This window comes from Sturnira hondurensis, unplaced genomic scaffold, assembly GCF_014824575.4.
Source record: "Sturnira hondurensis isolate 20B ecotype Veracruz unplaced genomic scaffold, ASM1482457v3 Scaffold0019006, whole genome shotgun sequence".
NCBI lineage: Eukaryota > Metazoa > Chordata > Mammalia > Chiroptera > Phyllostomidae > Sturnira > Sturnira hondurensis.
In genome coordinates, this window is record NW_028091637.1 from 5,185,467 (window position 1) to 5,257,555 (window position 72,089).

The window sequence follows — 72,089 nt, forward strand, 5'->3', positions numbered from 1 at the left end:
ACTGATTCTTACAGTAGGCTCTGAGATTCTGAATTGGAAAGAGGGAATAAGATACCAGGTTCATAGCATTTCCTTTACAAGAATCATTCAGGTTGCTTCTGAAACAGGGTGGCAGTATGTGAGTACTGTGGTTTACCTCCCCACTCCTCTCCATCCAAAGAGGATGGCGTGTCTGCCTAGATCCAGAGAGATCAGATTATCTGCTTGTAGTTCAGTTCCATGAGGGCTGTGCTGATGATGTGTGGTTTCATAAAGAAAAGAAAGAAAAGAGCTCAGGTTTTTAATTCTACTGGGACCCTCGGGCAACGTGTGGTTCAGACAGATAAGCTCTAAGGATGACAAACAGGTGCCTATTCTGCCCATGGTAGGAGGTAGGGAAAATGGGATTCACAATGTCAGCTTTCCTGGCTTTCTTCCACATCTTTTTGATTTACTCATGCAATACGAACTTATCAAGCTCTTCCTTTGTTTCTCATCAGTTTAGTTAAGGATGTTGAGCCCCTAGAAATTTTTATCAGTTCTCCACACCTACATCTCACTCCTCAGCCAACATCCAGAAAAGTGCTTTAGCTTTGCTGTCAGAGAGATATGGGTTTGAATTCAGTTTCTGGCATTTTGAAATATCAGAGAAATAGATTGTATTTTTCCCCCACCTTCCTTCCAACCAATACATGGTTTCCCTTGAAAGGAACATCTTTTCCCTTGTGGCCTCTCTTGATGGGAATATAAATCTAGGTGAACTTCCCTTTCCTAGGCAAGCTGGGACCATGACTGTCCTAGGACTTGAGTCTTGAGTTAGAAGTAGGTCTGACCAAAATGACAGAGCCCGTTTATCCCAACAGAAATATTGGATAAGATGTTTGAGTAATTCCTGAGGCTAGGAGTTGCTGCATTTTTGTCTTATTTTCTGCATCTCTCCAACTGCAGGGAGCTACCAACATCCTGCCAACAGAATTCCCTTTCTTCCTTTGGCCAGAGTAGGTTTCTGTAACCTGCAATCAAAGAATACAGGCTGATACACCTTTGGGCCAGTTACTTAAATCTCTCTTATTCTTAGACTGTGTATTTCTAAAATGGAAGCAATAATGCCTCCATGACAGAGTGGGGTGTGGAAGAAATGAGATGGCACAGTAATGAGCTTGGCACGGTGCCCCACTCGGGGGAGACCCAATTAAGGGTAGTTATGATTGTGATGAACATCTTCTGCTCAAGCTCTGCCTTGGGGTGATTCCGTTCTGAGCCCCTCTGAGTTCACATTCCTCCTTCAGAGGTGACCTGGCAGCCTGGATTCATTAAGAAAAGATAGGCTCAGAAATACAAAAAGTAGAATTGAGTCAGAACCTCACAAGCAGTGAGGAAACGGGCAGAGAGGAGAGCTGCGAGGAGGCTGGAGGTGTCTTCTGGGAACGAATGGTGAGCAGAGAATGGGCTGGTGGAGGTTTAGAGGCAGCTTAGAATCTATCCTGACTGGAATGGAGTCGTCTGGTATTTCAGCTATACTGTCTTTGATTCTGCTAGTGGGAAGCTGCCTGCATTTTATTTCTGCCCGAATTAGGTCTGTGGATGGGGATATTTTCACTTCTCTTGTTTTTGTTTTTTAATTAATGAAAACAGCATCTTTTTCATTTCATTCAGTAAAACAAAACAAAACAAAACAAAAACCCCAGCGTGTTGTTCTCATCTCAATTGTAGTTTCACCAGTCTCTCTAGGCATAATTAATGCTAAAACTGCTTTCTGCCTAGAGGCATCCCCCAAAGGTGCGAAGCATGAGGGTTCACTGAGTGCAGGAACGAGTCTACTTCAATTCACATCATGGCTTTTCCACCAGCTGGCTTAAGGAGTGACTTTAGGAAAGAAGCATAATCTCTCTGCGTCTCAGTTTTCCCATCTGTGAAATACAGGCCGATAATAATAGCACCATGTGATGGACATGAGGAGATAAAAGCACTTGGTTCAAAGTGAGGCTTAAATTAATGATCAATGAGTATATTTGTTAAGATTACAGTTTTTGTCCGAATGTACATTAATTTAAGAAAAAAGGAGAAATGGATTAGGAAGATGCTTGGGACAGTCACGGAATTTAAGACAGAGCTGATAACTAAAGAGGGATTACTGGGCAGAGCTGGACCCTCAGGAGCCAGAGTTGCTGTATGATTCCACCAGAGGCCTGCCTTTGCAGGGATGCTCCCGTTAGTCCACTGGGCTTGCTGCCCCTCCCTCACGAGGCACAGCAGTCTCAAGTAATTGGAAGAGCCAATGAGACTCCAGATCACATCATATAGAGAGAACACTTCAGACCCAGGTGCTGACTTTGCCTTTCAAAAAAAAAAAAGCATGGGTCTTGCGTCCTTTTTCCTGCTTATGAAAAATGAAATTGGTGTTAGTAAAGGGCAAAAATCAGGTTGAGCCTGGCGAGACAGGAGCCCTGCAAAGTCCCGGCTCCTTTTAAATCCTCACTCAAGGCAGAATCCCCACAGAGAAAAATGCTTTTATTAGCCCTGCGATTATGGTAGGAAAATTCAGAAAGCTGAAGATGATCTTTGATCCTGAAAGCCTTGACCAAACAAAAAGTTTTCATATTTTCTCTATGATACTGCTAAGCAATACTGTCAATTGTTGAAATATTTTTTTCTTTTGCTGTGTGTTCTAAAAGCAGTCTGCACTCTGAGGGTTCAAAATTTGAATGGAGGGGCCAGATTTGTAAAAACTTTTCTGAATTGCTTTGGAATTTATAAACAATCTAGTAGATCCTTTCAGTGGGTAATCTGCAACTATAATTTAGACCCTTTTGGAGGGAGACTTTTAAAATTTTTAATTGAATTTATTCAGGTGACAATGGTTCATAAAACCATACAGGGTTCAAGTGTACAACTCAGTAAAACATTATTTGCACACTGCACTTGAAACTTTTTAAAACAAAGGCACAATGAAGCGATGCTTTATTAAATATCACAGTAGTGTTCTACTGAGTTAAAAACGATTTCCAAAAATGTAAAAGTTCTGTCTAGAGAGGATGGCGATGATGATAATGATGACCACCACTGACTAGCACACTTGCTCTGTGCCAGGCCAAGTGCGTTACATGGGTTAACTCATTGGCATCTAACTGCAACCCTGTGAAGTAGGTACTGTTACTATCTCCATTTTATGGACAGGGAACTGAGGCACTGGGAGGTGAATTAACTCCTTTGAAACCACACAGGTAAGTAGCAGAGAGCAACGTAAAGTCAAGTCATCTAAGGCCAGATCCCAGGCTCTCAGCCACAATGTTCCACCGTAATTTTGTAGGCCGGGGATGTCAGGTTCTACACTGAGGAAGGAAAGAGACTCAGAAACAAAATAAACATTTGCAGTATGTATGTACTATGGGCCACTATAAACCATGCGTACATTGTCTGGTTTGTTTCTCCCAGCAAGCTTTGAAGAAAGTAGTAGCATGCCCATTTCATGGAGGGTGTTAAAAAGTGAAATGAAGCCTATTAAAACTTTTAAGAGTTTATTTGAGCAAAAGTTGATTTGAATTGGGCAGCAATCAATTTAGCATATAGAAAGTTTTTCTGGGGAGCTGTACAAAATAAAAGACTATTTTGGGTAGAATGCACAAAGAAGTTACACTAAGCAAACACTTGGGTTGGTTATTGTGTTGTTACTTTCCTTTAGGGAACAGCAGGGGCAAGATTGCCTGACTAATATGAATCAGGTGAGTCCTGATTGACTAGTTTAAGATTCCATTTCTTGGATAGCTGAAACAGTAATAAAGTTAAGTCTCAATTTGGTAATGTGAAGCTTAGCATTAGTGACTCCCTTTTGGGTATATCTTATTTTTAACAAAGGGTAAATAAAAGCTGCTAATGTTATGTATTCAGTCAATACAGGCACTGGGGGCTAGTGTTCAAACCTAGGCATCCTAGACATGCCACGGCTTGTTCTTTAAAACAAAACAAAACAAAACATATTACGCCGTGGGAGCAACTTCCCTTGTGAGTCCCCCCAGTTGCCATGGACACATGTGAGTATGACGGAGATATGATGTGATCTGCTTAGGGAGGAGGGGTGGCCATTTTCCTTTCTGGAAAAAGACCATGGGCTGGTGGCCAGTTTCTCAGGGGAGACAAAGGCCAACAGAAAAAGGCCTCGAGCCAGCACCTCCAGGGCTTTTATTGGGTTCTAATACACAGGAATACAGGGCAGCAAGAATCAAACAGTAGATAACATTTCAAAGAAATCTGAGGGCTTACTATGAGTCAGAGTCTGTCAGGAACAGAGTTTTAGGGTTGCTTGCTCGAACCCTTAACATATGAATGAAAGCACTCTTAGCAGAGCAGATTTCACAGGTTTATCAGGAAGCCTTTGTGATACCAGATTTTTCACTGGGACAGGCTCTAGCAAGGGTGGGAGCTGCCCCCCCCCCCCCCCCCACAACAGGTATTCAGGCTTAAGGGGATTAGAGCCAGGAAGCGCTTCTCCCAGAGAACACAGGGACTCAGGCTATGTCAAAGCCTGGGAGGGGGGCAGGCGGGGAGAGTCCATTGCTCTTTTTTGCAGCCGCCCCCACCCCCCACACCCAGTCCTTTGAAGGCCTCCCAAATGATCGAGTCTGGCTTAGGTTGTCCCCCACTGTGAGGGGTCTTACCTGTCATTGACTTCTGACCAAACTTTGGAGGCAGGGACAGAAAACTGAGGCAGCATTTGCTACCAGAGACAAGCTTTGTCTCCTGCGGCTCGCATCCCAAAGGTGGTCCCTTGCCCTTAGCCACAAGGGGTCGAGATACAATTCCGAAAACCAGGCAGAGTGGTCTACAACATTACGCAGTCTTCTGAATAAATCTGCTTGAAATGTTTTTCTCTTCAACTTATTAAAATATACTCCATCTTATATTCTGATGTGGTTGTTATGCGCAATACATTGGTAAAATAAAATAAGAAGACTCTGAAAAGGGGAATCACAGAGTTCTGATCTAGACACCAACTCCTAAGCAGAGGATCAGAAATATTAGCTTCTCATAACGGTTTCAGCCTGAATTTCAGAGACCACTATGTCATAGATAACGCAGGGAAACAATGTCCACCAAGACTTTAGTCCCAACCTCTGAACACATGAACAAAAACACTCACCCTTTCAATGATCACAGGGATGAAATTGTATCGTGACAAAAATCTCTGTTCTCTAAATAACATAATGTTGTCATTTTTTTTTTCAAAAATCAAAACGTGAATAAAGGAGCCATGGACAAAAGCAAAGGGGGAAAGGATGGAGGGTGGGAGGTGGAGGGTGGGTGGGGGAGAGTGATGGTGGGAAAATGGAGACAACTGTACTTGGACAACAATTTAAAACATCAAAACAAACAAACCCTAACGCTTTTCAGATTGGAAAGTTAAGCTTCATACATGTATATGCACAGGTGGCTCAGAATATGAGGCCTGCAGACTCTTAGAGGGCGTGGCCTCGAGTCACTTCCTCAATTCTCCCATCTGAAGAATGGAACCCTAACCCAGCTCATTTTACATGACAAAGATGAATGGATGGGATGCAGTATTTCTCTATTACATGAATTAAATGTAAGTCATTTCAGAATAGATTATATACTTCTAAACATAGTCAAAGGAAACTTTAAAAACGACCAAAACTAGTCATTGAAACAGACTTCTTCTGGGACCAGAACTGTCATTTTTATGACCAAGACATTTTATGAGTTTATAAAACACAGGGACTACCTCACACTGCAAGGGGTTTGCGTCCATCATTATGAAAAGGCTGCTAATGCTCAAAGGTCCTTTTTGGACACCAAATAACATTACAAAGAGGTGAGATTGGAGTTGGTCGAGCTTCAAGATTTTCTTGCGAGTGTTTGCATCACGGTGAGCAAGGCTTGGAAATGCCAGCTTGTACCATCAGTGCCTGCAAATATCCTCTTGGATCTCATCTGATCATATTTGTGTGTTCGTATATGTGTGCGTGTGTGTGAACTAAGAACCGTACTCAAATTACTCAACTAAAGGAACATTCAATGTACAAGAGAGAGATTTACTTTCCAATATTAACCTGCAGGTTAAGTCAACAAACAGACATTGAAGACAATTTTAGCAAAAGAAAGACTCAGGCAAGGTAGCATTTCTAGCCAACAGAAACAGAAAAGTCAAATAGGTTTTAGCTCATTCTTTCTTTCTTTTACCTAGTCATTCTGATACAGGGTGCAGCCAAGGGGGGGCCCAGAAAAGATTTGGAATGGTGTCCAGAGCTCAAAGTGTACAGGAATATTGGAGGAAATATTAAGATGTCCTCACCTCCCCGCCCAAGGTGTCAGTTGGGGGAAGGGAAGAATGGAGCAGGGCCATTGAGAGCTGTTTTGCATAGCAACAGTTTTTGCAGCTAACCTCTGGAATGGTCATTTAACATATCTATAACCTTTAACTGGTTTCATAGATATGTTAAAGAGCTATGGCCAAGTTTTGGGCCAGGGAGAAGTGAGTGGCTAACCAGGCTGGAATTGGGAGCTGCTTCTCTGAGAGAGTGCCTACGAGAGAGGCTTGTGGCTTTAGCAGAGTGAAGACCCCCTCTTGGCCAGGTGAAAGGGAAACCCACGTAGCTTTGCCAGAATGGAGATCCCTGCGGCCAGGTGAAGAAGAAAGACATGCGCTTTTGGTGGAGTGCGGCTTTGGTAGAAGAGGCCCACACAGCTTTGGCATGCTCCCTTTGGCTGAGTGGCCTGGAAAGCGGGAGAGACTTTGACTGGAACTTGGTACAAAGAACTCTTGCCAGTGGAAGGTGCCGCATGACTTTGGGTTAATTGGAGATCCTGCTTGGACAGGCAGGCGACACAGCTCACGTGCCAGCAACCTGAAAAACGGACGTGTGCTCTTTTCCTGATTTACGGTACCCGGAGTTGGGACAGTGGGAGAAGGGAGCACTGTGTGTGTGTGTGTAGGTGTATACCCTTAAAGACTTTAATATTTTAAGGAAGGCATTAGAACTAAATAGCATTAAATAAACATTTTGTTTCCTTTTCACAAATCTCTGGCATTGAGAGATGTCTTTCCGATTGGCGGCGGACAGAAGAGCCCTATAGATATTAGTGTATCGTCCTTGGGAGGGGCCCCTGTTTTCTGTAGCAGTTTTTGGCATCCCTTGGTGGGCCAAGTATTGCCACCCCCCTCGGACCCTTGTTCGGTAACAATTCCATTCATTTTTCAACACACCTTATTGAATATCTATCTAATCACATGCTAAAAGCATGACATACTTCATCAGCTCTCTATAATTCAAGAGGCAAGGCAACATAGGCGGCCCACCTCATACATAAGCAAATGGACACTCAGAGCACAGGAGAATTCAAATCCAGAGCACTTTGTTTCAAAGCCCACACCTATTCTGCCAGGCCAGGCTCAGACTGTCCAGTGTTAGAATTCTCGGGGGGAACACTCTTAATTGCAGATCCTGGGGCTCACTCTAGATATTTTGATTCATTTGGTCTGGAGAGGGGGGGCTAGTGATCTCTATGATTCTGGTCCCTTTTCGTCAGTGAATTGCATTTTGATGGATGTAACCCTATTTTATGTTGTCCCTCCACAGATAATCGTTTCTTTAGAACAACTCTGAGATCACCCTGATGGTCAGCTTTAGTATCTTCACCAAAAACAAAACTGATGAAACCTCCCTTGATCTCCGTTGGGAAGATGAAAAAACATACTGTGTGGAAAGCGGTGTATCTGACATGCAGAAAGTGCTTTGTAAATGGTACCTCCCTTCCCCAAGGAATACCCTTTGATCAGGGTATTCAACATCAGGAACTTCACAGAGTGGCCATTTACAAGGTGAATTATTCACGTGACCTAAATCAGGGACAGAGAAGAGATACAAGATGGAGTTTGCCTGCCAGGGGAGTCAAACGCATTTCCACTGGGGGCCACATCAGCCTCGCAATTCCCTTCAAAGGGCCAAATGTCATTTTAGGACTGTATAAATGTAACCACTCCTTAAGCGTTGAGAGTTCATTGCTGCTGCTGGATAGAAACAAGGTGCTGAGCCAGATTAAACAAGGTGGAGGGTCGGATTCGGCCTGCGGGCCTTGTGTTTGCCACTTGAGTATCAAACACCAGTTGTTTCGCAGTGAAATGGATGACTAGTCACACTAAGTGGTGAAAGTAACCTCATGTCAGTTCATGGTAGCTATTGCCACTGAATGCTTTAAAGAAAGCTTTTAGTTTTCATAGATTTTTGGATCTTAGGCTTGCGGATAAGGGATTGTGGATCTACATTTCCAGCAACATTATTCTCCCCAGATGCTCCTTCCCAAATCCATAAAGTGGGCACAACATAAGTAGCAAGTGCAATGCTTTGTCTAATTCAATACACTTTTATAAAATTGGAATTTTATAGATAATTAACTAATGGGATGAATTGGAGGATTAATGGCACTATTTCTTTTTTTTTTGCAAATTTTAAAAAGTGAAATGAAATCAGAGAATGTTTAGAAATAAGAGGGAAATCTTCCTCCATTATGCAAGCACCCTAAAATATAGCTATTATTTTTTACACACTCATGTACCGTTTTTATACAAAATATTATATAATATGAATATATTGGACATATAGTTTTCTGTTTTGCTTTTTAAAAAATTTTGTCTTCCCACAATGCCTTCAGAGGTGTCACTTTAAAGTAACATATTACCATAGTTACATAACAACTCCCTATTGGTGGAGGTTTTCACAGTTAATAAAATGCTCCTACTAAGCACACTTGCTCTTAACCAAGTATATTTCCTAGGGTTCATGTCAGCAAGAATGATGTTGCAAAGTCTGGGTATAAAACATGTGAATATCTTGGACTGAAACTAGGGCAGGGGGTACAGGCAGATAGAGNCGCGCCTGGCTTACAGACTAAAGGGTTTTTATAGAATACTGCAAGCAAGCAATAGACAGAAGCAGATGTGGCTGTTAGCGATTGGTACCATTGAACAATAGCCTCCTTACTCATTGGTGGGACCCCTTGTTGGAAGGCAGAATATATATTTTTCTTTTTTTTTTTTTCTCCTACTGGCCTTCCACATCCTCCTTATCTGGCTTCATGCCTGACTGGCCTTCCACATTCTCCTTATCAGGCTTCATGCCTAACCCTCCTGGTACACTGACTACATTCTGGGGTGGGGGCCCAACTATATCCTGCTGAAATTTCTACTTGCAGCTGGTCCCTATTGCAGCTGGCTCTTACAGTTTTCTGTTTTGCTTTTTTAAAAAATTTATCTTCCCACAATGCCTTCAGAGGTGTCACTTTAAAGTAACATATTACCATAGTTACATAACAACTACCTATTGGTGAAGATTTTCACAGTTAATAAAACACTCCTACTAAGCACACTTGCTCTTAACCAAGTATATTTCCTAGGGTTCATGTCAGCAAGAATGATGTTGCAAAATCTGGGTATAAAATATGTGAATATCTTGGACCGAAACTAGGGCAGGGGGTACAGGCAGATAGAGTCAAGAGCCACAAACCGCGTGAAATGCTGGAGGTTCTTAAATTCAGAAAAGGGAATCTGGGAGATTATCTCTATGTTAGGTGAGAGAAGTTTGTTCAAAGTCGACCAAGTGAGGAGAACTGAACTTAGAGAGGTAAGGGACATAGAGAGCAGCAGTCCATGCAACCAATGGGGTACCTTGCTTTATTTACAGGCATAGAGGCAGATTGCCCTGCCTGGAATTTTCCTTTGTTTTAATACTGCCACCGTTTCTGTTAAGTGATTGCTCCAAGTTGGCATTAGCATCACATGACTTTTATTCCAAATTACTGTCTGCTCTCACCTGGACTCCTGCAAAACCTTCTTAAACCTATTCCAACATTCACCCTGGAGGGTCTCTGGTCTATTTCCCCCATAGCAACCAAAGGGTCTTTTTGAAGTGCAAATTCACTCATTGTCCCCTGATTAAAACCCTTCCCTGTCCTTCTGGTGTTCCTAAGACAAAAGATAAAAATACTTAATGCAGACCAGCTCAGACTCTTTGGTTATACGTAATAAACATCTGCATCAATTTGACTTCCAATAAAAAAGGAAATGTTATTGAACAATTCTATTCAATAATTAAAGCTCAGGATTTTAAAAGATTTGATAGAGATCTGCTTCCTCTCTCCACCAGCTTTACTTCCTCTATGTCGACTGCAGGTGAGATCTTTCCCTGTGGTCTGCCCCGGTCCAGCCGCAGCTCATCTAAGGGTCCTCAGGTGAGAGTAGGCGTCGGCGCTGGGTAACAGGCAACTACACAGCTCAAAGGCAGGTGAAGCACTGCTCTGTTTATTGCAAGTACAAGCTGATTTTTTATATTTTCATTTTTGGCATAGATTAACATTTACAGGTGTATAGCATGATCAGTTAAGCAGAAAAAATCAATACAAAGGTAACCAGGAAAAGTACGAAAGTTCCCATAGTTTCAGTTATGTTAAACAAAAGTTATTTTGACCAGGAAAACCATTAATCAGACAATTTGAAATAGTTCTATGTATACAGTTTGAATGTCTTATTGTTTATTAAAGTTCTCAGAAATTGTCATGGGCAACAGGTACGCTTAGACCGAGCAGAGGTTAGGAAATTCATTATAAGCCTTTGTAATATCTAACTTAGCTATCTATCTTGCTGTCTAAAATGTTTTTTGTATACTGTGGACTCTAACTCCTTGGTAGTAGTTTCTAAGTGCTTAGTTTGTAATAGCTAACCAGCTTCTTCTGTTTTTATGCCTGTCTAATTCTAATTGATATATAATCCTATTCAAGGTAAAGGAGGGGCTGTTACTCTAACAACTCTTTAACAATCAGGGGTTATTTTCTAAAGGGGATTTGCTATTCTATGAGGCAGTTCTGTGGGAATACATATTTTTCCCTGAACTGTTCTTTCTTGGGTGGCTTTCACAGGAACAAATAAGTAAAGTACGATGCCTTAATTCAGCCAGGGTGATATTGCTTAGGACTTGAGCCAACTGTTGTTTTTTCTCTGAGAGTGGTCATTAATTCTAGGAGATTCCAAATTATCAGAAGTGTAAAGGTTAGAATACTAAGAAATAGTAAGAATAAAAGCAACACCATATATCCACTAATGCCATGTCCATCCTGCTGGAAAACGCTTCTGTAAAGCCGTCATCTCCAAGTCGTGACTGTGTCAACCGACATGGTTAGAAAATGCTTCTGTGAAGCCTTTGTCCCCAAGCCATGACTGTGTCAGCTGACCTGGTTAGCATTGGACGTGGCATCGGTCGGAAGACATCTACTGGCAACTCAATTTATGTGTTGTGGGAATATCCCCTTTCCTCAGCTGTCCTCAACCAAACCCCTGGGATTCACTCTGATTGGACTGGCTTGGGTCATTGGTTCACTGCTGAACCAATTGCTGAGGCCATAGGGATAGGATGTAATGATTGGCCCAGAGCTGGATGACATGCTTCATTCAGATTCTGCCTTACACAAACCATAGGGACTGAGAGTGGGGAGAGGACAGATACCTGTAGGAAAACGGAAAGTCTTGCTCTAAGAAGGGTAGATATGTATTAGGGGGAGGAAGAGATATAATTTTTCACTATTATGGTTAAATATCAGGCTTCACATTATCTGTTTCCTCCTATTTCTCTATCACATTTCCCTTTGCGTTCTGTATTCCAGCCACATGAGTCCCTCTATCAGATAGCTACAGCTGCTTAACAGACCACCCCCAAACTTGGTGCCTGACAGTAATAACTATTCAGCATTCCTTTTTAGTCCATGGACCAGCTTGGTGGGTCTACTGGTCTGAGTTGGGCTTGGCTGTTTCTGCCCTTGCTTTCTTTGCATCTGTGGTCAGGCCAGCAGAGAGCTCACTGGTCTAGAATAGTCTTGGCTGGGATAACACAGTTCAAGGTGTCTTGAGTCTAGTGCTTGCAACTGGTACTTCCACTATATGCAAGTCATGTGGCCTAGTTCAAGATCAGTGTAGAAGGGTATTACCAAAGATCACGGACACAGGAATGTGTGAAAATTGGGGCCATTACTACAATCACCTTATGAATCCTCTTTTAATTTTTCTGATGAATATACTTTGCTTTTTCTCACAACACTATTTTTGCACTTGCTTTTCCTTTGACCTAGGAAATCCTTCCTATCCTTTCTCCCGCTGTTCGATATCCACAGTTAATTTCTGCCTTCAGACCTCTTTAGGCAAAACTGCTGTGTTATAACCATTAACATCACCATATAGCTTTCTCTCAAAGCAATTATTGAATTGAATTTTATATTTATGTGTCTGAATACTTGATTAATGCCTGTATGCTCACAGTCAGTTACAAACTTCACAGGGACAAGGACTCATTTTTATTCTTGTTTTTCTTTTAATGTTCACTCTCTTTTTTTCCTTTAACATATTTTTTTCTTACACATAATTTCTTCTATTGAGGCAAGTAAAAGATAAATTGATATGTCTGGTTCAACATCATTAAACTGTACATTTCTTCTGGTTGCTGCAGTTGGGTTGGAAATAATTTTGTTTGCCAACTTCATGACCAACATAATCTTTCCTCTAGGTGCATTACTGGTTGAGAAGTAATGGATGCTCAGGCCTATGCTAACTTATTCATTTATTTATTCAACAAACACTTATTAAACCATTCAGATTATAGAACTTATGAATGTAATCATGAATCTATACGAAAAGGAATGAAATCAGAAAAAATGATGAAAAAACTGAGCATATGAACTCACTAATTGGAATATTGTTAATGTCTGGGGTTTTTTCTGTAAGAAACAAAGAGAATATGTTGCTGAGATTTCTAGAACATAATTTCTTTAGATACAAGCTATTGAAGAGGAGGTTGAATCACAGTGTCAAAATGAAAAATGAAACTTCTGCTGAAATATGAAGAATACTGGAACTGGAGGACAGAGAAATACGATTCAATGTAAATGAGCCCATCTGCTGTAGTAAAACATTTTATGCGTTTCTCCATTCTACAAATACTCCCATATTTCTAAAATGATGACCCTTTCACTTTGAATAGGCTCAAGCCTTATGTGAAAGCCAGCAACAGAACATTAAAAAATTTATTGGGGGACTGCAGGAAGATCACTTATTGGGTGAAGAGGGGAGGCAATAAACTTCAGGTGTTCAGTGACTCTGTGGTCCTGATGCTAGTTGAGAAAAGGAAACCGCTCACCATGGTTACCCTAAGGTAGCAATGTAAATTGCAATAAGGGCTCCAGTTCTTCATACTTCCCTTTGTCTATGTCCGTTGTCATGTTGTTTTGGGGTTCCCTCCCAATGTTGGCAACATGACCAGCCCTGCACCTGGGTAACTGGGGTCAGCCTTGGACCTTGCTTTGGCTAGTACGATATTAGCACTAGAACATGCAGAAGAGGCTTGACTTGGGCCTGCACACTGAGGCTTACCCCGTCTCATGAACTTCTGCTAGCACCATGCAAATAGGTCCAGGATAGCTTGCTTGTCTCAGGGGAAGGATGAAGGACATGTGGAGCAGTGGTGGGTTGGATCCCTTGAGTCTTGACTAGATCTGTCAAGAACCACCAAAACCCATGTGAGTGATCCTGTCTCTAGACAGCATATCTACATTGATAACTCCCAGGTGACTCCAGATGAATGAGTGATAAATGTCTATTGTATGCCACTGAGGTTATGGTTGCTATCAACCACAGTGAACTTGGATCAGAAATGTTAACCTTGTAGACCTTCATTTGGCTGCTTGATTGAATCTGGAAATGCAGTATAGGGTTTGGTGGAATACTCAGGAACTTACCCTTCTTTAAGCACTAAGATCAGTGTTCTCATTGAATTCAAGGTTTCAGTGGTATAATTTCAAGAGAAATGGTCTGGGATCCAGAAAACCTTAATGCAAGTGCTGATTTTAAAATGTTACCTGTATGTTGCACTTTGGATAAGTCCCTTAACATCTCTAACTTCAGCCTCCCCATTTCCAAAAAAGGGTAACAACACTTGCTTCAGGAATTTCATGATAATTAACTAGGATCACACAGGTAAGATGGACTTCTAAAGCAAAACATACACGTTGTAGGTCAAATTGTATTCCTCAAAACACAAGTTGAAGCCCTAAGCCCAAATACCTTTGAATGTGAACTTATTTTGAAATAGAATGATTGCAGATGTTACCATGTTGAGATTACATAGGCCCTAATTCAATGACTGGTGTCCTTGTAAGTAGAGGGGAGATTTGAAGCCATACACTAGGAAGAAGGCCTGGTGACGAGGGAATAAATTGGAGTGATGCCACTATGGACCGATGGATGCTAAGGATTGCTACTAATGTCTGCCGGCAGCTACCAGGAGCTAGGAAGAAGCAAGGAACTATTCTTGCCAAGAGCTGTCAGAGGGAACATGGCCCTGCTGACAATTTGATTGGAGACTCCCAGCTTCTAGAACTGTGAAGAAATACATTTCCTGTTTTAAGCCACTCAATTTGTTGTGCTTCTTTATAGCAGCCCTGGGGAACTAATACAGTGTAGATGTCAGGTATCGCACTAGATTATAAATTTTACAAAGAAGAAGGAGTCAGTTTGTCTATGAGCATATGTAAGTCACCTTTGGGACCTATAGAAATATCACAGAATAGGATCCTTTTTCAGGTTCTGAGTTCCCACAGGTAAAGTAACCATGCTTGTAGAATTTGAGTATTAATATTTATGTGAAGTCAATTGTAGCCACAAAAGAGTAAAGGTCAGAGTATTTCATGTTGTTTAGAGAATTATATACAATAATATTGATATTTAATAATCACTAATATTTATCACGTTTCAAGTACTCTCTCAGTGTCCTTACATGTTAACTCATTTAAATCTTCCAATAACACTCTTTGGTACAGGATCACTCAGGGTTTGTCCAGGTCTGACTAGGAAAACCCTATCTTGAATATTTAAGACTGAGGATTGTCCGGGCCTAAAGACAGTGAATGCAATCCATTAAGAAAATCGCACCAGGAGGGCTTGGCTGAGGCAGCCCCAAACAGGATGCTGCAGCCCAGCCAGGTAGCCCCCACCCTTGTAGGCATCTCTTAATCACGAGTACTACCTACCAATTAAGATGCTGATCACGCGCCCACCCACCAACCGTCGCCAAGAGCATGCAGTGAGCATGCACAGGACAACCTATCAGGACCACCTCCCCTTTTCCCTTCCTCTCTATATAAATAACAGCCCCGCCCAAAATAAAATTTGCAGCTTGATCAGAATCCTTTGTCTTGCTGCCTTTCTCCGCGCCTCTTGTTCCCATCCCTATACATCCGTTTCAGGTAGACTCGGGACCCTCGTTGACTGTTCCGCGGGACGGAACAGAGGATTAGAAGGGTAAAGTCATTCTGGTGGAGCCAGGATTTGAACCCAGGCAGTCTGTGCTCTTCACCACTGGATTCAGGAGGAGAGTGGAGGCAGGGAGTCCAGTGTGAAGATTATTAGGATCATGCATGGATCAAGAATTAAGGGCCTAGAGTAGATTGGTATCTATGAAGTTGAATAAAATAGATGTCTTTGAGAGACATTACAGACAAAAAGATTTTTTTGTTGTTTAGAAAAATGAGAAAAGAAATAATTTTTTGTCCATATAGAAATATTTGAAGAGAGAAAGAGAATTCTTTTTAACAGCAAGAGTATTCAATTTAAGGGCAAAAAATAAGTGAGGCAGCATGATAAGGTAAAAAAAAAATTCCATATTCACCATAACAAATTTCACCTTCACAAAATAATCTGAGGTATCTCTGACAGTCTGTATTTTCTTTTTCTGCAACTCCCAAAGTTGCTTCTCTTTTATGGCTATTTTTATCATCTGCCTTGAGATATGAGCTGGTTATGCCACTCTGAATAAATAAGAGTACTCTACAACATTTTTTCTTTGCAACTTGGAACTGTAAACCTAAGATCACAGCAGTAATATTAGAAGTGTTGTTTTATGTACCATTAACTTTTTGTCTGAGGGTATGCCATAAAATAAGGAAGAGTTAATTAGATGGACTGCGAAAAACTGTTGCATTTTTCTCTTTAAAATTAGCTGTTAGCTAAGTTTAATTAAGAAAATCAACAAGTCGGCAAAAAACTGATAATTACTTGAATAATGGGTGATACAAATCCTCTCTAAAAATGTTAAGCTGCAAAAAAGAAAAAGCAGCCGCTAAAGGCAGCATAAAAGTTCTTTCTAATAACTGATGTGTCATATAGGAGAGAGACTGCATATGAAGATTAAATAAAGCAGCTACTGTACTTCAGTCTAACTAAAATAAATGCCAGTCTGGATGATTCAGTAACCCTGAATTCCCTTTTACTGCAATATGAGCATGACGATGTCAGTAACTATAAAGACAATATGAAGCGAATTAATCTGTTATTGGGAAACTGTAAAGACTAAAAAGACTCTACAGAAAATAAACTCCAAAACTCTGAATAGAAGTGGGTGATCGAGGCAAAATGTCTATATAAAGTGGTTTATGTAAACCCTGTAAGTAAAGATAGACAGAATATTTAGATGTAGTGTACTTGAATGTTTCAAGGTACTTTATTACACCTAATCTAAGACATTATATTAATCAGAGTCTATAGAGGGATAGATGAAATAAAGCAAGAATTTCTAATGGAGGCAATTTAATACCGGAAGTGGCTTTGCAGGAGGAGACGGCTAAAAGTATGAAAAGTGGCTGCTGACGTTATCTAGATATTGAAGTTGCAGTAAGTGGCTGCCATGGTAGGGAAGATAAAAATGTAGGTTTACCACCCGACCACCCAACCAGGAGCTGGGCCCTGTGCAGCTTGAACCCCTGAGGGGCTACCATGTGGCTGATGTGGGCATGGCTGCCCATCGCTCTAGGGGACTCTTCTATGGCCGATACTGGAGCTGCGGAATGAGTCTGAAGGCTGAAGATACAACTATTCTCTGTATTGGAGCAACGTTGACAGCGACTGGAAAAATAGTAAGTCTCTCTCCTCTCCTCCCAGCTTCCAGTCTCCCTGTCAGGTTGACCATTTGCAGAGTCTATCAGGAACCCATGGGTCAGGGGAATGTGGCCTCTGCGGTCCCCACACCCTACCCACCTCAGGCATCACAGAGTACCTAAGAGTGGGTTTGGTGCTGGGTGGAAGAGGAAAATACTCTATAGAGATGCCAGTGGTTGCAAGAGAGCTCATTTCATCCTTCTCCGAGGAAGAAAAACGGACAAGTACAGCATAGAGCTTTAACACGTTAGAATGTTCCTACCAATTGTTGCCCTCTGTTCCACTGAGGTGTTGTAAAACAGCATTTTTTAGAATGCTTTGCTATTGCTGCTTGGATTTTCTTCCCCCTCTGTTACAGACACCTATTCTGTAAGCACTGATACCAACGCTTTCATGGTCTTACCAGAAGATGTCTATTGAAGGTTTTCAGACAATAGCCAGTGTTACCGGCAGAATTGTGTGCCCTCCACCCCCAATCTCATATGTTGAAAACCTAACCCCAGTGCCTCACAATGTGACTGTATTTGGAGTTAAGATCTTTAAAGAGGTGATTGATATATAATGAGGCCATTGGGTGGGCCATAATCCAATATAGCTTTATAACAACAGGAAATCTGGACACTGAGAGAGACACTTGGGTACTTGGGTGCTGGTGTAGAGGAAAGACTATGTGAAAACCTAGAGAGACTATGACCACCTGCAAGCCATCGAGAGAAGTCTCAGAAGAAACCTACTATGCTGGCTCCTTGATCTTGGACTTTGAGTCTCCAAAACTGGAAGAAAACAAATTTCACCCAACATTTCAAGGACCAACAATTCATATAACCTGCTGAAGCACCACTGATGTGAACATCTATGATGAGGTTCACACCTATGTAGGCAAAAAGAACTACTTCGTAACAGTAACCTGGCCAATCATGAGATGCAGCTCAATTTCTGAGATCTACAATCTTTTTTTAATTTAATTGTTGTTCACGTACAGTTTTCTGTCTTTTACTCCCATCCCAGCTCCCCCCGCCCCAGTACTCCCCACCTCCCTCCCTTTTCCACCCCTGTTAGTTTTTGTCCATGTGTCTTTTATACTTGGTCCTGTGAATCCTTCCCCTTTTCCCCTAAAATTTCCTCCCCTCTCCCCTCTGGTCACAGTCCGCCTGTTCTCTATTTCAGTGTCTTTGGTTATATTTTGCTTTCTTGTGTGTTTTGTTGTTTAGGTTCCTGTTAAAGGTGAGATCATATGGTATTTGTCTTTCACCGCCTGGCTTGTTTTACTCAGCATAATGCTTTCCAGTTCCATTTATGCTGTTGCAAAGGGTAGGAGCTCCTTCTTTCTTTCTGCTGCATAGAATTCCATTGTGTAAATGTACCATATTTTTTTGATCCATTCATTTACTGATGGGCACCTAGATTGCTTCCAACTGTTGGCTATTGTAAATTGTGCTGCTATGAATACTGGTGTGCATAGGTTCTTTTTGGATTGGTGTTTCAGAATTCTTATGTTATACTCCTAGCACTGGTATTGCTGGGTCAAAAGGCAGATCTGTTTTCAGTTTTCTTAGAAAATTCCGTACTGTTTTCCAAGTGGTTGTACCAGTCTGCAATCCCACCAACAGTGAACTAGGGTCTCCTTTTCCCCACACCCTCTCCAGCACTTGTTTGCTGCTTTGTTTACGATGACCATTCTGACTGGTGTGAAGTGTTAGCTCATTGTGGTTTTAATTTGCATCTCTCTGATAGCTAGCGATATTACGCATCTTTTCATGTGTCTCTGGATCCTCTGTGTGTCCTCCTTAGAGAAGTGTCTGTTCAAGTCCTTTGCCCATTTTTTAATTGGGTTGCTTGTCTTCTTAGAGTGGAGTTGTGTAAGTTCTTTGTATATTTTGGAGATTAAACCTTTGTCTGAGGTATCATTGGCAAATATGTTTTCCCATACAGTTGGTTCTCTTTTTATTTTTTTTTATTTTTTATTTTTTAAAGATTTTATTTATTTATTTATCTTTAGAGGGGAAGGAGAGAGGGAGAGAAACATCAATGTATGGTTGCCTTTCATGCATCCCCTGCTGGGAGTTGGCCTGCAGGGAACCGGCCTGCAACCCAGGCATGTGCCCTGACTGGGAATCGAACCACGATCCTCTGGTTCGCAGGCCCGCGCTCAATCCACTGAGCTACACCAGCCAGGGCTGGTTCTCTTTTTATTTTAATACTGTTTTCTTTAGCCACGCAGAAGCTTTTTAATTTGATGAGATCTCATTTGTTTATTCTTTTCTTTATGTCCCTTGCTCTAGGGGACATATCAGTAAAAATGTTGCTGTGTGAACTATCTGAGATTTTCCTGCCAATGTTCTCCTCTAGGATTTTAATGGTGTCATGGCTTATATTTAAGTCTTTTATCCACCTTGAATTTATTTTGGTGTATGGTGTAAGTAGATGCTCAAGTTTCATTTTTTTTGCACATAGTTTTCCAGTTCTGAGATCTATAGTCTTTTACTTAATGAAACGTAGTCATTTCTTCAGGGTTTTGTGTAAATTTTTTTGATTGTTTGGTTTTTTATTTTTCATGTACCACAATTCCCTCTCAGGTCTATTGTCTCTAAGAATCTGGTTTTTGTATTTCTTAAACACTTAATGTCCAGTAAGTTCTGAATATGTGTGTTTGTGTGAATTTAAGAGTTATATTCTTTATGTGGTCACTGACTCAGGAATCCAAGTAAGAAAAATTGAGTAATTTAGTTTTTTATTGCAAATTAAAAGTAACCTGAGAATGTGTCATTTTAATACACAAATCAGAAGTCCTCTTACCACAGGATAATTTAATCTGTACAAACAAATAGGATACTCACAGTGTTTTTTGAGGGAGAGCTATGGCTGAAAGAGGCAAAGAGGGCAAAGACTGACCCAGCTTCGACCTGGGAAGAGAGAAGGTTGAAGTGGAGAGCTTTGCTTAGTAGCATAAAGAGCAATTTGTGCTGTATTATTTTATCTAAAAGTTCAGGCTTTAACATTTAAAATAATGGTAGTAATTATAAGATTATTCCATACCAAAAACATGTATGAAGATATACACTAAGTTTCTTTCATTAAACTGCAAACTCTCCATCTTGTTGTCCTTATTCATTTCCTCTAAGGCTTCTAGAAAAAAAATACTGCCTCTTCAAAAAGCAAGTTAACAGAACCTTATGGAGCTATCACAGAGAATAATAATCCTTAGTCAAGGAATTTTAGCTTTTACCAATTTGAGACAATGAGTGATTTTCTTCTTTGCAGTCCCATTGGGGTGAAATGTTCCCCTTTATGAATGCTGTCTCCAAACTGTAATTAAGCAATTATCTCCTAGTGTCCAGCACCGAATTCTTTCTTTGTCTCCTGGACTCTGTTTAAATTGGATTATTTTCAGATGCATTCAATCCTCTGTCCTCATGCCTAAAACTCCATCACCCTTTGGCTTCTTCATGCATTCAGTCCCCTTGGAGCTGTGTCAGTTAGAAGTTTTGGTTGCAAGTAGAAGAAAATGGAAGTCAAGCTGACTTCAATAATAGAAGGGATTTATTGGCTCACATTACTGAAAAGTTCAGAAATGAGGCAGGTCTCAGGCATGATTTATTCAGGGTTCTACTTTCTTTCTTTGTGATTCTCTATACTTTGCTTTCCTCCACACTTTCTGATCCCTCTTGGTCACAAGATTGCAGCCGGGAAGGTGCATTTTCCACAATCACTGAGCAAAATTGCTTAGTACTGGGCAGCCTGGTCTGCTCCAAAGTAAATCTTTTGTCCAAGATAAATAAAGTACCTAGTAGGCAATAGCCAAGATATGAAAATAACGTAGGTGTCCATCAATGGATGAATGGAAGAAGAAAGTGTGTTGTATATAAGAGTATATACTTTTCTTGACACAATGGAATATCATTCAGCCATGAGAAGGAAGAAAATCCGTCCATTTGTAATGAAATTAATGAAATTTGAGGACCTTATGCTAAGTGAAATAAGCCAGACAAAGAAAGATATATACTGCATGGTATCATGTCCATGTATAATCTTAAAAAAGAAATTATTGAAACAGAGTAGAAAAGTGTTTTCCAGTGATTTCCCAGGGATTGGGAAGCAGGGGAAATAGAGAGAGGTTGGCAAAGTGTAAGACAAACTCTGAGCTGTAAGACACAGGTTGAGGATCTAATGTAAAACATAATGACTACAATTGACTACACTATATTGTATAATTTAAACTTGATAAGAGAATAGAGCATAAATATTCTCAACAACAATAACAACAAAAAGATAAATATGTGTGAGATGATGAATGTATGTAATTCACAATGGATACATATATCAAGTCACTATTTTAAATATCTTACAATTTTGTCAGTTATATCTCACTGTTCTAATGGCCACATTTGCATTGACATAATTAATGTTCATAATGTTATGCAGCAGGTATGGCTGTGGCCTCCATCTTGAAGACAGGAAAACTGATGCTTAAATGACCGGTCCAAAGCATTAGCCACTGAAATGGTAAAACCTGACTCCAATGTGGAGCGTTCAGTACAGCACAGCACAGAGAATGTGTTACCGTATAACAGTGACCTGCAAGCTATTCATTGGGCCTTATACGTGGAGTGCTGAGATTCAAGCAGCACATTCAAACCCATGTATGTATGAATGCTCTTTCACACATCTTTTGGTGGACATATGCCCACCTTTCTGTTGGGTGTACCTGACAGTGGACTTGGGAGGTCATATAGTAAGGATATATTCAACCTGAGTAAATACTGCTCAAGATTTTCCTAAGGTACCAATTCATACTCCTTCCAGCAGCAGGATTTGAAATCCCAGTCGGTCCCCATTCGTTCTAACCACTTTGGTGGGTGGTCAGTGTAATCTCACTGGAGTTTCAACTTGCCTTTCCCTGATGTCTGATGAGGTCGAGCACATTTTCATGTCTGTTGACCACCCGACTACCTGCTTTTGTGAAGTGTTTGTCCTCACTTTTTGCCCATTTTTTATTTGGTTGTCTGGATAATAATGTTTAATTGCCTAGATTATAATTTGGAGCTCATATTTGTAAGAGCATGGAACAATCTTCTTCTTGCAGGGTCAGGCGTTTTGCCTGTATATAGTTGTTGCAACTTATTGAGTGTAACTGAATAGTTCTACCAGTTGCCTAGAGGAAAAGATGCCTCTTTGCCTTCCTCAGAGACTAAAAGCTGTCATAAATAATATATATATCTTTGGCAACGGGCATTTACCACCTGGCATGTTAGTGGGTGTTTTCTTCTCTCCCAATGGCCATATGCTCCCAGGTGACAACCCTGAGAGTGCTTGCCTCCCAGATGAATGCTGACCTGTCACCACCAGACATATGGCGAGATGTAGGCGGACCCCGCTTCCCTCTGGGGCATCTGCTCCCCACTGCTTTCCTGGAAGAGTCAGAATGCTCTTGGGCAAGTGTCTGTCCAAGCCCTGCAGCAGCGATACTCCCCTTTCCGAAGGGAAAAAAGCTGAGCTCATGTCAGTGGTTTCCCAAGAGTTTCTTTACATGACACAAACTGGGAGATGATGTCATAAAAGCAAAGGCTTGAGTGTTGTTTTGAGTTTGAGCTGAAATAACAGGAACATTATTGGAAATGTATATGGATTGCTCAACCTCTCTAAAGCTCAGTTTTCTTGTCTGTAAAATGGGGAGAATTATACAAAACCCCCTTTTCTTTTTCTTCCCCCTAGGCTTTGTTTTTTTAATTACTTTATTTTATTTTTTTTAAGATTTTTACAATTTATTTATCTTTACAGGGAAAGGGGAAAAGGAGAGAAATATCAATGTGTGGTTGCTTCTCATGAGTCCCCTGCTGGGAACTGGCCTGCAATCCAGGCATGTGCCCTGACTGGGAATCGAATTGCGATCATGTGGTTTGCATCCCCGACCTCAATTCACTGAGCTACACCAGCCAGGGGCTAATTACTTTATTGTTGTTCAATTACCGTTGCCTGAATTTTCTCCCCCACCCCACCCCCGCCACACCAGCCAAACCCACCTTCTTCCCTTGCTTTCACCCCACTCCTTGGTTTTGCCCATGTGTCCTTTACAGTAGTTCCTGAAAACTCTTCTCCCCACTGTCCCCACCCCCCTCCCCTCTGGCTATTGTTAGATTGTTCTTAATTTCAATGTCTCTGGTTTTATTTTGTTTGCTTTTTTCTTTTGTTGATTACGTAGAACTCACTTTTCAAGGTTGTTCTGAGGTTAGAGATAATGTATACAACATATGTAATTTGGGGAAACATTGCACTTTTAACCATAGGGCAGGAAAAGCCTACTTAAATGATCTGTAGTGCATTAAAAACCATACCAAAATTTAGTGGCCTTAATAGGCCTCAGGAGGCCAAACCAAGGTGTTGGCTCGCTAGCACTTAGCTGTAGGCTTGGGAAAGGAGTTCATTTCTAAGTTCATTCAGACTGTTGGCAGAATCTGTTTCCTTGTTGGAGGAGGGAAAGTCAGGAGCCACTCGCTGCTTCTAGAGGCAGTTGCCCTCTCAGTCGTCAAACCAGCAAGAGTGCACTGAGTCCTCCTGTCCTCTTCTGCCACGGGCCTCGATAGTTGGGCTTTATCTTACAGGCAATGAGGGGGCGGAACCCTGTCCATAACCCTTGCAAGGGTGTCCAAACTTTCGGTGTCTCTGGTCCACACTGAAGAAGAGCTCTCTTGGGCCACACATTAAATACATTGCAATACATAATTACAAAAATGTCTCATAATGTTTTAAGTAAATTTACAATTTTGTGTTGGGTCACATTCATAGCTATTCTAAGCCACATGTGGCCCATGGGCCACAAGTTGGACACCCCTGGGACCATTTCAGTGTGCTCAGTGGATTTTCAACTGCCAATATCTCTATCTTTATGCCTGGAGACTTTTCTGGAACTTTGAAAGATTGTTCTCCCTATGCATGAAAGTCAAGAATTGGTGTGGATTTAACTTTCGGTTGCCACTGGTTGAGCAAATAGTAGTATTTTCATAACCCAGATCCTTCCAACGACACATACTAGTATATAAAAAACCCAGATCCTTCACTTAGTGCATTAGCTTCCTAGAACTCCCTTTACTTACTTAGCACAGTAAGGCAAACTGGGGGGGTCTTTAAACTGCAGAATTTTGTTCTTTTACAGTTTTGATGGCTAGAAGTTCAAAATCAAGTTGTTAGCAGGGCTATGCTCCTTCTGCGACTTTGAATAGCATCCTTCCTCTTCTAGATTCTGCTGGTTTCCACCGCTCCTTGGTGCTCCTTGGCTCCAGCTGTATAACTCCAATCTCTGTCTCCATCTTCTCATGCATCCTTTCTTCATGGCTTTACCTTGTCTTATAATGGCACCAGACATATTGAATTGAGAGCCCACACTATTCCATGATGGCCATGTCTTTACCTAACTAATCACGTTTGCAATGAGCTTATTTCTAAATAAGGTCACAATCTGAGGTACTGGGGATTAGGACTCTAATGCATCTTTTTAAGGGACATAATCCAACCCATAACACTTAGAGGAGGAACATTCTTTGGTATGAATTTCATGCCATTTCCCAGAGTTTCTCCACAGGATGAACTCTGGTTGCCCCTTGTGGTAGCTGCTTTATAATGCTTTCATTGACCGTCTTCCCTTCCCTATCACTTCCATATTGCCCCGCTGATATTTCCTTCATGTCTCCAATGGGAATAAATGTTCTCCATGCCTGTCCTTGTCTCAGGACCCAAACAAAACATAATTTGTTTCTGTGGGAACCCAAACAAGATTATTGAGTCACAAAGATTTTTGATGGTAGAAGGACAGGTCCAGAACTCACCCTTTGCACTTTAGCTGGCAGTGTAACAATGCTTGGGGCGGGGGGGAGTGGTACACAGGGTGATGGAGTTGAATAGAAGTAGATAGAGTGAACAGCTGAACGGAGTGATGTAACAGTTATTTCCATTCTCTACTAAATAGAAAAGAAACACACCTTTTTAGTACTTGTTTCTTAATTTCTGGTCAGAGCCAGAAACTGGCATGCCTCCATCAAGCACACTGACAAACAGCTTTGAGCCCTTATTTGTAGTTATCTGACATTTACACTCCTTAAAAAATCCGTCCTGATAGAGGGTCAGCTATGGTCAACTTGAGGGTCATGGCTTTATGTGGACTAGCCTCAGAGTTTCTTACATTCTGAGTTTACCTATGGATTTCTACAAATGGAATTTCCAAAACAAATAGTTTCTTGTCTTAATCCCTCCACTCATTTAATTTAGTGTTTATTAAATACAGGGCAGAGAAGTGTTATGTCAAAGCAAGCAAGAAAAAAACCAAATTCTTATTCCTTCAGAAAAGTGAAGGTGATAATAATAAGCATAGCCATTACTATGCCGAAGACCGTCGTGGTGTGCAACCGAAGAGTCGGAAGGGAGTGGCTGGTAAAGGGCAAAGTGAGGTCATTGTCACAGCTCGGTCTTTCTCCTGTGCCTGCCGGAGAACCACCTGGCAACCCTCACGAATGCAGTCATTATAAATCCCTTTCACAGACGAGGAATCACCTGCGACAACCTTGAAACTAAGATCTAGATGAGCAAAGAAATATGTAATCAACCCTTTGACCCTTGCGTGATGCTCCTTTCTTATCATTTACCAGCTGAATCCCCGAGAAAGTGCACCCCCATATTAAGAGCCAGTTCTCTGGTTGCAGGTTTAGTCCTATGCCTGTGAAGTCGTGTCTGGCTAGCGTGCATCTAAGATTACACCTCTCCCGCCCCTGTATTTATCTGTGGCCACGGTAGCATCAGAGCAGAGATGATGGGCTCACCAAGGGTAGTTTCTGATTAGAGTGCCGTTTTTATGATTCTATGGCTTATAGCTCCTGCATTTACTGTATCAGCCCTTGTACTGTGCTGTGTTCTAGCAATGAATTGTTTATATGTATATCCTCAACTCTTAGCATAGAGTCTTAATGATAGAAAGTGCTCAATATGTTTGTTAAATTAATGAGTTGCTTAGAAATCTCATAAAATGAGATAGAGAACAGAAAATAAAATCATGAGGGGTGAGCTTAAACTTGAATGGACATATAAAAGGTGAGGTTGCCCACAGAAAAACAAGCCCCATATCAGATGCTACGAATTTGGGTATTCATAAAGAAAATAGGAAAATAGCCCATAAGGAATCATGGCTTTGTCTAGGTCCCTTTTACTGGAGATGTGTCTGTGTGCTTCGGTGGGCAAATGAAGGCATTCTCTTAAAAAGTGATCTGGGGTGTAATGAAGAGGGAAGAGGAAGGAAATGGGGTGAGGAGGTCTTGGCAAATATATTTTGCTTAGTGGTGTGGAATGCTTTGTATCAAACAGAGCTCAACTCCTAGGAAACTTTGTGCTTATTTGAGATAGCATCTGTTCTATCCCTGAACTAATGTATATGTATGTAATTGATTGTGAACATTACACTAAGCAATTATAAAGCCACCACAAGCATGGAATGCTTATGTCTCTAGCACGCTCTTGTTGTGGGCTGCTTCGTGGTGTTACTCAGGGACCAACACAAAGTTGCCCCAAATCAGAAGCCACCCTGGGCCTGAGAGAGTGCTCTGCTGCACACGGGTGCAGAAAAAGCAGAGATATGTCAGTCATTCCTGGGTTAGCCAATAAAGCAGGTGGTCAGCATTTTGCCTGAAATGTTGGAGAGACAAAGCTTCGGTAAAGATAACACTGAAAGAACACGATTTATGGTTGCAGTTGCAGAAACCAAGGATTATTTTCCAATAGTAAACAAAAGCCCTGACATAATACAATAGCCACCATGGGTAGCACTTCCACTCTGTGTCAAACATTACTTGAGCCTCATCAGTAAACCTCAGTACAATGCTATGAAATAGGTGTGCCCACATTTCCAATCATCAGAAAATGGGTATGAAATGAACTCCATGTTGCAAACGTGAAAGAGGCAGATTAAAGGTTTAAAATGACTCCGCAGATCTGAAATCTTTGCAGTGTGTGCTGACATGCAGTGACTTTGTGCAGAGCAGAGCAGAACAGAACAAGGCTTCATTTGGTTCTCTAAGGGGCGTCAGCAGCCTCGGGAAACAGAAGAGGGACCACGCTAGGAAATGATCACAATAGAAGGATAGAGTTGTCATCAGGTCCCTAATAAAGGAACAGCCTGGACTGGTACTTGAATTGACTGAATATTCTTCTATTTGTAAATTAATAACTTCACTTTTATCATTGAAAAATGCATACATTTAAAAAATTCTTTTAGGTCTTATCACACAGGTGTTGATCTTACTGGCCCCTGGGGATCCAAGATGCTGGTCTCCAGGGCTGACCCAAATTCAGACGGTTGTCAGCACAGGCTTGCTCCTCTCCACACAGCAGTTGTCTTAGACAAATCAAAGGAACTGGCCTCAAGGAACGTCCCCTCTATAAAAAACAGCCTTAAACTTACGCATTTCCCCATCCTGCAGGTAGTCATGCAATGAGATTAAAGGGCTGTGAATGTATAAGGGGCATGTGGCTGGTCTTCTCATGTCCCATATAACATGTCTTTTAAGACCCATGTTACAAGACAGAGTCTGTAGAGAAATGTTCAGTAAGATTGATGAAAGGAATTAGAATTTAAACAAGTGAAAATAGCACCCATGGTTTTATCAGGGAGACCACAATTTATAAACATTATTAGAGGCCATCATTCTGTGTCTGAGAATAAAGTGCTCACTTGCTAAGTCAGGAAGAAACCGCCTCCTCCCACTTCCAGGGAAAGGTATTTAAAATTTCCCTTCTGTTTCCTCATCCTGGCCTCGGCAGTTGGCAGATCCTGCTCTGTGACCCATAGGTTGGTGTCTAAGAGCAGCAGAAAACAGAAAGTGTCTGTAATCAAGCTGGGAGGAGCTGATCCAAGCCTGGATTTACCCAAGGGGATCTTCAGAAAGGGCAGAATGAAAGCAAAGGTATGCAAATAGAGCCAGGCACTGGGAAAGATTAAATGTTGCTATTTGAATGCATAAATCTTTTCATGTTTAATAAGTACCTGCAGATCTGGGGAAGAAAGTTTCAGAGAAAACAGGCACGAACTGTAGCCTGTCTGAGCAGCTTGTAGCCTGAGGCCAGTACTGGGTCTCTGTGTGCTGGTGCAGGAGCCCTTGCTTTGTTTTTTGGGTCAGTGTCTTAAATTTGTCCAGGTCTGGACTGCTAACTCATACTGTTCTAAAAGTGATTACTACTACCCTTTTCTGGTATGATCATCTTGAGTTTCTTTACGTAACTATTCTACTCCCCCTCAATATTAATTCATACATTTTGCATGAAACTGACCTGTTTCTTGCTCTGAGTTCCAGGAGTGGGCATGTGACTCAGACCTGACCACTTGGTGTGATTTACAACTGATTAATTTCTTAACTCTGATTAGTCAAAGATGGACACGTGACCCAAGTTGGTCTAAAGAGACTGGAAGTGTAAGAATACTTTTTTTTCTAGAATTACTGAGAAGGAGATGCTCTCTTCCTATCAGGGTTTGTTTCTGAGCTGGTAGGATGTAGACCCGGAGTTGTAGAAACTTTGCCGCCACATGGAGGAACCTTCATGCAGGAAAGCAGAGAGCTCCTACATCCTGCCTTACCCGAAGCTAGCATACCTCTGGAATTTTTAGGTACTATTCTAATAGATTACCTTCCATTACTTAAGCCACTTCTGGTTAAGTTACTGGTAACCAACAGGATCCTGATGGAGATACTTATCAAGTCTTTTCTAGAGACTGGAAAGTGTCCCTAAGCCTCAGCCACCCTGCCTGTAATCTTGCTGCCGGCCTCTTCAACTCTTATTAGGATCTCCCTAAATTTTCTACTCTGTTCTTTTAGATCAGTGGTTCTCAACTCCAGCTGGTTTTGTCCCCTAACAGATATGTGGCAATATCTGGAGACATTTTTGCTTGTCACGAATGGGGCTAGCTGGGTAGAGGCATGGTAAGCTACCAAACATCCTACCACACGTAGGAAAGCCACCTACAAGAAAGAATTACCCAGCCAAAATGTCAGTAGTGCTTGTGATCTTGTGATTTATAATAACAAATATGTATTTGCTCTTTCAGTTCCTGGAATAGAGCTCTTGGAATTTCCTAAATCAGGGTGTCTTTTGTTATGTTAATGATGTGACTTTTGGAAAGCCCCTAGGTAAGCCAAGGATGGGGTCTGGTTTCCAGTGGAGCCAACCAAATGATTAGAGGGTTGAAGCTTTCAGCCCCAACCCTGACCTGTAGGAGGCGGAGAGGGGCTGGGAACTAAGTTAAATCTCTAATGGCCAATGATTTAGTGAATCATGCCTACATAATGAGGTTTCCATAAAACCTCAAAAGGACAGTGTTCAGAGAACTCCCCTTGGTGAACATTTGGAGGTGCTGAGAGAGAGTCCCTCAGACAACATGGAAATTCCACACCCCTTCCCACACACCTTGCCCTATGCATCTCTTCCACTGGATGGTTCCTAGTTATTTCCTCTCATAACAAGCAGGCAATGTACTAAAAGAATTGTTTTCCTGAGTTCTGTGAGCTGCTCTTGCAAAGTGATGGAACCAGAGGAGGGGGTTGAGGGAGCCACTGATTTCTAGTCAGTTGGCCAGAAGCTCAGGTGACTTGAGATTGACATCTATTAAACTGGAGGAGAGGGGAGTATCCTAGGACCTTAACCTGTGGGACCTTCTGCTCTCTCCAGGTAGACAGTGCCAGAATTGAGTTCCATTGCAGAATTTGTTGATATGTAGGAAAGAATGCCACCAGTCTGGCGTCAGAAGTGTTGTGTCTAATGTAACAGAAAACAAGAATGTGTTTTTTCTTCACAGTGCCACTGTTGCAAAATTCTTGCTTTAGGTGTTATAATCAACTCATTTCCCAGGCACTTGTACTCGCCACCATTCATTAATTCTTCATTCAACAGGTGTACAGTAGAGGCCCTGAGGGGAGCATTCTACTAATGTCAGGAACGTGGCATGGCCAGAGCACAGGCCTTGCCGTCTGGGACCCTACAGGGTATTGGACCCCACTGGCCTTGGCCTCCAACTGCTGGCCTCAGTGAACTTCCCTGAGCCTCAGATCCACCCTGGGCCCCCGTCTAGTGTCAGGTGTTGGACATCCTGAACATGGTTCATTCTGTTGCCTCTTGAGTGGGATCATGAGTAGTAACATCCATCATCCTAAACAGATATTTTTAGCCCAGCGATGTGTCACTTGTAATGACAGCAGAGAATTTTCTCACATTTTGTATGGTCTAAAAGAATTTGGGCTTTTTCAATTTATTTTTTTCTTTCATGGGAGCTTTTCTATGGAGAAGCAGAAGACTGTAATTATGCCTTTTTGGCTCCATGATGTGGTGAGTAATAGACGCTGGTTGAAGGGAGACCATTTACAAACGTAGGGGAAGTGAATGCAAATTCGGTGTTCTGTCTAGAGTATCCATGGTGTATAATTTTGGAAAATGGCTTGCTAATGTCTGGCAGATAACCTCTCAAGGTGTCCCTTTAACATTATTATGCTGGCAGTGTATTTCAGAGCTCAGAAATTTGATTCAAAGAATTTGATTTCTGTGTGTGAACAAGCCTCTTGTTGAAGAATGACGGGAGGGTATGTTTTGTTCCTAGGTGATTCAGACGGACAAAATAGGTTGCTGTGGAATGCTTTGTGACAGGTCTTTTGAAAACCTGGTCATGTATTTTTAGCCTGCAAAACCTCTGTTCTGACACCTTTCCTCATGGGGACCCACTGCAGCTGCTGGGTGAGGGAAGCCCCAGCGCCGCTTTCTCGTCAGGTAACAGCAGGCCACGCAGACAGGGGAGGGAAGCCCTTTTGAATTGTAGCCATGATAATTCTAGAGTTTACAGGGCCACAGGATTCAGCTCAGCAAAGTTGTTTTACAACATAAAATGAAGGTGCCGTGGGGTCAGGCTGGCTGCTGAGAAGGTCTAAGCAGTGGGGGGTTGAGGTGGTAATGGAATGAATCCTGTGACCTAAGAACAGCAAGTCAGAGCATTGCTCTTTTAGAGGAATGTGTGGCTAATGTGCAGTTGGAGGGGCCCAGAGGAATGACCCCGTATGGTTTCTTCATTTGTCATCATTAAACAGCCCTGCACCCAATGCAACCAGACATGTACGTCGGCCTTCCACATTTTCTGTAGAGCTGGGGGGAGGTAGAAACAGAAGTCTTTTCAAGTCTTTTAGCTGCATCGTGTGTTAGAGGCTGAATTCAGATGTGTCTTATTGCTTTGATCGTTTATGAACTACAAGCTGCCAGATTAAAAATATCTTCCTCTTTTTTCTTTTATTTTATGCTGATGTACAGAGGGCGATGGAAAGGAAAAACTGATGAAGATGTTTCAGGTATAGAAGGCACAAAAAAATAACTAAAATATATTTCACACTTACTATGCCCACCCCCCCGCATGGTGTGTATATGCTGCATTCATGATCTAATTAATCTCAATGGAGGAGATGTGATTATTTTAATTTTATTGGTGCAAATGCCATTATGAGTTATCATTTGGTCTTATTTGCCATTACATTTATTCTAGAATAGTACCTGTAATATAAATGATGTTCAATTAATATTTGTTGAATAATTTATAAAATAAATGATGAGATAACTCTAGGTAAGAGAGGTGAAGCAAATTTCTCTCCACCTCCCCACCACTGACTTCTTGTGATGGTAGAATACCTTATTACAGATACATTTCAACTGGATAAAATATTGGCAAAATAATTGGTTGGAAGTTAAAAGAAAAAAGAGAGAGATACCAACTGAGTCAGCTCCTTCTCAGGGAAGTCATAAAGAGACAATCCTGAATTGAAAGGAGGCATAGGGACACGTGCCCCCACATTGGTACCTCCTTTTCCCCTTGAAACAAATACCACATACAGCAGTGGAGGAGAGCCTGAGAAGCTAAGAGCTTTCCAAAATTTTATGGGGTTGAGGTCCAAATACTGGAGTTCACTACCCACATGATGTAAATGTCTATAAACACCCTGAGGATACACAAGTCCTGAAGACCTGGTTCAAATCCCAACTCCACCACTTTCTAGCCAGGCACGTTAGTCTACACTGTTGTTAAAGTTTAATTGAAACCTTAGCAGTGTACACCTTAATGCATTAGCACAAATAGAAAACACCCATTTAATCACTATTCAGGTTAAGAATGAGACCTCCAGAAACCTTCCTTACACCCCGTTTTTCCAAATAACCATTATCCTCACCATAAATTAATTTCACGTTTAACTATATATAAATATCTAGCTTTTTTTATTAGCTTTATGTTTGAGGGATTCATCTATCTTGCTGTGTGTGGCCATTGCCGTTTATTTTCTGTCCCTGTGGGTGACACCATTTTATAGCCCACTATAAGATTTTCCACTTTTACAGCCCATAGTCACCAGTGTAGACATGCCCTTTGGGGCATCAATGCAGCTTAAAGCAACTTTAAATAATATCTTTGTGAAACTGCAGTAGCCCTACTATTTCAGCATCATTCTCCTTGCTTGAGTCGGGAAGGGGGCCTTCTCTGAGTAGAGCAATGGCCCAGGGGACTTCGGAAGAGCATATGAGCAGAGTGTAGATTTGGGCATGAAGAGTGGGATTGTATGTAAGTGGGGGGGAACTTCTCATCTCTGATCTCACCCTTTCCCACCAAAATGCTTTATGCCTTGAACGTGGCTGCCAGTTTCTGTTCAGTAAGTTCATGACCATCTATGTTTCTCATCTTTTTGTCAGCACCTGGTGAAATTGAGGGCTGCCTAGAAGCTCCTGTGTAGCTGGGAACAGAGCATTTTTGCATAGAGCTCAAAGGCAAGGTAGTCACCTGCGAGCTACCTTTTGTCTTACCTGCAATAGGACTGGGCTCCGCAGGGTTTTTGGCTTCGAAGTGAATCTTCTTTGAGATCTCTGGTCTTTGTCTGTCAAGCAGCTCTCACACACTTCCGTTCCCTCTCAGGAACACTTCACTTACTCTACCTCTGCCCAGAATCAGTTTTCCAGATATCCCCAAGGGTCATCTCTTGTTCTAAAATTTATTTTATTTTAACCCCCTTCAAATAGGGACTTTTCTGAAACACTCCATGTTTCTGTCCTCTGTTTAAAAGCACAACTGAAAAGACTGAATTTTTTATGATTTAAAATTATCATCGTGATGATCAATGTTTGCACTCACTCTGATAGTACAATGCTCTTGTTGCTTCTGAAGTGTTTGATGTTACACAAATCGCCTCCGGTCTATCACATTTCAATATGGGTAGCTCTGCATCCTGGTTTTTCAGCTAAGTCCTAACAATGGTAATGAGCCTCTGGTTTCCAGACTGACATCTCGTTGAACCCAACGGAGCTACGTTATATTTCCTTCTGAGTCATGCATGGGGTTTGTGATAGCTGTGGCCATGGCATTTTTCTAGATGATCGTACTTGCTGAAAGGTCGAAACCTATCTTAGTAAATTTGAGAATAAACAGTAAGGGAGAGTAGCAGGTGACCTTTCAAAAGAAAAAATACATTTCTGAAGGCTGTCTATGCCTGGCCTTGCAGCAAATTCTTTCTCCTTAATCATTCCTCTATCATTTCTCTTCCAGATTTTCAAGATTGCCCCTAACTTATGCTTCACTCTTGGACTATTAGATATTCAGAGTCCCAAAACTATAGGTCTCTTGGTCTAAGCTGTGTATCAGGCATTTCAAAAATCCCCAAGGGAAATGAATTTTGGGGGTCTATCTAACCCCCACATATAGTAAAAGAAGTGATCCATTGCAGTGATTGAAATAATTGCTCCTTCAGTGGAGGAGGTATTTTACTTTCCAGAGTTTAACTTAACTTATCCATAGAATCCACAACTCAATTTCCCTTTGGCATGAAGGTGTTCTCTGGTGTCCAGAACAAAAAGGCCCTTGGGACAGCACAGCTGAGATAATGAGTTCAGCACTACGTCAGTCAGACTGGCAAGTTCCAAGAAGCCAAAAGATGTTCCTCAGCAGTCGGTCCTCTTTGAGGACGGGCAGCTCTCAATAAATGGCTGACCAGCAAAGCAGGGTAAAGACTTGGTCCCCTTTCCCCAACTTAGAACAACTCTTGAGGATCCTCCTAGTCACAGCATTCTGATTGGAGTTGACTGAGCCCCTTCACTGGGACTACATCACAGCCCAGGTTCTCTCTCTGTCCAGTCCTGCTTCCTTCCTTTCCCGTTTACAGGTATTCATCCCAGCAGCATCCAAGAAGACATACCCTATGGCCCAATCTTTGTCTCAAAGGCTGCTTTCCAGGGATCCCAGTGAGAGGCAATCCCCTAGAACTCCCTTTTATGTTTGAAGTTTGCCTGTATGAGCAGTTTGAGGTGAGGTGTGAGGATGAGCAAACGAGGTTCAAGATTAAAGAGCGAAGTAAGAACTCAAGGTGGAAGGGCCTTTAATGTCCTTTCGTGGCCCACAATGCTGAGCAAGTACTAAAGCACAGTTTACATGGGAAAACTCAAGTGTGCGTGGCCTTAGGCACAAGCAGACAAAGACCCTAACATTTCCTAGGTTAGATCACCCCTAACTGAAGCTCACACAAGCAGCCAGTTAGATCTTCAAGCTAAGGTGATGAACAGAAACTGGTTCAGAAAGTAAACTGAGGTCTATAATAAGAAACCTATTGGGAGGAGGGAGGCATACATAGACGAATGAGTGATGTACAGATGACCTCCAGATGCTGGAGTACACCAGGGCAAGAAATGATACTTACATGAGTCAACACAAGAAAAATTCCATGCATTCTCTGAAACCGGGGAGTGGAGGAAAGATACTAAGAAAATAGAATGAAGTCATTAGCACCTGGGATTTCTGTAGAATGATGAACTTCACCCAGAGCTTACTGCTGAAGATAAAACAATTGCATCCGGCTTCCTGACCACCCTCAAAGAGCCCTGTCAGGTCAGGACAGAGGCAGGGTCCTCAGTCACTGTCCCTGGCCTGCATGTCTGTGAAGTGGGCTCTCCAACATAGGTGGGACCTGCCAGGTTATTTCAGCCCATAGCTCTTGAGAGCATTTACAACAGCGCTTTATGAAATGTACTCAGTGGGATGAACATGATATATTTCTTTTTTAGGTTCTTTCAGGCAGAATAAAGAGCTCTGGACCTTGAACTCAAGGCATTACAGTTGTAAATTACTCCTCTATTACGTGGTCAGGTCCTGCTCTTGTGCCCAAAACACAGTTTTCCTTTTTCCTTTAAATTCAGCTTTTTTCCATAGATACTTACAGTTATCTTGATGATTAATTTAGGATAGGTCAGATGCCCAAAAGTGGTCGTGCTGAGGGCTGGGATGATAGTTTTTTTTTTTTTTTTTACCAGTAGACTCAACCTTTCTGGTACATGACAGATACCAAGTATTAGGATGTTTCGCTACCACAAAATTCAAAGTGGCAATAGCCAAGACAGAAATTACTGCAGTACGATCACATCTATGGTATAGCATCAGCCTGCAGCATCTATAAAAACATCCACACTATTCATTTTGTCCTCATTTCACATCAGGCTGTTGTTAAATAAGGGTAGTACTTGCTGCCCTGATGTCAAACAGATACACGTGGAAGACAGGGTCTCCCCGTTCCAGGGACAGTTTTCAGCGTGACAGTCCTCATGACTCAGCCTCCTGCCCCCAAACTGTGGCAATTGTGCATGTTCCCAGAAGAAATAAAAACACAAATTTATGTGTTGAACAAAAGAACAGTGTACTGGTGAAGAATTCTAACTATAGTATTATACAGGGTGGGGCAAAAGTACATTTTGTTAACCATATTTAATATCTGTGGGAAAATCTATAATTGAGTATGCATTCTTATTCTTAACTGCTCTCTCTCTCTTCCTTCCACCATCCCTGTTCATTTTCACAGATGACAGAAAGGGAATAAGAAAAAGGGAATCAATTCTTGAGCTGTGTGTTTTAAACACTGATAACCACTCTCTTTAATAGATCATAACGTGATCTATTAAAAATAGGTCATAACGTGCTTATAATACTTAAAAATCCCCCACAAGAGGCAGTGCACACAGGATCAGCCCCTTGGTCTTTTTTTCTTTTTTAACTGCATAGTATCCTGGAGTGAGATCCATATTAATAGATTTAGCTGTATTCTATTTTAATAAATAAATGTATATTATTACATTTTACAGAGCTATTAAGATTTATTAAGTCAGACCCCAAATGGTAAACATTTAAGTTGTTTCCACACTTTTGCCACTGCAAACGATACTAAAAGGAATGTTTGCATATTAACTTACAGTCTGCAAGCCACATGTAAATATAACAACCAAACTCCCCCGAGTCCTCTACAACTCTGGCTCTGTAACAACTTCACAGGTAAGTGAGGAGACAGTGGGGTGGTAGACCTAGTGGGGGGTTAACCCCCTGACTCCTGTCCCTGACATTGTGTCTTTCTCCCTCATGTTTATTTTTTTATCGATGCATCGCCTTCTGGCATTTTCCTTGACATGCCCTGCTCCTTCCCAGCTCCCTGCTTGCTGCCGGGAATGCTTTCCTTCTCTGAGCACCTAACAAATCTCTACTCATCTTTAAAAACCTATCCACACCTCAGCACTCCAATGCAAGCACCTCCCCCTCCTTCCAGAATTAATCACCTGCAAATTGCCAGTGCCCTTCACCTGGTACATACTCTATTAACGCCCACGTACAATTTCATCATAATTATGTGTGCACGTGTTTGTCTTGCCTGCTGGACTCTAAACTCCTGGTGGGCTGGGGCTCAGACTTATTTGTATTCCCACCCTTAATGCCAGGCAGACTTGCCCTGACACATGGACCCTTGACTAATGTTTGCTAAATGGCACAGTGAAAAACGCTGAAGTAAACCTGACTGTCTTTAAAAGAGAAAACCATTTTGGGTTGGGAGTCAGCCGTCAGTCTTAGATTTTTAGGAGACAGTAGGGAGTTTCCGTGGTAGGAAAGGCCGTTTGGAGAGATGGTGATACCAGCTTTTCTCCCTGCCTGCTCTGTGAGTTTTTGACATTTTATTTTCTCTGACATTCTTCAGAACATGCAACTTTGGATTTCTTGTTAAGTTACTCAGAAATTTTCAAGTGCTGAGGAGTCATAATGAAGTTGATAGAAGGGTTAGTATTAAAACCAAAGTAAAAAAAATTTGGAAGGAAACAAAGGGCAACCAAAAAAAGCTTAAGAGACCTAAAAATACTTATGTGGAATGAGGCTTGAAAGGGAGTGTGTGCCTGTATGCAAAGATCCAGGGAGAAATTCTTGCTCCAAGTATGTTAAATTACCGTTCATTCTATTGGAACAGGAATAATTCCTGCTCTTAAAATTCGTGTCAAGGACTCATTTTTAGGTTTTAGTGTAATTATTCCCTAAACTTCTAGCATTCTCAAATAATATCTGAATTAACTGATATTCTTGAAACCATAGATGATAGGAAGATAAACCCTTGACTTAAAAAAGAAAAACAAGTGTTTATAATGCCATACTTGATTTTTGAAAATAATTTCTACTATGCAAAGAATCCACTTCAAATTAAATAGCTTTTTGGGTAATTAAATAGAAATGTCTCTAAAATAAAAGTATTTTGAAGTCAGATTTGGAGCTATTACTATAATGACAAGCAAGAACTTTTAAACTAATATATTAATGAATGTCTTAATGTATTAAATTTATAATTAGAATTTATCCCAATTAACATGGGCCTAGTACTTTAATTCTCCTGATATCACCTTAAAATATTCAAAACCACCCTTTAAAGAAAATTCACCGAAGTGTCATTGTTTTTGAATTTTTGCACATGATATAAAATTTAAAAAGTACAAAGGAGTAGACAGTGACAATCAAGTTTCACTAATTGTCTAGATTTTTTTTGCCATTTTTAAATTGTAATTGTTGTTCAAGTACATTTTTCTGCCTTTTACTCCCATTATTTGTCTGTTTTTAAGGAAAACATATCTATTCCCTGAAGGCGAGTATAAAACATATTTGTAATGCTCTCACCATGTATGACCATATTAACTCATACTTCACAAGTGGTAACATACACTAGACTGTCTCGCTTTTGCTTTCTAGCACTAGACTTGCAGATTTTTCCTAATAGTTCAAATGGAGCTGTATATTTTTACAAATGCATTTCACTCTACTCATTGGTGGTGTCATCATTTATCTTAGCCTTCTGATGATGGACTTTTGGATTGTTTGCAATCTTCTGCATGTAGAGAATATAACATAAATTCGTCACTTGGCCTCAGTGGGAGAAAGAATGTAATTACTGAGCCAAGGAGGATGTAATTTTAAATTTTGAAAGATAAAGCAAAATTGCTCCTCATAGAGGATGTTCCAAATCAATAATACTTCTCCTAGCTGTAAATAAAGTTGCCTATTGTCCATATCTTTATTAACTGGGAATATTACAAACTTTTTTATCTTAGTCAGTCTGAGTTGCAAAATCTGTGTCTCATTATACTTTTAATTTGCATTTGCTCTTTATAAAAATATCAGGCATTTTCATCCAGACAGCCATTATTTTTTCATATGATTTATTAGTCATTTAAAAAACCCACAGCTTTATTGAAGCATAATTTACATACCAGAAAATTCTCCCCAGTGTGAGTATGTAATTCAAGGCAATGTTCCTTAGTAAGTTTATAGTTCTGTAAACACCACCACAACCGAGTTTTAGGACATTTCTGGTACCCTAAAATGTCTCCTGCCTATTTGCAGGTAATCTTCTATCCCATCACTGCCCTAGGAAACCATGGAGCTGCTTTCTGTCTTCACAGTTTACTTTTTCTGGATATTTTATATGAATGGAATTACATAACATATAGCCCTTTGGATCAGACTGCTTTCACTTACCATGATGTTTCCGAGGTTTGTCCATGTGCATTCTACATCAGTACTCTGTTCCTTTCTGAGTAGTTTCTGTTGTATGAATGTACCTCTTTTATTTCTTCACTCACTCCATGGACATTTGGGTGGTTTCCAATCTTAAGCTATTATGAATAATTCTGGTATAAACATTCACTTACAAATATTATGTGAACACAGATTTTAATTTCTTTTAGGTGGGTTCCAAATAGTAATTCTTGGGTTACATGGTAAATGTATGTTTAACTTCATAAGAAGCTGCAAGAGCTGTTTTATGACGTGGCTGTATCCTGTTGCCTCCCCACCAGCAATGAAGGAGGGCTGCAGTTTCTCCACAGCTTCACCTGCACTTGGGATTAGTGTTCTTTTATCACAGCTATTCCAGTAGGTGTGCAGCGGGGCCTCACTGTGGTTTTCATTTGTCTTTTCCTAACGACTAATAAAGCTCGACATGTTTTCACAGGTATATTGGCTATTGCTTATTTTTTATGTAATCTCTATTCAAGTATTTTGTCCATTATTTCTATAAAACTATCCATTTTGTATCATTTGTCTTATTTTTTGGCAAGTTTTTCTTATAAATTCCCTCATAATCTTTTAAATTTTTAAAGCATGGTAGTTTTCATTCCTGATTTTAGTGACTTGTGTTTTCACTCTTTTTTTCCCCTTGGTTAGGCCAGTTAAAGATTTGTACATTGGTTGATTTTTTTAAAGAACCAACCTTTGGTTTCATTGCTGTTTTCCTACTTTCCCCCCTCTATTTTATTGAGTTATTCTCTACACTGCCTTATTTCCTGTTTTCTGCTGGCTTTGGATTTTGTTTGCTCTTCTTTTACTACGCTCTTCGAATGGAAGCATAGTATATTGATTTAGAGACCTTGTTTTCTAATATGTGCCTTAAATGCTATGAATATCTCTCTAAGCACTGCGTTAGCTGCCTGCTGTAACTTTTGATATGTTGTGTTTTTGTTTTCTTTTATGACTTGAATTTGATAGCTTGTGTCCTCCATTTTTTATTGGTTAGTCTAGTTAAGACTTATGAATTTTTTGATATTTAAAAAAACGAACTTTTATTTTTTTTAATTTAGAGATATGTTGTTAATTTCCAAATACTTGAGGATTTCTCAGATTTTATTCATTGTTGATTTCTGAGTTGACTCTATTGTGGTTGAAAACATCCTTTGTATAATTTCAATCTTTTAAAATAATTTGAGCCCTGGCTGGTGTGGTTTAGTGGATTGAGTGCTGGCTCAATTCCCAGTCAGGGCATATGTCTGGGCTGCGGGACAGGTCCCTGGTAGGGGGTATATGAGAGGCAACCATACATTGATATTTCTCTCCCTCTCTTTCTCCCTTCCTTCCTCTCTCTCTAAAAATAAATAAATAAAATCTTTAAAAAAATACTTAAAAATAAAATTAATTGAGATTTGTTTTATGGCCCACCAGATGATCTCATCTTGGAAAATGTTCCATGTGCACTTGAAAAGACCCTGAATTCTACGTTCACTGAGTGAAATATTCTACACAAGTCAATTAATTCGAGTCTATTGATGGTATTGTTTAAGTCTTCTATGTCCTTGTTGATTTTTAAAAAATAAAGTAGTCCTATCGGTTATTGAATCTTAGGTATAGAAATCTCCAAATAATCACTGTTGAATGCTTATTTCTTCATTTCTCTATTCTTTTACTGCTTTCTTTTTTGTTAGGAAAATATTTTTAGTGTATCATTTAAAATCTGTTGATTTTTAAACTATTTTTCTAGTTATTCTCTCAATAGTTTCTCTAGAAATTGTAAAAGACATCTTAATTTATCCATCTCCTAGAGATTATAACTAATTTAATATTCATGAAATATAGAAACTTCCTTCCAATGTAGCTTTATTCTCCTCTCCTCCTGTGTGCTATTATTACTAGATATATTATGTGTTGTTATCAATCTGACAAGGCAGTGTCATAACCACTGCTTTACATAATCTTATGTCTTTTATAGGCATTAAAGGAAGAAATGAAAAAAATAAGCATTTATACTATTTTATATTTACCCACATAATTTTTTTAATTTCTGGTTTTTCATTTCTTTTATGGATTTGAGTTACCGTTTTGTGTCATGACATCCTAAGATTTGTAGGATATCTTTTAACCTTTTAAAAATTTTCTTCCTTTCTTCCCCCAAACTCCAAACAGATGAGTAAGCTCATCAAGATGCTCTCGCTATGAATAAGGAGACTTGGCCGAAAAGGTAGACCAGCTCTTAGCCTGGAAATCAGGGTCTCTCCCTATGTTGAAGAGAATCTTGATTATGACCAGAGGGTTTTACAATACTAAATCCAATGTGAATCTCGTCACACGCAAGATGAGGATATTCTTGCTTGCATAACTTGTTTTCAGAAAACACAGAATTCTGTGATAAATGATGATTCTGCCCCATTAGGTAAATATGGGCAGACAGCCATGGTTTACTGGCTCACCTGGTACTGCAGGTTGGAAGTTTAAACCCATGATTCAATCTCCCAAGGATATTGTCAAATACTGAACTCAGACCTCCAAGGAATGAAAAAATGTATTTGGAAAAGCACCCTTTGAAAACTACATCTATAGGAAGGTTTGAACTCAATGATGTATTGGCTAGGAAGAGACCACAAATTCAACAAAGGAAAGCAAAACCAAAATTTAATAGTGTGCTCCTTCCTTTTTGATTTTTTTACAATAAATGAAACTAAGATTAAGAAGAAGAGAGAATAATTGTCTTGAGAAGACATGAAATTTATTACCCTATAAAGCTTTATTTTTAAAAAGAAGTATTTTATCCCAGATGGAATTGTGTCTCCACTATTATGTGACACTACATGTGAGTGCCTTGCTTAGTAGTCACATTTTTTTTGAGTACTGACTCTATTGTTAATCATTCCAAATATTGTCATTACTATTGTCAAGGCTAAAAAGGGTTTGTTTTTAAGTTTCAGAATTCTATTTAAATCTTTTGCCCTAGATTTTTCTTGGTGACACTTTCTTATTTCTTTGAAATTTGTATACTTCTTTTTCATATTTTGAGAAATGTCATGAAGTATTTTATTTCTGCTACCTTTTCCATGGCGTTGAAAAGATGCAAAGATTTATGCAGCTGGAATGAATTCCTTCTTAATCATTTTAGACATTTCTGTGATAATGAGTATGTGTAATTTCTCAGCTCTCTCGATTTATTATAGGTTAGAAATACTCCTTTAAGGTTAGTGGATGCATTTTGTGGTGGAAGAAGGGGAGAGAGGAGTTTGAAAGTTATTTTAAGACAATGAGAAAATTTTGTATGTGTCTGGGGGGCGTGAACTTAATGAAGGTTTTTTTTCATGCAGGAGGCAGGTCTACCAAAAATAGTAGCTTGTGGGTTGATAATTTTTACTACTTGTGGAATAGGCTTTAGGAGGCACAGGATTGGACAGATTGTTCAGGGAAGAATATCTTGGGCTAAGCATTCTGTTTAGCACTAAGGGTTCCCCATAGTCATAGTGCCCAGAGAATTAGCATGTGAACTGGTTCTTCCCTCCCCTTTCCGTGTTAAATTCGGTCTCATGGTTGACATTATTACAGAAGCTTACTACCTGCAGAACAGCTAATTCTATCAGTGTGACACTTGAAATAGGCTCTTAGAATCCTGACACCATGACCTCACCAAGTTCGCATCATTAAACAACAGATAAATTTAGAAAGAACTTGGATCTACGTGATATATTACTTCACAGGACTTAATAGGTATTCATCTGTAGCCTGTCTTTTTTCGCCTAAGGCTGGTATAGCTAGAATGGCATTGCTTGACTTCCTAACTGGGAAAATGCCAGACTATTGATGACTTTTCAAAAATTGAAAGATATTTATTTTTTTAAATATATTTTATTGATTATACCATTAGAGTTGTTCTATTCCCCCCCTTCATTCCCCTCCACCTTGCACACCCCCTCCCTCACCCTTCCCCCCTTTAGTTTATGACCACATGTCTCAAGTTCTTTAGATTCTATATTTCCCATACTATTCTTGCCCTCCCCCTATCTATTTTTTACCTACCGTCTATGCTACTTATTTTCTGTATCTTCTCCCCCCTTCTCCTCCTCCCACTCCCCTGTTGCTAACCCTCCATGTTTTCTTCATTTCTATGGTTCTGCTCCTGATCTAGCTGTCCTCTTGGTTTGCTTTTGTTTTAGATGTGGTTGTTAATAACTGTGATTTTGCTGTCCTTTCACTGTTCATAGTTTTTATCTTCTTTTTCTTAGATAAGTCCCTTTAACATTGCATATAATAAGAGCTTGGTGATGATGAACTCCTTGAATTTGATCTTATCTGAGAAGCACTTTATCTTTCCTTCCATTCTAAATGAAAGCTTTGCTGGATAGAGCAGTCTTGGATATAGGCCTTTGGATTTCATGACTTGGAATACTTCTTTCCAGCCCCTTCTTGCCTGTAAGGTCTCTTTTGAGAAATCCGCTGACAGTCTGATGGGCACTCCTTTGTAGGTGACTGTCCCCTTATCCCTTGATGCTTCTAGGATTCTCTCCTTCATTTTGGTCTTGGCTAATGTAATTATGATGTGCCTTGGTGTGTTCCTTCTTGGGTCCAACTTCTTTGGGACTCTCTGAGCTTCCTGGATTTCCTGGAAGTCTATTTCCTTTGCCAGACTGCAGAAGTTCTCCTTTATTATTTGTTCAAATAAGTTTTCCACTTGTGGCTATTTCTTTTCCCCTTCTGGTACCCCTATAATTCGGATGTTGGAACGTTTAAAGATGTCCTGGAGGTTCCTAATCCTCTCCTCATTTTTTTGAATTCTTGTAACTTCACTTTTTCCTGTTTGGTCATTTCTTTCTTCCTTCTGGCCCACCCCCTTGATTTGAGTCCCAGTTTCCTTTCCATCACTATTGGTTTCCTGTGCATTTCCCTTCATTTCACTTAGTTTAGCTTTCATATGTTCCTCTAATTTGTGGCTAAAATCAACCAGTTCTGTGAGCATCCTGAACACCAGTGTCTTGAATTGTGCTTCTGAGAGGCTGGCAATTTCTCGGTCACTGAGAGTTATCGGCTCTGGGACTTTGAGTTCTTCTTGTGCCATCTTTTGGGCTGTTTGTGCCTGTTCCATAGCAGGATGGGAGCCTTAGGTGTTCACTAGAGCAGGGCAAATAAGTCGCTGGGTTGTGACGCTGTATGTGGGGGCGGGGCCAAAGGAAAGCAATGGCGGGCACCCTTTGCTGCCTCCCACCGCCACTGCAGGCCATGTGATTTGTCCCACTGCGCCCAGATGGGCTGCTTGGTTCGTCCCACTGCTCGTGAATGTGAGACCACGGTCAGCTGCTGCTGGGTTCGTTGCTGGGGGCTGCATGGTCCGTCTCACTGCTCACTCCCGCCGTCCGGAGCCCTCACTGGGTCCATGCTGCTATCCCGGCTGCCTTGGTGCCTGGGGTCAGGAGATCTTTCCTGCCCAACCCAGCTCTGCTGCTGGCTCCGCCCCTCTTACTGGTCTGGTTGAAAGGTTCGTTGTTGTTGGACTTCCATATAATTCAATTTTCTTTTCTTTGGCTGCGGCTTTGTTCTCCAAACCTTTGTTGTATTCAAACTTGGTTGTGGGAGAAGGCACAGTGTTTCTACCTACGCCTCCATCTTGGTGGAAGTGAAAGATATTTATTCATTCAACAAGCATTTTTTACATTTTTATTTTTTAAAATATTGTTTTATTGTTGGTCAAGTACAGTTGTCTCCACTTTGCACCTGCCCCCGCCATTGAGCTTCTATTGTTTGTCTGGTGCCATGTTAGTTGCTGCATCTATAATAACAGACCAAGCAGACAAGACCTCTTTTCTCCTAAAACACTTGAACTTATGGGGGAAATAGATAATAAAATAATTAAACAAATCATATTGATGTATAAAGTCATGTAAAGATATAAAACCAGGACCACTTGTCTGGAGACTAGAGGGAGACTTCACCAACACCAATGAAGGGTTTGTGGTGGAAGCAAGTGATTTAGGAAGAGGGAGGCTGTGTGTGCATAGGTCTCACAGCAAAAGCAAGCATCGCTGGTCTCAGGAATCCACCCTCACCCCCACTTAAGTAGCTAAAATGGTGAAGCAGAACATACAAGGGGCTCAAATATAAAATATAAGACTAGAAAGGTAAGCAGAGGCCAGATAGTGAAGAATACTAAAATGTATAAAGGAGGTTGCTCTTTAGAAATTCCAACCTTATAATTCAGGAAAATAGATTCTATGTTGAGTCATTAGTTAAGTAGATAAATTCTTAGCTCAAGATTTTTGCAGTAATTGAAACTCTTTTTCTTGAAGGAATAATAAAATTAGTGATTTGTACATTGTTGTATATGATGAAAGAAATACCTCTAATATCCATAGCAGGAAAAAAACAACTCATTTTGACTTTTAGTGTGGTGCTATATTATCCATTTTTGGATGCAAAAGTAAATGTGTATTTGTCAAATTAAAGCATATTATTAAGACTTGGAAATAGTTGATCAATTTGGTTTGTACGGATGTGGTATAACACAGGAGAATACAATTTTTCATATTCAAAAGCCTTGTGATAAAGGTATTTGTGCAGGTTTAGACATTATCTTTAGAAGTAAAAATATAAGAAGAACCAATAAATAATTTGTCTTCTTTTCTGCTGTAGCTATTAGCTAGCTTTAATGTTAGAAACATCGGAACACATATATTCTAGTAGGCATAGCTTGAGATATTATCTTTGCATAAGAAGGGAAAATAAATAAATGAATCTTTTATTTTGAATAAATAAATGAATATTTTATCTTTTGTTTGTAGAGGGGGGAAAAGCTGAGGCAACTTCCATAGGAGTCCTTTTACCCTTCAGTTCCCTAGACAGAGGAGCTAAGTTAAGGGTTATTTTTATTTTCTTCTGTTTTTTTTATGGTTTAGTTAAAGTAGCAAGGAAATTAAAATGTGACTCATAATATTGCGTCATTCCCAGCAATTTTCCCTGACAGTCTTTGATAAGTTTGTTTTATCTTTAACATTAAGGCAAATTTACCGTTCCTCTGTCCCACTAAGGAAGCCCAGGAGAAATTTCTTCCCCTCCATCTTCATCCACAGTGCCCCACTTGGAAGAATAACTTTGTGGGTGGGAGTGTGTGAAACGTGGACTCTTACACCCTTTGTAGAAAGCCCTTGCTGTTTGGAAGACCCTCTGTTCAATCTGGATGGGAGGACAAACCAAGTGTTTGGACATCCATCTTCAAAAGTCTGTGACTGGGCAGGACCTTCCTTGTGGTAGCCTGGGTCCCAGATGATCAGACCTGTGCCTCTTGTGGGTGGTATTTTCTTCAGGGGACACTGGGGCATTGATTTAATGGTGATGTCTGAGGCCCATGACGCATCTGGTTGAGCAGGTGTGCGGTCAGCCCTTACCGCTGTATTCACCCTCCTGACTACTGCCCTAACTTCCAATTCCACACACACCTTTTCTTAGCATTTAGTGACTGAAAAGCCTCATTTTCTGTGTTTAAATCCTACATACTGTGCTCATGTATTTGTCACAACCCACAAAATGTGCTGTGAACCCACTCCATAATAAAAAATTATTGACCACATTTCATAGGTCGTGTACTCTGACAAGACTTTATAAGCGTTCTCATTGGGTGCTCTCAATAACCCCACGAGAAAACATTATTATCCCTGTGTTTCATATGATGAAACTGAGACAAAAGAAATGCAATAATTTGCAGTTACTAGTAAAGAGGAAGACCCAGATTTGAACCTGGGTAGACTAAGTTCAAAGCCTAAACCCTCAAGCACTTGACAACAGACACACTGAGCAAACTCTATCATATTAACAATTCATAGTTATCTAGCATCTTGGCTTCTGCTTAATAAAAAGGTAGGTTGCATATCACATAAACTCTCTGAGGAAGTCATATCTGGACTTCTTTTGGTAGGATCTAGGAGAAGAAAAGTTGAGTCAGTAAGGGGGGAGCCCTCCTAGTTCATTTTTTATGAAGTACAAGAAGTATGAAGAAGGACAGATGTGTTATAAAAAGGCAACTGAACGAAATTTTGAGATGCAACACCACATATGGGTTTACTTTTTCTTCTTCCAATGCTGAGATATGGTAATTAAGCAAACTGTGTTGCCAAAGAGGGTTCTGGGTTTCAGGGTAAATACATCTATCTAACGTGGAGTGATTAGGATGGAAAACCCCCGTGGAATGCGAGGGAAGAGGAGCCCTTGGATCTGGCCTCCATTCCAGCACTTACTGGTAAGCCTTGAGCAGTTCAAGAGTTACCTCTGCTGGCATGCTGTTAGCTGAGGGTAAGCAAAACAACTAAGCTGCACGAGGTCATATCTGTACCAGCCTCACTTAGAAGCCCTTCTCAACCTTTGGGATTATTACATTTCAACACAGAAAGGGCAGGCATTTTAGTTCATCTCTGGATTGATGAGGGACTAAAGACCAAACCTGGAGAACAAAAGGTAGAGGGAACAGAAGTGTCTCTGCTGTCTAATGCCTCATCTGTACTGTTCCATATGCATGTACAATCAACACGAATATAGTTTAAAAAGAGCACTACTCATTTTGGAAGCATTTGGGCACAGGAACTTTGCCTGAATGGAAGTGTTGCTGGGGCCTAGTTCCAGCTCAGGAGGAAAGCCAGATGATTGTCACTGGTGATGTGCTTTCTTGTTCCACCTGAGTATCGTTCCTCTTATCTCCCGAAAGCACTCAGCTGTGATTTCAAATATCATTAAGATTTCCATGGTCAATTAGCTTCCAATTATTCCTGGTATGTCTGAGGCCACAGCATGTCTGCCTAAACAGGGCTGCCAAGCCCCTTTGAAGGGATGAGATGCAAACAAGCCATGGAAACCAGTGTGGTTATCTTTGCCTTTCTTAGAAGAAGAGCACAGAGGTGGCAGAGACTGTGGATGTTTACATGGCTGTTCATGGCATGTGCCACAGAAGACACTGCTAAGTAATGTTCCCGATGGCCTTGAACATCTCTGGGCATGAGACCCCCAGCAGTGAAGTCAGTTTTTGATCTGATTGCTATTTAGAGCCCATGCTGTTTTGTGAAGAATAAGATTCAAGATAACTAGAGTCACTTCCCTAGTCAGTTTTCTCCGTGTTTTTTTTTTCCCCCAAAGTAACTGAACGCAGCTTCATGCTCCCAGCAAAAAGAGTCATCAATAAATTTAAGCTTGTTTCATGGGAGACAGAAAGAAAACATCACAACACTCTCCTAAGACAGTTGTATCGATCAGCATCATTTCACTCAGGTTTCCCACTATGTTATAGAACATTTAAAGAGACAAATTGTGGGAGACCTACTTCCACCATGGCTTCTTGCTGTATTTATTCAAGTAAAAGAAACACCAGTGTGGGGTCACCCCATGCTGGGCTGGCCCAGATTTTGTACTTCATCACAGTTTCATGTGTTCCAGAGAATGAGTGAATATAAATACATCATTGACAATGAGGCATATTAACACAACCGTGAAAGGTGAAAAAAGGAAAGATAACAAGGAAGGAAGGTAGGAAGGAAGGAAAGAAGATAAACACTTTGTCAATATGCAATAGAAATAAACAAGCATGGCACTATTATTATAAAGGATTTATAAACCTACCCAAACAAGTTTACTGTCCATGGTTTTTAAGGCCCAGATTTGAAATGTGACACACATAATTTTATAAATACTTTCAATATTAAAAGTGAAATTTATTCTTTACCACATACCAAGGAACAACCATCATTATGTATACTTTTGGAATATACATCTATATATTTAGAATTTGTGGTGAGTTAGATAAAGACTGGTCTGAAATTTTGCTCTGTCAATGTATAAACAGATTCCTCATTCTGTATATAAGCTCTTGATTATTACTTTTTCCAATGATCCAAGAGTACTGACAAGATTCTAAGGAAATGGATGTGTTTGTGTGGGCTGATTCGTAGTGAATGGTCCATCTGTCAGCATCCCGGGTGATAAAAAGATGTGGAGAAAACAAGGTGAGATTAAAGAAAAGAGAAGGAAGTGGACATGAGTCAGCTATTAGGAAGCAGTAGACGTGAAAAAGCAGTGGAGATTTCTGCTTGGTGTGGGTCATTTAGGGTTGTGGCTTGTAGCATCGGGTTCTTCAGAGAGGCAAGAGAAACACGTATTTGAGCAGTTACTACAGGTAGACTGCCTTGTATTTATTTTCTTATTTTAATTTTCTCATCTGACCATGATGGGCAGCATTTTTAAATCCCATTTCACAAGACATAAGAAAATAACAGAAATCTCAGTGAGGTTATGTAATGTGCCATGAATTGTTTGCACAATTAACAAAGGAAAGATGTGAGATTTGAAATCACATATCTGACTTGAACTCTTTGCTACTATGGCAGAAGGTATTTTGCAAAGAGGGCCATGGCATCGTCTCCCATCCAAGCTCTTCTACAATGTTATCTGTCCATTCCCCGTCAAGAGGTGGTGTCCAATTCCCCGCCCCTAGAATCTGGGCTGGCCTATGAGTCACTTGTAACCAATGGAATATGGAAGAAATGACATTGCATGAGCTGCAAGGCTTGATCAGGAAAGGCCCAAAGCCCATGCAAGCTTCTTGGGACACGTGTGCTGTGGGAAGCTAGTTCTTATGGTAAAAGACTACCCTGATCCTGCTGTCTTAGAAATACTATATTAGATGCTATTGTCAACTGTTCTAGCTGGCCCAGCCTTCCTGCCATTGCTGCCAGCGCACACATACTGTCATGTATGTGAAGCCATGTCGCTTTCTCCAAAGCAGCAGAGTCACCTCTAAGTACCACTGAGTGAACCCAGTCAACTCCATTTAAAGCAGATTAGTCTAGTCAAGCCCTGCCCACATTCTTGACCCACAGAACCATAAGCTATACTAAATTTTGGGAAGTGTGTTACATAGCAGTAGGAAATGGAACATCTTTTAACCATAGGGTTTCCCTTTGCCCTAGTAGGGGTGTTCAGCCTTTTGGCATCTCTCGACAACACTGGAAAAAGAAGAGTTGTCTTGGGCTCGCATTAAATATACAAACACTAATGAAAACTGATGAGTGGGAAAAAAAGGCTTTGAGTAAATGTACGATTTTTTGTTGGGCCACATTCATAGCCATCAGGTGCCACGTGTAGCCCATGGGTTGCCAGCTGGACACCCCAGCACCTAAGGCAAGACAAATAGAGAAAGAAGGAATGATACACACCTTAGTGCCTAGAAGAACTTTTACAGTCTCACTAATTAGAAACTGATCAAAACTGATAAAAAGAGTTTTCAGGAGGCTAGTTAGGGAAGGGTTGGGGCCCAGTACAAGCTGGTGGGAAAATTTCAACTAAAAGGCTACTATAAATAAGATGTTACATCTCTGCAATTGCTTCAGATTTTGTCTCCATTGCTGTCTCCTCTCCCATAATCTTTCCCAGTTCTAACCTTACACAATTATCTGAATTAAGCTCAGTCAACTCTTCCATTACTTCACAATACTGTACTCTGCTCACTCAGCCATGTCTACAGAAAACAGTCTAAATTTCTTACCTTGTCAGATCAGACAGAGTAAAGACTAAGAGTAAAGGGTTTGGAGTTAGAAAGACTTGAGGGTGGCTAAATTTCTCACCAGAAAACCTTGTGGTCTGTCAGTATTTTTGTGTTGTCTATTTCTGGATATGCAGCATTTACTATGACCAAGATGATGTTTTCTGGAATAATGTGATTATTCTTTGAAAGGCATCCTTATAAGCAAGTAACTCACGTCGATACTTTATACACTTTCTTGAATTTCTCAGTAAATTTTACTCTCAGTCACCCTTTCTGCAAATAATTTAAGGCCTATCTAGGATTCCAGACAGTTATTTATAGCATCTGCTCAACCAAAAAAGTTATCAGGGAAGTGTCTATACATTAAAGTTGCTAGAAAAATGCCCTAGATGATTCAGGATTATATTTCTTTTCCAAGTTCCTGGGGAAGTGCATTATCCAAAGTACGTGGAAATGTCCTCGGGCCTGCAAATGTGATGACATAGTTAAGGGTAAAGAATGATCTCCCCAGCCAAAAAAATTATTATCCTAGCCTAATGATCAGCACAGATTTTAAAGGCAGTTGTAGAGTCTGTCAGGGGCCCTCTCATCTTTCCCAACAGAAGAGTCCATCTGCACCCCACTGTCTTTAGTATATGACTCTGTTGTGGGACAAGTGGGGGCTACTTTAGTGCTGACAGTACTTTGTGACGCAGCCCAGTGGCAATATCATAAGGTGAAACGTTAGTGGTAAGAAACGGTGGGTTTATCAGATGCTGGGACAGGAATACGCAGCCTTAGGGATTATTTGAAATGTACCCTCAGGGTTAACACCTCTGATCTTCTGATCGGACCTTATCAGAGAATGTTTTCCCATCAAATTTGTCTGGACCCTTGGTTTCCTATTCACCTTACTCCTTCCCTAAACCCATCACCTATGATTTTGGATTAACTATTAGAATCTTATTTATTATTCTCAACCACACTTGAATTTGGAATCTTCTTTTAATTGACTTAGAAATGACTTGGCCGGCATTCCACTTTCTCTCACCATGTGCCAAGTTCTAGGAGGCCGGCATATCATGGCATTTGGGAGCATTATTTGTGGGTTAGACTACTTGGATTTGATCTCAGCCTTGGGTGGAGCAAATTATTCAACCTTTCTCAGCATCATTTTGCATTATTAAAAAAGTGATTTTTTTAAAGATTATATTTATTTATTTATCTTTAGAGGGGAAGGGGAGAGGGAGAGAAACATTGACCCCCAGCAGGGGTTGCCTTTTGTGCGTCCCCTGCTGGGAACTGGCCTGCAGGGAACCTGCCTGCAGCCCAGGCGTGTGCCCTGACTGGGAATCGAACCGCGATCCTCTGGTTCGCAGGCCTGTGCTCAATCCACTGAGCTACACCAGCCAGGGCATCAAAAAGTGATTTTAATAAATGTACTTGCTCAAGAGATTGTTATGTAATTGAAAAAGATTGATACCTTATGCAAAATGCTAAAAAAACCAGCCTTTATTATTATTGATGTTGTTGTTAAGTTCTTTTAAGTATGTAATATTGGACCATACTCTATTGTCAACTTTGCTGTTCTACTTCTTCCTTAGCAACTTCAAGGGCTCCCAGTCTGTTTCCCTGCTAATTACCCAAATGGGTTAGGTTTAATAATAATACATCAATGCCAATGTATTATTCAATATTTGCAAAACTCTTATAAGGATCTACAGCACAACTCTCTCATAAAAGAAAAGGGTGGTAGAAAGTAAAAATCCTAGGAGAACTAAAGTAGTTTCTATGATCACTTGAAGTGTTTTTATCACATATTGAAGATGGATTGCATGGATTACTTACTATTCTATATGTTTCCTGAAGTCAAGGATCATGTCTGTCTCACTCACTGCAGTAGGTACTCTTAGTACCTCATACAGTGTCCTGAAGGTAGGATGCCCTCAGTAAAGATTCACTGAATGAAGGTACCAACTTTACATCTCTGGGGAGGATTGTCCCAATAGCAGCTGTATTGTCTAAGAAAATGACTCTGGAAGATACATTTCATTATTTTTCTTCCTTCTTTCCTCCCTCCTTTCATCTCTTTCTCTTTCTTCTTTTTGAGGTAGCTGAAAATAGTTTGGAATGTTTAAAGCCTGTCCTTCATTTCACTTTGTGTTGGTGCCACACTTGGGATATTATTGAAATACAATATTAGTCCTGAGATTCTGTTTTTGAAAAGACCATGAACAATTGGAATACTTCAGGGGTAATAGAACTTTTCAACTGAAGAGTTGAGTCTTTGGGCAAGTGATAGCACATAATTTTTCAAACAGCAATGAAGAATCTTGGTTGAAGTTCAGGTTTGCAAACATATTTCCCTTGGCATGAAGAACAATGTGATGATAGACGGGAGATGCTAAAAACAGGTGGAGGACAACAAAACATAATTAGAATTAGAATCATGACATATTAGAATTAGGACAATAGGTGAAAAATCTGGTAGAAAAATAAAGCAGACAACTTTTTTGCTGATTATTTTTATACCAAAATGAGAGACTCCTTCTGTCTTGCACAGCAGGTATTTTTATGAACTCTATTGCAAATATCCCAGAACCCGGGCAATATTGTGTAGAACACCCTTCACCATCGCAAGAATACTCAAGATCATGTCATGCCTTATAAGAGAAGTTCTATGGCTCCTTAATCATGAATTTTAAAAATTAATATAGTTTCTTAGATGACTCTGCTTCTTGTATAACCTCAGTTTACATCCTGGAATCAGCACATAGACCATGGATGTTAGCCTTCCAATCTGAGCACAACTGTGGATGTGGTGAGATGTGCCTTTTTTCATGCCTGTTGACTAGTGCTATCTATTTTGTGTCATGGTGTTTATCTCTCATAGGTCAGACTGTCAGCCTAAGTGTCACTGAGAACTCTGTCTTTACTAGCACATGCTAGGTGACACAATCATCCTTCTTAAAGTCTTCTCTTGGGCCATCACAACCGTCGATGCCATTAAAGGCTTCTGTCAGCAACTGGGCATGTTGGGCTTCCACAGTGTATTATCCAATAAACCCCAGACTTGGTGTGCTGAGTGGGCTGATACAGCTTTGGAGTCGAAACAGCAAAGTCATTGATTATATTTATTTAATTTGTGTCTGATTACGGCTGGTGAGAAGTATCTGGTTAGAGATCTTAAGCGTTTATCAAATGTCTCAGTCTAAATGGAAGTGAGTCTGAACCTTTCCCCTGTGTTATCCCCCGATCCCCTTGCAATAGTTGGTTCAATGGGCCTGGGTGCCTGGATAGGCACGTTTCACCAGAGAACTGGGGATGCCGGGAGGCAGAAGCGCAAGAGAAGCAGAAAACCTGTGGGAAAGCTGAAGCCCAAAGGCTGAAAGGAAATCACAGTTTGGCTGAAGTTCAAAAGCAGGTCTGGGGCTGGACTACTTGGCTTTGAATCCTGCCTCTGTCCTTAGTTGTGTCGCTGTGGTCATATCATTAATCACTCTACCTCAGATTCCACACTCATGGAGGAAAAGAACAACAAACTCAATGATATATATGTATAGCATCTATGTGTTAACTGTTACTGTTAGTATTATTATCATCAATATTACCACACCCAGGGTAAAACCAGGGACAGAGACAAGTTCTAACTCCTCTACTAGTCAAGTATGGTCTGTCAACATCGGCCTCACCTGGAAGCATGTTAGAAGTGCAGAATCTCAGGCCCCACCCCACCCTTCTGTTTCAGAATCTGCATTTTCACAAGGCCTTTTGCTTGACTCCTGAGCGCACTGAAGTTTGGAAAGCCCTGATCCAAATCAAACAACAGAGAGAGAGAGAGAGAGAGAGAAGGGAATACATATGGAAGGAAGGTTGAAGGATTTAAATCAGTGTGCTGAATGAGATCTAACACTGGGTTTTTTTTGTGGGCTGACAGGAACCAGCAGAGGGAATGGGTTGCCCTGGTTTCCCTGCGTGGAGAGGAACCCTGGGGATGATGAGGGATCTTAGGGCAAATACTAGAGCCTACAGCTTAGCTTTGTGTTTAAAACTCTCATTCAGCCCTGGCTGCTGTAGCTCAGTGGGTTGAGCACAGGCCTGCGAATGAACGGATCACAGTTTGATTCCCGGTCAGGGCACATGCCTGAGTTGCAGGCCAGGTCCCAGCAGGGGACTCACGAGAAGCAACCATACATTGATATTTCTCTCCTTCTCTCCTTCGCCCCTAAAGATAAATAAATAAAATCTTTAAAAAATGAAAAAATGAAACTCTCATTCATGTTTGTTTACTCAGCAATGAAAGGAAAGGCTCTCATAATTGGAATCCGCTGCAGTCTTCCCACAGCATCCAGTTAGAGACAAGCCGAGGGGCTGTCAGGATGCAGATCATCGATGATTACAGACCAGTCATCCTGGAGAGAAAACTTTACTTTGTCTTAAATGCTCTACCTTTTTACTCTGAGCTTCACCAAAGGATCCATGACTAGGGAAGACAGAAAGCTGGATAGAAAGGCGATCTTCACTGCTGCAAAATACATTCTTGTCAAAACCACAAAACGCCGCAGCACTTAAAGAACATGAAAAGTCACCGTAATATTCACACTGAACGATGGCCTCTCCCCTCCCTTTTTGTGTAAGGATCTCACCAGAGGAGAGATGACATGGGGACAGATCGTCTTAATCTTTCTTTTCCTCCGGTCCTCTGAAGAAAGACCTTTTCAGCAAATTAAACAGGTAAACAAGACTTTAAGGAGACTGCTTAAACTGCTTAATAGGACAAATTGTTTTTTAACACCCTTAAGCAGCTGTTGGAATCGTCAATTTACATACAAATAATGGGTATGCTAATTGCAAATCTTTCTCTCCAAGTCATTAAAAATACAAGTGTCCTTTGGGACTTCTAAACGACAGTTTATTGTTGTTCTTATTAGTTACTACACATACTTGGGCTCACCTATTTCAATATTTTTTATATAGTTTTTGCAGTTTAGGTAGTTCTTCTGCACATATGTAGTTGAGTTTGTGAGATTCTACTATATGTAGACTTGAACAAATTGGCAAAAAAAATTAAAAATTCATTATGGTGCAAAATAATTTAACCAGTGTATGATTTTTTTCCACTTGGCTTTTTAGTTTACCTACTATATCTTAGTTATCTTGTGGAAGAGAATGTTCAGAGCCAGGGAATTATAGTGTTATTGCTCTGGGCCATAATTTGAATTATTACTGATATCCTATACTTCCAGAGTATAATTTACTTTAGGTATAACCACTTTTTTCTTGGATATTGAACCTGTGAAACTTATTGATATGCATCACTAATTTGCATTAATATGAATGAGAATACCGATTATTTCTGAATTATTATTACTTATGGATCACTATCTGAATACCATTGCTTCCTTAAAAACAGCACATAAAGTATTTATTTGATTTATTTTGTACATGAGGTGGTTTATACTTAGATATAGTAATTAAAAATAAGCCCAAGAAAACTCAAGGAAACAGAGAAATAAATGTTAAGAGGCACTTCTGGTAATATGGTTATTTCAATTAGGCACTGAGTCTGAATATAAATTCAAAGTGACTAAAGAATTAAAAGGTCCTGAAATGCATGGTCAAGTCATCATCCATTTTTAATCCCCGTTTAGATCTTTGAGTAACCCCTCCTGACAAGTGCGAATAATTTATATTTTAAGAAAATTAACGTGGTCTGATCATTAAAATTTAACTAAGAATGCTTCCAAGTGACTATGGGGACAGTATTCTGAGCTCTGACTCCAGCACAGGTGCTTGAATAATTTAGGTGAAATCAATTTTTGGAAATACTTCAAAGCAATGATGAAGATATTATTCAGTTATGCACCAAATCTAATCACATATGTATCACTTAGAAATCTAGCTTTATATAACAATTAATAAATAATAAACATTTTAAAATATGACCACAAAAAGCATAAAGCAACCTAAAATTGTTTCATACTTCATTTATATTAAATTTTTCTTCAAAACGGACTCATTCACTCAAGCCCCCCCCACATGTGTTGGTGAACCCCCTGCCCATCCCTGCACCCCTGCTTTTTTGTTATCAGAATTAGGGAAGTTTCCACTAAGTTTCATTTTTCCCTCACATCCATTAAATATCTCTTACATAGAACAGGCTAAACATACTTTCTTTGGATCCTCATCAATTTCTAGAGTGAAGATTGTATTTTTCTGCAAACATTTTTGTCACTTTCCTACAGTACTCTCTAAATTCTCATTTTTTTCTACCTTTGTTCTTTATTTAGAAAATAAACTAGCTTTCAAAGTTGCCATGAGTTTCAAGCAATCAGAGATATTTTAGTAACAAGCCATGCTGTCCTAATTCATCCTTAAAAGCCCCTTCTCTTCCTTTTCTCCTTCCTTTTTATTGTCCCTCTTTCTTTTGTGAACCTATTAAGACATGTGTTTCACAATCACACACGTTTATTGAATTGAATATCAAAACAAACATTGTATAACCTGAAAAAATGTTGCATAATAATCAGCTGTAAGTAAACTTTGAAACTAAGCATAAATATGGATTTATCATAAAACTAAAGGCTATTCAGTGGTAAGTGAAAAACATCTTGACTTACAAATTTGTAAACGATCTGTAAATATTGTTCAAAAAACTGGTTGTTCTAGCGGCATTGTAAGAACATAAGTTATAGTGTTAAATGTTACCTCAGTAAGAATATTTTAGACATATCTGATGGCCTAATTTAATAAAGGGGTTGTAGGGGACTGGTTTTTCTTGGCCTGGCAAATGTGACTCAGCTCTGTATGAAAAACCTATAGTTGCCAAGTGGTGGGCAGGAGCCAGATCTTCAAACCAAGTTTTCCTGTGGGAATCAGGCCTAGAAAATGCATACAGATTGTTACGGCTTGCTCTTGCTAAAACTCCATCACCCTGGTCTAAAACAACAAATATGTATTCTCTATCTTCAAGGTAATATCCAAAGCCTGTATGAGTTTTCCCAAGGACAGAGCTAATCAGCTCATTGCCATTCCCCTCTGCATGTTATTTTCATTTCCTTGATTGCACCTAAAATGTAGACAATGATATTCTATGTAGTAGGTAATAAATCTTTCTCTGATGTAAGACTCCAGGAAAACAATAAAAGCCTGTCTAGGCAAGGGTCGGGCGCTCCCCTCTTGAGAGAGTGGCCGAAGCATCCATAGGCACTCTCCCCTTGAGAGAGGAGTCTTGCCTGTTCCCTTTTCCCACACAGGATTGTTGTCCCCTGTACATTCCACAACAGGCAGACTGCGGGACGGGGTCTGCAACAAAGGGTGATCTTTAAAAGTTCATGGAAGCCTAGAAAATATAGTATATATCTTAAGCAAGCATTCAGCAAGTTGAGTGAAATCATAATTAATTTTTAATATGTGTCTATAGAGCCATAATCAGAACATTCCATAAATGTTAGGATCTCTTTTGAAATTATGAACAGGGAAGGATGATATGTTGCTACTAACATAGCATTAGGGCATTCACCTCTTTGCATACATACATGTATATACAGTATGAATATAAATGCGTGTAAACCCCAATGTGGTATTTAAATGTATGCTCCTATCAGGATTAATATGTTAAACAATATGTTTTCTTGCCACTAAAAATGAGGGCAAAGTGAAGAAAGGAAAAATAAAATTCTCTCTGTCAAGCTGAGATTAATAATGGGCATTAAGAAAAACAGAAAGAAGTTTTGAAGAAAGCAGCATGAAGTCTGCCCAACCTAGAATCTGATCGCTGATAACCTGTGCTTTGTAATCTGCTGTTCTCCACCTCTGCCCGTCAAATAGAGTTTTACGACCACTTTCACCTCAGTGTTGTTCCAGTCAGCCGGAAAACTCCATGGCTCCTTTGGACACAACGGGTTTTTCTCTCTGTTTCATCTCTAAAGGGGTCACCAATATAGCAAACAATTATGAATTTTCAGGGGAAAGCAGAATATCCATGCAGAGCTGAGCATTTTTTACTCCATGGGATTATTGATTTGTGCAGTGACTTTTGTCCTTGGCAAATCTCAGTTTTCAGTGGTGTGCAATTTTGTAAACATAAGCCAAACTCTTGGGGCCTTCCATCAATTAATACCTACTTTATTGGGAAGCTTGTCTTTCTCCATAGGACTTCACTTTAGATAAAATGAGATTTTGGGGGAAAAAGTATACTAAAATGATGGGCTAATGTTAAGGCCAAACCAAGTAAAGATTAGCCTCACAATTAGTTTTTATTAAAATTGGAAACCAGGTTTGGTTTTTTTTTAAATGTTATTTATTTATTTTTAGAGGGGAAGGGAAGGAGAGAGGGAGAGAAATATCAGTGTATGGGTGCCTCTGCCGGAAACACACAATGTACCATGTGTCCCCTGCCAGGAACTGGCCTGCAACCCAGGCATGTGCCCTGACTGGGAATCAAACCGCGATCCTCTGGTTCTCAGGCCCGTGCTCAATCCACTGAGCTACACCAGCCAGGGCGAAACCAGGTTTTTATTATGAATGATCTCATAATACTCTCAAAAAGGTTCTCATTCCTGTTATTACCGCTAATTTGAGTTGCGTAATCATGTCCCCTGGGGAGCTCGTCTGCACATATAGGATGTTTGGCATTGCCTAGACTATACCCACGAGAGGCCAACAGCACCCTGGCTGCCAGTTGTGACAACCAAAAATATCTCCAGAGAATACCAAATGTCCCTTGGGGGGACAAAATCACCACGTGATTGAGAAACACTGCTCTAAAATATTTTGTGTCCTCTCTTGCAAGTCGCCCAGAAAATTAGGTTTATTACATACAGAAATCCTCTTCATCTGATCCGGGACCCCTCACTGGGCAAGTCTTTTTAAACTGAGCCTCAGCTTCCTCCTTTGTGGGACATCTAAGTAACCCTCAGTTCTTCCGACCCAGTATGCCTGCACTTATTTCTCCTGATGTTCAAGTCTAGTAGGGTGACATGATAGTTCCTTCAGGACAACTGCTGTGTGTCTCTCACCAGCAGAGCTACTCAGTTTTCCAGTCTCCGTTAACTGTTTTTCCAGTCATTCTTCTACCACCAGCAGCTCCAATCTGGCTCTTCCTCCTCCTACTTCTCTTTCTAAATCTGCTGATTCTCCCACTCAGTGAACATGGATCACCAGTAGCATACTATGTTTGCTAAAGTGATGCTAGCTGCTGTAATAAGTACAATGATAAATCTCAGTGATTTATTAAAAAGTAGAAGTTTCTTTTTCATGCATATCATTGTCCATCCACATGCATAATTTTTATTTTGATTGGACAACTTCCATGTGATCCATGCAACCCAGATTCCTTTCATTTTGTGGTCTCATTCTTCTCTAAGTCCTTGAAGTATTTGCTTTTAAAATGATGAACAGACAAAGAGACCATGGGGGAGGTACACTCACTTTAAACCTCTAAACTTAAAAGTGGCATATGAAAGAACTTCCCCTTCCATTTTTCAAAATTCAGTCGCCGACCACACCTAACTGTAAGTCAGGTTGGAAAATGCAGTCTAGCAGTGCAGCCATTTGAAAAAGAAAAAAGGTTTTGGTAATAGTCTCTGCCAGACTCAGCCCTTCAATGCATCTGACCCTCCAGAAATCTAGCGTTCTCTTGGCTACACCTGAACACCAATCTGGTGGGCTCCATCAGAGCTCTTGTTCCTTGATAACACAGTTCCCTTGCTCCAAGGATTATCTGTTGTACTTGCTCATCAATCTTGGTGGTGTAAGCTTGAGTCATCTCTGGGGCCCCCTGTTCCCCATTTTCCCCAGCTGCAGAGTAAAGTAATGGCTGATGAAATGGTGGCTCTTGATTTATTTCCTGCTCCCCATTGTTAGCCAGTCTCCTAGTACTGCCTGATAATCTTGTGTCGTTTTGGTTTCAGGTTGGAAATCCTTCTATTTGTCTTTCATCACTTTGGCAAAATTTTTTCCCAATGTTCTTTACTGTCCTTAAGTTGGAATCCTCTTTACCTTGCAACTTTTGATAGATGATTGATCTTTCATTCGACTTTTTAAGCCAAAGGTTATTGAAAAAATTTTTCACCTACTTTTTTCTTTGCTTAAAAGCCTATAGTAACTCTCTTATCTTGCCTTCCTTTTTTTCTTCTTTGTTGGAGAAAGAGGTGCTGCTCTCTGATGAGATCATGCCTTATACAATTGACACCATCACCGAATACTTGCTAGAACCACCTCCTTCATTTGTCACGACTCTCTCAGGGCTTCTAGTGGTTCTTCCACTTATGTTTGTGAATTAAATGAGGGGAAAAGTGGGTAGGGGCTTTCAGGAACAACTGTAAAGTTCACATAGACAAAACTAAAGGGGGTGGAATCAGGGGAGGGAGGTGGGAATGGCCATGGTTGGAGGGAGTCATGGGGGAAAAATGCAGACAGCTATACTTGAGCAACAATAAAATAATTTAGAAAATAAACAGATGAATGGCAAACTTCTAGAGTAAAAATTCCACTGTATTTCATTGTCTTCTTTATAACTACTACCTTTTGTTGAAATTCCTGAAACCATGATCTTCATCCATGAAGACTTTATATAAGACTGAAAACTTTTCAAGTTTGAAGATGTTTCCTCAGTTCACATACATCTCTCCATAATATTGGCTCTATTATCTACCTGTTATTTCTTGAAATTCTTGTATCTCTCAGGACTTCTCCCATCATCCTATTCAAGAGTAACATGCTTCTCCCTCAGGCATTCAATTTCTTTTTTTTTTCTAGCTTTGGACATCTTTAGTTCTCCATTTCTTTTCTTTTATCTTTTTTCTTTTAAATCTCTTTTTATTAAATAGTTTTTTAATAGCACAAAAACATGTAGCTATGCAGATGTCACTCACATTTGGACTTGAGCTCACTGCCAAGTCCAGCACCATTTTCCCCTTGCTGTATTACCACCCAACTCCATGGAAAGCAAGTCAATACGTAATAAATTATGGGGCATCTGCCTTCCATTTTAACTTTTATTCACCTAGTCCCCAACTTTAGAATTTTATAGAATGATCATTATTTTGTAAAAATAATGAATGTTAATTAAAATTTGTTAATCTAGAAACATCAGAATATAAACCTTAGAATAAAAAGAGACTCTTCACCTCTGATTCCATCAGCTGGATACAGCCAACATAAATGTTTTATTGCACAGGGTGGACATTATGTATATTTATTTTTGGATCATGTATATCATTTGTCAATCTGCTTTTTTACCTCATATATCATGAATACTTTTCCTTTTCAATATTTACATTTATATTATTTTCTGCAGTTGTATTATTTTTCATGATTTAACCAACCATTGTCTAAGTAAAAGTGCAGTTTGCAGGCTGGTAGACAAATCCCCTCTCATGTCTTTATTTTTTCTATAGGATATAGTTATAGAAGTGAAAGTATTGATTCAAAGGCCATAAGGATGTTTGATGAGTCTGGCCATTCAGCATTGCTTGGAGAGCATCTCTTGGTGCTCTCCCTGTATGAACTGAGTAAGTACCCAAGGGGTTCTTATAATATTCCCAGCCCTGTACTCTCACCCTGCAGTCTCCTTGCTCCCCAATCCATTTTTCATTCTAATAGGTTAATCTTGCTTAAACCTTGTTTGCATCTGTCATTTCCCAGCTAGGAAGCCTCACAAATACACTCAGGCCATATGGTTAAAGCGGAGACTAACTCGCTAGATTTCCATTCAAGCCTTAGCTCCTTGCACACAAATGCACACGCATGTGAACACACACACTCCAGTGTGACTCCTCTACATCTTCCTAGGCTGATGTCCTGTCTTGGTGGCACACTATACTCATTCCTGATTCTGAACTTTTGTATGCCCACTCACCACTCTTTCAACAATTCAGAAAGGCATTGGAAGTATCCTCCTCCTTCAAAAACACACTCTACCCCAGTGGCATATTTTCTTCCTAACCCTTGATTCATTCTGCCTTTGACAATGATTTTTCACCTAATTAACCACCATTTAGTGTTATTCTGGGGTTCAAGTATACTAAGCTCCTGGTAGGTAGGACTAAACTAATTTTCACTTTTCAGTCTCTCAGATGGAATGCCATATACTCTGTTTTATAACCCATAAATGTATTCAGCATTTATTCAGTATCTACTGTGTGCTAGTCACTGTATTTGGTTCAGGAAATGCAGTAACTAAATCTAGCAATGGCCTCTATCTAACAGTTTGCTCAGTTTTGCTTTCCAGACCCACTTATTAAAACCTGACCTTAATATTCATATCCCACCCCCATAGGCTCAATCACAGGCTGCTGCTACTGTACCCCTTTCTCAAAACTGTTTTTTTAAAATTTATCTTTAGAGGGGAAGGGAAGGAGAGAGGAAGAGAAATATCAATGTATGGTTGCCTCTCATGTGTCCCCTCCCAGGGGTGTGTCCCTTGCCAGGAACCGGGAACTGGCCTGCAACCCAGGCATGTGCCCTGACTGGGAATCAAACCTCGATCGTCTGGTTCGCGCAGGCCTGCACTCAATCCACTGGGCTACACCAGCCAGGGCTCAAAACTGTTTTCTGATGAGCTACTTTCACACAAAAAGTGAGAACCTAGAAATTTAATGAATATATGCAGTTCAGTCTATTATTTATGAAATTTAATTTTGTCTTATTTGGACTATCTAGTGTAATAAGTGAAAGTATTTAAAGCACCATAAAAATGATGGAGTCCAGTTTCAAGGACAGCTTCTCAAAGTCAGTATTACGCCTATCTATGGAAAGGATTATTGCATTTTACAGAAAAATATGTACAATATCTTTTTCTGTCCTACCTTTCTAGTGTTAAATAAGATTTACTAAATGAAAGTAAACACACAGTATGGATTCAGTTTGGATGGTGTCTCAGCCCTGAAAAGTCCTTTGATTAAGAACACTGAAAATCTCCAACCTTTGATTGGTATTATTAGTCTATTCTCCACTATGAAATACCCAATTGCATTATAATCTTAAAGTTTAAGAAAATACCTTATATTTAAGAAATGCTTTAATGAAGGATAAATACTGAAGTCTCTGGGTTGTATTTTCCCTAGATATCAAAATCTCCAAGAAAATGAGCTGGAAATGTTTGGGGTGACTTTAAGGAGATTTTATATTTTCACTTGTAACAAACAACTCATAGGAAAGGAAAGGGGGGGGATCGTCTCGTGAGTAAAAGGCAAAAATCCAACCAGAGATACAAATGACCAATGTTTCCCTTTGGTTAATCTAATAGTAAACTCAGATGCAAGAAGTTAGAAAATATGAAGCACCTACGATGTTAATAAAACAAGGAAGAGAAGAAGCAATGGTGATGATTTATTTACAAATGCCGAGAGCCTTAATGAGAAATTTTCTTGGGCATAATGATGTGATGTTTAGTATGTTTATTACTTACACTTTCTATTCAAGATAATCTTAAAATATGAGAGTCAAGGCAATTAATGAATGGTTCAGTTCCAACATTTTATATCTGAAAATTTGAATGATAATTTAAATTAGGGAAGACAAGTTTTTAAAGGTAAGATTGTTATTTCTTCCCGGTTTAATTCACTGCAAAATTAGAAAAATTTGCTTATTTACAGAATAGTTTCTGAGAGCACAGAGGTAACATTTAATAAGATATATAATAAATAATACATATATATGTACAAAAAGTAGATGGGTCTACCTTATGCATAAGGAAAACTTTTTGACAGATATCATTTACTGCATTTCTAAGTTTGTTCTTTCCTTGCCTCAGAAAGCCTAGAATATTCCATGATGTTTTGAAGTTTCCAGAAGTTTTTGTACACTTCTTATTGTTTTTGCACCCCTTGAATGTAATTTTCACTTTATCTTCACAGTTCCTATGTTTCCAGGACACAGGGTAATCATGTCTCCCTGACACAAATCACGTCTGTCTGATCATTGAATGGCTACCAGCAAACTGTGAGTCCAAAAACAGTTTACACATCTATTTACATAGTTGATTTCTTTTTTCAGCTGAGGTACAACATTTTGCTAAATAATACATTTTGTTTTCAATTTAAAATAATGTTCTCATGGCAACAAGGCTTCTAGAAATATTGTTTCAGCCCTCAAAACTCTTACCAACGAGCTAAAGTGCAAAGAACTGAAATACGGAGAAACTGTCTAAGGGGGAACCTTGCAGGTTGCAGCTCTGGTACTTGTGGGTCACGGCAGTTGACAAAGGTCAGGAAGAGGCTGTGTTGCTGAGTGAAGGCTGTGTTTAAAGATGTTTTACCATGAGGATGTTGGAAATAGATTTGTAGTTTATTTTATCTTCATTCTTGTTCTTTGGATCTCAGGCTCAGAGCTCATAGTCCTTAAGTCACAGCATTGGGTCATTATCATCTACCCAAAAGTCCATTTATTTCTTTCCAATTTTATCATATTTCATTTGTTCTTTTGTTTCTACCCCAATCCTTACCTCCATCTCATTCTCCTAAAGTAGTACTCACTCAAGGATAGCAACATTATTCTTAAATTTGCACATATTCTTATCAAATGTATAGGCTTTATGAATACATGTGCTTTAATTGTGCAAAAAAGGTGTTATTTACCGATCTCATTTAGTTTCTTGCTTTGGACATTTGATGCTATCTATTTACACCCGATGCGTATTATATCTAGTTCCTAATTAGTGGTTTTAAAGCTTTTGCTTTTGGCTGTAGAATTCTTTGTCAGAATGAAAGTATATAGACCATCAGACATGACAGACAGATGAAACCAGGGCTGCTTTTTGGCTGGAGATGGTGTGGGGGTCTGAAGCCTCATACAATCTGCTTTCTCTTCATTTCTTTCCCTGAAGTGGTTCCTGAAGCACCTCTTCTGAATCAAGGGTACTTTGGGACATAATATGCAAACTCTTGTGCTAGAAGCTTTCCAAACCTCACCTTCCCACTCCTTTACCAGGATCTAGTCTTCTACAAATGCAGGACAGTCTTGCCTGCACCATGACTTTATATATATATATATAAACGGTGGTGCCATAAGATTACAAAGAAGCTGAAAAACTCATATCATTCAGTGACATAGTAGCCATACTAACATATCATAATGCATTATTCACATTTTTGTGGTGATGCTGGTATAAACAAACCTACTATGCTGTCATTTGTATAAAAATATAGCACATACTATTATGTGTAGTACATAACGCTCGACAGTGATAATAAACAACTGTTACTAGTTTATGTTATCCTTATATGAGAGGGTGCTCTTTCTACTTATGGAAAACAGCATTTGCTGTGAAACAGGGCTGTGTTACACTGGCAGGAGCTTTATGTTTACCATCTCTCCTGATCGCATCGTTTTCTCTTGTGCTAGGTTCAGTCTCCCGTTGTTTTACAAGTTCAGTGTGGCCTAAGTGTGAAGTGTTCATAAAGTCCACAGCAATGTGCAGTAAGGTCTTAGGCCTTCCCATTCACTCACCAGGCACGCATGACTCAGCCAGAGCAACTTCAGTTCTCGTAAGCTCCATTCAGTTGCCTTTACAGGTGTACTAGTTTTTAAACTTTTTATACCACATTTTAATTGTACTTTTTCCATGTTCATATACACCGATACTTACTGTTGTGTTATAATTGATTACAGTTTTCAGTACAGTAACATGCTGTACAGGTTTATACCTAGGAGTGATAGGCTGTACCATACAGCCTAGGTGTATAGTAGGTCCCACCATCTTGGTTTGTGCAAGTGTGCTCTGTGATGTTCACACAATGATGAAATTGCCTAATGCTGCATTTCTAAGAATGTATTCCTGTAGTTAAGCAGCATCACTATGTATGCTTTAGTTTATCTGAGATTTTTGTTATGCCAATTGACCTTCGTTTAGCAAGGTCTGCTTTTGATGTCTTCAGTAGATCCACTCAGGACTCTGAATACATATTAAAGGAGTGAGTGGGCAAGGTCCTTATCTCAGGTGACAAAGATGGGCACTGTGACATATAGATAAATAATTTATACAACAGGCCAATAGAGCGCTTGGAAAAATAGAAGACACCAATAGATTTCCTTTCTTTAGGTGAAACGTTTCTTCATTTTTTTTCATATAAATGAGCTATGGAAACTCAGCACCTCGTGAGATATCACATGGAGTAGAACCTTAATAAGAATTTCTGAAAACTTAACAACCAAGCATATATATGAAATATTGAACTGAAAGTCCTTTGGAAATGTGTCCCATGGATTTCTGCCTTCATACACAATATAGAGTGAAGAGAAACATGAGTACACTCTTCTCCTTGCTGTGAGAACTCTGGGCCTGCGTGTCCCTGCCCTCTGTGACCCCAACATGCAGGGATTTAGAAATGGTATCTGTCTTCCTTCATGTTTTCTGCATCTTTCTTGTACTTCCTGCTAAGGTCAGTCTGTCTATCATTAGCAGCCAGTCTTTTCTACCTCCCTTAACTGCCATTTCTAATGCTATTCACCGAGAAACCAGATAAGCAAGCTTTCACACACTGTCTCCAAATGACACAATTCTGTTGGAAGGCCTTGATTGCCCCCAAATAAATGGCACAATACTTAATAATTTAATTTTGTGGCAGCTCTTTCAGATGCTGAGAGTTTTTTTCACTTACTTTCTGGCTCTTGTCTCCCTCTTGGACAGTGGAGGTTGCTACCCTAATTCCCCTGGGCACCAGGGCATCATTCACCATGGTTGTCTGTGAGAAATACGTACTCAGGGATGTTGCAGGGCCCATTATTTTTCTGCTTCCTTTTGACTGGGATTCATTTGTCTTGCAGACCTAGATATTTTTTTCAGAGTTACTAAATTATTTATGGTTTACTGAAGTCATCAAATGGGTCTCAAATTTACTCAGAAGAAGCCTCTTAAACAATTGGTGGTTATAATTTATTGTTTCTCTCATGATACCTAAAACATTCCAAAGACTCTCAGCTCAAATTCAGGGGGCTATTTCCTTGTTTTGTTGTTAATACCAGCTGGGCTAAGTAAATGTCTTTCAGAGGGTAAAGATAACTTTGATGACTTTATAATGCTGAGAGGTAGATTCACCTATTATTAGCATTTTTAATAATGGGATACCAGTGAAGCCTAGTAGACGTCTTACTGCCAGGTCTTCTAACAACAAGGATTTGCCTGTATTCAGTTCCCATTTTGGAGAAAACAATTCAATGCATAGTGTATCTCAATGCAAGAAAATTCATAACAATTGTGTGCTTTAATGGGTTCCACCATATTCATTTAAATGACAGCACTGCTATAGTCTTAAAGAAAAGGTGATCTCCAATCCAAAAGAACCTATGCACCCCAATGTTCATAGCAGCACAATTTACAATAGCCAAGAGTTGGAAGCAACCCAGGTGCCCATCAGTAAATAAATGGATCCAAAAACTATGGTACATTTACACAATGGAATTCTATGCAACAGAAAGAAAGAAGGAGCTCCTACCCTTTGCAACAGCATGGATGGAACTGGAAAGCATTATGTTGAGCGAAATAAGCCAGGTGGTGAAAGACAAATACCATATGATCTCACCTTTAACAGGAACCTAAACAACAAAACAAAGAAAAGAGGAAAATATAACCGAAGACACTGAAATAGAGAACAGGCTGACAGTGACCAGAGGGGAGAGGGGAGAGAATTTCAGGGGAAAAGGGGAAGGATTCACAGAAACTAGTATAAAGGACACATGGACAAAAACTAAGGGGGGTGGAAATGGGGGGAGGTGGGGAGCACTGTGGGGGCGGGGGGGCCTGGGATGGGAGTAAAAGACAGAAAACTGTAGTTGAATAATAATTAAATTAAAAATGCTTTTAAAAAAAGAAAAGGTGTTCTTATCAGTGTTCTTAAGCTCCAGCTGAAAACGTGCTGATGTTAGTATGAAATTGTTTGTGTGTAGTGTCATTCATTCTGTTTTCTCCCTGATCTGACTGAAGAACCACAGGATTTACACAGAGACCATGCTTCCCCACTGTTTTGCCATTGTCTGTTGTTTTCGTTTGCAAACTACTTGTTGCTCTACCTTGCTTTGTGGCCCTTACTGATCCTATTTTGGGGTGAGACATTGAAATGAAAAAGTGAGAGCCGACTTTTCTCAAGTAATTCTCCATAATTGCCATGAAAAAGAAGTGAGACAGTGGAGCTCCACACAGTTGTTAAGAAGGGACAAACAAGGTGGAAACAGTTGTACCTACAGCAAGAGTCCATGGCACGTGATTAAATGGACAATGGTAGTTGAAAAATAGTACTTTGATCCCATGTTGGTGAAACAACAACACACAGAAATAACAATGCAACAATGCATAGGTACATATCTGAAAGAAAAATTATCCTACCCTGTTGTACTTGGGGGAGGAGTAACCAAGAGGGAAATACTTGAGAAATACATAATTCTTCATTGTATGACTTTATGAAACAAACAGGAAGGACATTTGTAGTAAAATTAAGCCATTTAGGGGCTCTTTCATAGAATAGACTGCAGATACTGAGGGATAGAGTTATTTGGGGACATAGACAAGAGTGCCATGGAAGGACAGGTTTTCCTGGCCAGGGCCCCTGTTAGATGCACACTCTGTCCATGCCGGGAGCACCATCTCCTATGGGCTTAGCACTGCACTTTCTGGCTGTGGGCAGTTAAGTGATAGGATTAAAGGATAGACTTTCTGTCACCCCCCAAACCACTGAAAATAACTGGACTCACCCTCCAGTTGGCCAAGAAGAAACTCACAGAGGTTCATTGACCCAATTCTCTACAGTCATTTTCTGACAGTGGTTGTTTTGTTTGTGTTTAGTTGAATTGGAGGGGTGAAAAGAATGGAATTATATATATATTTATTTATTTTTTAATATAGTTTATTGATTACCATTACAGTTGTTCTATTCCCCCCTTCATTCCCCTCCACCCGCACACTACCTCCCCACCATTCTCCCCCCTTAGTTTATAACCACGTGTCTCAACTTCTTTAGATTCTATATTTCCCCCACTATTCTCACCCTCCCCCTATCTATTTTCTACCTACCATCTATGCTATTTTCTGTGCCTTCTCCCCCCATCTCCTGCTCCCACCCCCCTGTTTCTAACCCTCCATGTGTTCTTCATTTCTATGGTTCCACTCCTGATCTAGCTGTCCTCTTGGTTTGCTTTTGTTTTAGGTGTGGTTGTTAATAACTGTGTGTTTGCTGTCCTTTCACTGTTCATATTTTTCATCTTCTTTTTCTTATATAAGTCCCTTTAGCATTTCATATAATAAGGGCTTGGTGATGATGAACTCCTTGAACTTGACCTTATCTGAGAAGCACTTTATCTGTCCTTCCATTCTAAATGAAAGTTTTGCTGGATAAAGCAATCTTGGCTGTAGGTCTTTGGATTTCATGACTTGGAATACTTCTTTCCAGCCCCTTCTTGCCTGTAAGGTCTCTTTTGAGAAATCCGCTGACAGTCTGATGGGTACTCCTTTGTAGGTGACTGTCCCCTTATCCCTTGCTGCTTCTAGGATTCTCTCCTTCATTTTGGTCTTGGCTAATGTAATTATGATGTGCCTTGGTGTGTTCCTTCTTGGGTCCAACTTCTTTGGCACTCTCTGAGCTTCCTGGATTTCCTGGAAGTCTATTTCCTTTGCCAGACTGGGGAAGTTCTCCTTTATTATTTGTTCAAATACATTTTCCACTCGTGGCTGTTTCTTTCCCCCTTCTGGTACCCCTATAATTCGGATGTTGGAACGTTTAAAGATGTCCTGGAGGTTCCTAAGCCTCTCCTCATTTTTTTGAATTCTTGTTTCTTTACTATTTTCTGGTTGGATGTTTCGTTCTTCCTTCTGGTCCACTCCCTTGATTTGAGTCCCATTTTCCTTTCCATTACTATTGGTTTCCTGGACCTCTCCCTTCATTTCAATTAGTTTAGCCTTCATATGTTCCTCTAATTTGTGACTAAGTTCCTCTAATTTGTGACTGTACTCTACCAATTCTGTGAGCATCCTGATAAATAGTGTTTTAAATTGTGCTTCTGAGAGGCTGGCAATCTGTTGGTCGCTTAGAGTTATTGGCTCTGGGACTTTGAGTTCTTCTTGTGCCATCTTTTGGGCTGTTCGTGCCATCCCCGTTGAACGGTTCGTAGCTGTAGGACTTCTGTATAATTTGGTTTTCTGTTCTTCGGCTGTGTCTTTGTTCTCCAAAACTTTTGTTGTATCCAAACTTGGTTGTGGGAGAAGGCACCGTGTTTTCACCTATGCCTCCATCTTGGCGGAACTCGGAGTTATATATTTAAACCCTTGTCGACCTTGAGGCGAGCTCCCTCCTGACACATGTGGACCTGGAATCATTCTCAGACTGACCAGTGGGAAGTGATCCAGAGTCATTTTTCAAACTGCTTTTCAATATCATGGTCTGCAAACCTAGGTTCCCAGATAACCCAACATTATAATGACCATGAGTGGATTTTACAGCTTTGAGTATAAAAAAGTCTCTCTTCATGTATGTAACACAGGGAGGAGAGTCTATCTGACCCTGTGTCTCTGTGTGTTAAACATAAGAGAGTAGGAAAACTTCCTCATTACAAATGTAAATTATAAAAGTATTTCTTTGGCTTTGGAATCATCACAAAATACTGAGTTAGGAAAAATGCCCTTTAAATTTTCTTAGTTAAAAAAATGGGTTGTAGGTACTCAAGAAATTTCAAATACTGGTGGTAGGAGACTGGTAAATGGCATAGTTGTCTTGGAGCTCAATTGGGCAGCACTGACTGAGAATGAAAATTAGCACAGTTTCCTGTTTCAGATATTTATTGCTACATTAAAAAACCCTCCAAATTTAGTGGTTGAAAATTGAATATTATTTCTTATGGCTCCATGGGTTGACTGGACAGATCTGGATGGGTCTTGTTGGAGACTTTCATGTAGTTGCAGGCAGATGTCACTAGGGGCTGTAGCTATCCAAAAACTCGACCGGGCCAGACATCCAAGAAGACCCTTTTCTTACACTCCCAATGCACTCATAGCATATATGGTTGTGCCGCTTAAACATCTGGAACAGATGTGGGTTGGCTGTTCTCTCTGTCTATCCACATGATGTTTCCAAATGGTAAACTTACACTTCATTACAGCATGGATGTCTCAGGGTAGCCACACTTCTGATGCAGTGACAGGCCCTCCCCAGGTGGAAACCGCAAGGCTTCTTATGATCTGGCATCAGGAGTTCAAGAACCTAAGTTCCACGGCCTTCTATTTGTCAATTAACTAAGTAAGACCCTGGCTAATTTTCAAGGTGAATTGTGTTACAATCTACCTATCGAAGTAAGGAACAACATGAGATTACAGGGAGGTAAGGGGTTAGTGGCTGCCATCTTCAGAGATTATTTACCACTCCTTGGAATGAAAAATTCCATGCTGATATAATTGCCCCATAAAGATGAATGCACTTGAAAATAAATGAATGCGCTTTTACTCAACAAAGACACATAGACAAATATTTATTGCAGCATTGTTTATGTTCACTCCCCCAAATTGACATAAATATCCATCAATGGGTGGATACACAAGGAAACTTCAATAGGTGGTAAATGCGTGTTAGTACTGAAAGGAATGTATTAAATCTTCATAAAGTAATATCAGTATATTTACAGCATACATTATTGAAGGAAAAAAGAAGTTTCAGAGTAATATGTACAGTATAGCATCATTTATGTAGTACTGCCTAATTTCCATGCAGCCTCTGTTTGTAAATGTGTAGTTATATATCCCCAAATATGGACAC